Source organism: Vitis riparia, chromosome 5 (assembly GCF_004353265.1).
Source record: "Vitis riparia cultivar Riparia Gloire de Montpellier isolate 1030 chromosome 5, EGFV_Vit.rip_1.0, whole genome shotgun sequence".
Classification (NCBI taxonomy): domain Eukaryota; kingdom Viridiplantae; phylum Streptophyta; class Magnoliopsida; order Vitales; family Vitaceae; genus Vitis; species Vitis riparia.
The window spans coordinates 17473508-17545596 of record NC_048435.1 but is presented as its reverse complement, the minus strand read 5'-3'; the positions used below and the strand labels follow the sequence as shown (position 1 = coordinate 17545596).

Here is a 72089-nt window from a genome sequence, read left to right as displayed (position 1 = left end):
TTAAGGGGTTTTATAAGATTTCCCAACCTTTGACTAGACTAACATAGAATGGGGTTAAGTTTGAGTGGTTCGATGACTATGAACGTAGCTTCCAAGAGTTGAAGAGCAAATTAGTGACAACTCCTATTTTGAATATTCCTTTAGGTTTGGGAGGATTTATAGTGAATAATGATGTCTCTCATCAGGGTTGGGGTTATGTTCATATGTAACATGAGAAATACGTAGCTTAGACTTCTAGACAGTTGAAACCTTACGAGTGAAAATACCCCACTCATGATTTATAGTTAGTTGTGGTGATTTTTACCTTTAAGATTTGGAGACATTTTTTTTTAGAGAAACTTGTGAGATATTCACATATCATAAGAGTTTGAAGTATTTGTTTCCCAAAAGAAATTAAACATGAGACAAGAGATGGATAGAATTACTTAAGGATTTTGATTGCATTATTTAATATCATCCAAGGAAGGCAAATATTGTGGTTGATGCCTTAAGTAGTAAATTAGTTGGTTCCTTAGCAATTATTAGTATTAGTTAGAGGGGGTTATTAAAGGATTTGAGAGATTTATAGGTCTATATTGGAGTTTTGGACTCGATAGCTTATTTGTCAAATTTTAGAGTACAACTAAACTTAGTTGAGAGAATTAAGACCCTACAAAAGAATGATTCGCAATTAGTGTAACTTATAGAAGAGATTAAGAAAGGTGGAAAGCTTGACTTTGTTTTATTAGATGACAAGATATTGAGATCTAAGACTAAACTTTGTGTCCCAAATGATGAAGATTTAAGGAGGGAGCTTCTAAAGAAAGCTTATTGTTCTAGGCTTGCGATCCACCCTAGAGGGATAAAGATATACAAAGATTTGAGGCAAAATTATTGGTGGTAAGGCATGAAATAAAATATTGCATAATTTGTGGCTTAGTGTTTGGTGTGTCAATAGGTGAAAGTTGAGCATCAACAACCAGTAGGTTTTTGCTGTTAGTATAGAGCCTTAGAAAGCATGATATGATGTAAAAGATTTTAGATTCATTAATAAACTTACTTATTTATGATTTTGGTTCCTTTTACTATCCTATTTACATTCATTGGGTATTTTGAGCATTCACACCTCTTTCATTTGCATTGTACATGACTTTGGTATATTAGGAGTTGTATAGAAGATCTAAGTCATAAGTTCTTTACAAGATGGTAAATTGTTCATAGTTGGTTCATGAATTTGAGCAGTCGAATAGAGATTATAGTGCACTGCTTCTTAATTAGAAGAATGACTTATCTTGGTTATTGGAATAGTTTTCTCATAGTCAGTGCACTAGTGTGTATGATATGATTATATATTAGATAGGACCTACTGTGAATCAAGTCATTAGTTATTTGGTAGTCATGATTCACTAAGCTACTACATTAGAATCACAAGAATTCTAACTATCCTTTCATAGCTCCTTGTTGAGTTATGAGCACCAACATACTCATTGCTTCATTATAATTTGTAGGGTATAAACCTCCTACTATAATGAAGTACTTATGTGCTAGAAGTAATAAAAATGGTGTATCTCTATGCCTTTGGATCTATAGTATTTTATGTATAATAGAACTATCTTTTAATATTCTCCAAACCATATCATTGTTTGCCTTATTATATATCATATAGTTTTCATCAAAAATATGATATTTATAGCAATAAACACCTTTTGATAATCCTGACTATAAAGTAATAATCCTGAAACCCTCTTGAATATCCTATAAACTGATATACTTCTAACCTTGCTTACAACTAGTCTACCTTTATGTTCAGCACGAGTGTTGGATACTCCTATATACGAATTTATCATAAACTAAATTTACAACATATTGACATCTCTTTGAAGGTAAAGGTATCAACCTAATAATGTAGGTAAAACCTTCAAGGAATCTCCTAAACATATATGAGAAGTGTTGAAAAACCAATCATCAATCTCACTAAGTCTATCAAAGTTCAATATTTTCTTTCTATTACTCTATGCAATGGAGTCCCTGGTGCATGCAACGAGGATATTATCTCATGCTCCTTATGGAAATAATCAAACTTAATAGGCAAAACTTTTATATTTCATGATGACATTTTTCCTTGGGAAAATACTTTAGTGATGAAAATTCTATTTCATCAAGAAAAATTTTGGGTGTTGAAATAGAACTTTCATTGGTATACTTTTAGCGATGAGGATAGGGTGATGAACCTAACATGAAACGCTTTTCATTGAGAAATATTGTTGGAGGCAAAATTTGGACTTATAGTGAGATAGGGTGATGAACCTAACATGAAACACTTTTCATTGGAAAATATTGTTGGAGGCAAAATTTGGACTTTTAGTGACAAAAAAATTGTCATTAAAAGTCCATTTTCTTGTAGTGACATTTTGCTACTTATGGGTTGTACTATTCTTTCTTACTCCTTCTATACTTTTATTTTGCTTCATCAACATCTCTCTCTTTGCCTTTGTCTTTATGTTAGTTTGCTCTTATTCCTATGGCGAGATCACTATCTCCTTAAGGGGCGTTAGGGTAGGATTACTATAGGCATAACACAGTTTTTAGTAGTCCACGTAGGCGACTATGTTAGGCCAACATAACCGAGTTAAGATTCATGCCATGCCGTGCCAGCTCATCCAAGTGAAATGGGTGGCCCGTCATGACCTATTAGCCATAGGCTTAGCAAGGCATTCCGGGTCGTTCTAGTAGGCAAGTTTTTCGACTAACCCACTCTCCACTCTTTTTATTTTTATTTTTATTTTTTATTTTTTAAGTCATTCTATTCTCTAGAAAAAAAATGTATATATTTATTTAGTTATTGCAAGTCAATTAAACTTGGTGGTTTCTTACTTTTTAGAGGGAGGTTATGTTATTGAAAAGAATAAGAAATAATAAAATTAGAAGCATGGTAACACAACAATGTAAAAATAATAATTTAGGGATTAATTACATGATTATTAATAATATTTGAGAATTTAGTCCATATTTGGTTTTTGAAAAATTCGAGGAAAAATATAAAAAAAAATAGAAGAAAAATAAAAAATAGGCTTAAAATTAATATATTATTTTTATATATTTTTAAATTTTACTTTACTTATTTCAAAAATATATAAATTTTTAAATTTTAATTATATTTTATTTTCTTTTATAGTTTTTTTTATAATATAATCAAACTTGAGAATATATATATATATACATCAAAATTCAAATTATTTAACCCTGTGCACCTATAATACACAACAATTTGACAGAACAACCACTGGCACCAATTTCATGAGCCATGCTTAAAAATCAACATTATAAAAATATTTTTGACCCACATGAAAACTTTCACTTAGCATCGTGACCAATTTTTCACATTAAATACATTTTTTATACCAACCACCACCTTTAGATGACAACTCACTATTTATACTGTAATATTGCTTTTCATTTTCAGGATGAGCTGGGGTGATACTCATCACTAGAAAAAACAAGAAGAAAAAAAAGTGATATATATTTTATTAAATAACTTGATATATAGGAGGAAATTAAAAGTAGAAAATGAAGGAATACTTTAAGAAAAATTAGGTGCAAAGAAAGCAAATGAGTGCAATTAATAGCTTAGTTGATTAGTGCGATGCATAAAAAACAACATTACAAAAATATTTTTGATCTACACAAAAAACTTTCACTTATTATGCGGGACAATTTTTCACATTAAATGCATTTTTTTTATTCCGGCCACCACCTCTGTAGTATTATTTTTTATTTTCAGGATGAGATACTGATACTTATCAATAGAAAAAGAAGTGATGTATATTTTATTTAGTAACTTGATATATGGGAAAAAATTAAAATTAAGTAGAAAATGAAAGAATAGTTTAGGAAAAATGAGATACAAAGAAAATAAATGGGTGCAATTATCACCTTTAATTGTTAATATAGAGGTAGGAAATTAATTATTATATAAGAATTTAGGGAAGATTTAGATGGCTCAACTCCATTTCTACCAGTTTTATGAGGTGTTTTTATCCATGAAACTTTTGGGCATTAAAAATTTGGGCAATGTTTGTAAAATTCAATTATAAAAGCTCCTTAATTTCTGAAATACATTATAAAAATAATTTTATTAAAGACAAAATTAATTATGAATAAATTTTATTTAAACAAAAATCTATTTCTCATAGTACCTCTTACTTAAAAAAGGAGGGTGAAGATTATGGTTGAGAATTTATTAAAATACACTTAAAAGTTGTGTTATTCACTGTGGACCCCGTATTTCGGCTCATGCTCTTTCCACTCAATGGCGAGCTCGATTTTTATTTTAAAATGATTTTATTTATTAAAAAAATGACTTGGAGTCGCCACTTATTTTTTGTTTTATTTTTAAAAGGGTAAATAAAATAAGAAAGAAAACCCTAAGTGTGACTCCTTCTTTTGGAAAAGGTGGTCTGTGAAAAAAACCGGATCGGGTTCGGAGGTCAGGTTACTTATCGGGAAGATATGGTAAAAACCGTAGCACCCCTCTAAGTCCTAAAGTCGGGTCTCTACTAATGAAATTGAAGCAATCATGGCAATGAATGAGTAAATTAATGAATACCCAGAATAAATCGTGCACATGTGGGAATCGGGACACGCATAGACAACGACTAGAGGGAAAGTGGGTACATACCTAGACAACGAGCCACCACACGCTATTAATAGAGAGGGTTAGTGCACAATTTAGAAATAATCTCATGCATGTCAGAGAGTATGATAAATCAATCATGTATGATAATCAAATCTAACAATCAATCAATCATAAAGTCACCCAATGTTGGGCCCCCACCAAAGCCCGTTTATTTTGCATGAATTAATGTCACAGATTCCATTATTCTGGAATTATGAAAAATTCATTCATGCTTATTAAAATCAAGAGGAACAGAAGATCGTTTGAAAACCAGAGTGGAATGAAAACTATTTGAGGGAAAATTAGATTTTTGAAATTTATTTGAAAAATTGGAATCTCGAAGATTATTGGAAAATTGGAGTTTTAGAGTTTATTTGAAGATCAGACTTTTTAGAGATTAAACGTGAGAATGAGAATTTTAGAAATTAAATTTGAATGAGATTGGAATTTTGAAAATGATTTGAGAGTTCGGGATTTTAAATGAGTGGATAAGTAAATGAATGGAATAATAACGATGGTGAAATAATAAAGATTAGGTAAATAATTGCGAAAGATGGAATTTTTAGGATTGAAAATTAAATTAGGACATTGGATTTTTAAAGGATTAGACTTTAAATAAATAAATAAATATGGGACAATAATTCTAATTAACGAAAATAACATTTAGACGAATAGTGGAATTTTTAGGATTGAAAATTAAATTAAGACATTGGATTTTTGAAGGATTAGACTTTAATGAATGAGATTTTTAAAAGAGGATAAATAAATACATACGAAATAATAATAATAATTAACAAACATGATATTTAAACGAATAAAATTGGACAGTGGAAATTTCAAGATTGAAGATTAAATTAGGACATTGGATTTTTGAAGGGTTGGACTTTAAATAAATAACTAAATATGGGATAATAATTCTAATTAACGAAAATAACATTTAGACGAATAGTGGAATTTTTAGGATTGAAAATTAAATTATGACATTGGATTTTTTGAAGGATTAGACTTTAAATAAATAGATAAATATGGGATAATAATTCTAATTGACAAAAATAACATTTAGACGAATAGTGGAATTTTTAGGATTGAAAATTAAATTATGACATTGAATTTTTGAAGGATTAGACTTTAATGAATGAGATTTTTAGAAGAGGATAAATAAATACATACGAAATAATAATAACAATTAACGAACATAATATTTTACTGAGTGAAATTGAATAGTGGAAATTTTGAGATTAAAAATTAAACTTGGACGTTGGATTTTTAAGGGATTGGACTTTAAATAAATAAATAAATAAATAAATATAAGATAATAATACTAATTAACAAAAATGACATTTAAACGAATAAAAAAAGAATAGTAGAGTCTTTAGGGTTGAAAATTAAATTAGGACATTGGATTTTTTTGAAGGATTAGACTTTAAATAAATAGATAAATATAGGATAATGATACTAATTAACGAAAATAACATTTAAATGAATAAAAAAGAATAGTGGAATTTTTAGGGTTGAAAATTAAGTTCAATGATTAAGATTTTTAAAAGAGATAAACAAATATGGAGTAATGTTACTAATTAATCAAAATGATATTCGAATGGATGAAAGTGAATAATGAGATTTTTGAGGTTGAAAATTAAATTTGAAAATCGGGTTTTTGAAGAATTGCTTAAGGGCATAAGTTTTTAAAAATAGGATTTAAAATTCGGAATTTAGAAAATTCATTGAGAAACTAGAAAATGGATAAATAAATCAATTATGAAAATTCAAAATCTGAAGGTTATTCAAAATTGAAACAAACCATTAGGCTAACTAAAGGTGGACATGGGCTAGGAAGATGGCTGGCATGAGGCCCTTCATCCACACAAATGGGCCTGGGCTCCAACTCAGGCCCATATCCATCATCATTAGGCAAACCCAAGGCTCCTTTCTTCCACCACCGGTGACACGATGGAGAGAGAAGCAGTGGCGGCAGTCCGGCGGCGTCTAGAAGACGTTGCCGTCATCGTTGGTGACAGCACGACTGTCCACATGGTCGAAACGGGTCAAGGCGAACCATATGCCTGCATCGAGGAAGAATCCGTTCGCAATCTCGGGGTGCGACTGTTGCCGGCTTGGTCAGTGGAGGGAAAGTTGCAGGCAATGAGCAATGGAGGACGGGGGATGGTGGTAAGACAACCTTCAGACGCTTCAATGGCGCGGTGAATGAGCTCACAGTCCGGCGTAGAGGCACCAAAGCACGAGCTGGTTGTGCATGCCTAAAGCACCTCGGTGAAGCACGCTGCAACTCGCTCCGGTGACGTCCCGAACAACAACGATAATGCTGGGATCTATGGCAAGTGATCACTTGCATCATCCAGATAGTACATAAAGGCGCGCTCGGTGCATTGCAGCGACAACTTTGATAGCTTCAAGTAGCCTGATGATGGAAGATGGTTTGGTGGTGGTGATGAAGGTGGTAGCCAGTCTTGGGAATGGGTCGAAGGTAGAGGGCATGGAGGTGGGTTAGGATGACGGTTTGGCGATGGTTTGATGATGAAGGGAGGTACTATAATGGGTGAGATAAATGGAGAATATGGGCCAGTGCAGATTTAAAGAGGGATACGGGTTTATGAAGATGAGAAAGGTGTGAGTGAAGTGGGTATTGGGTGTTAAATGCAACTATGGGCAATGAGGGGGATGGTTATGAGTGATAGAGAATGGAGAGTTGAAGAGTGATGGGTGCGTTAGGATGAGAAGAACGAGGGATGAAGGTGGCCGTGTGCATAGAGGGGTATGACATAGCTAAAAATAAAAATAAAAACAGAGCAAGAATGAGAGATTCAAGGAACTATCTGGCAAAACCACGTTCCATGAGTGATGAATGGGCTGTCAACTGGTGGGACAACTTAGGAAACCATGATTTAATCATCAAACATCCAATCCAACCTAAGAAAATACAGTTATTTATAGAGGAGAGCCCAGAGTATCAGGAAGAACAAAAAACAAGGCATATTGCGCAAAATAATCATGCTCCACCAAAGCAAACCAGTGGCCCTTGATGTCCACAGCAAACAACAAAACAATATGCATAAATTAGCAGGTGGTGAAGCAGGGCGTTAAAAGATGAAAACTTACCAAGCTTCAGGTAGCGCCGCTCTCTCTGGTTTTTCTTCAAGCTGCTGCTCGCCTCTTTCCCCCAAAGCACCTGTTTTTTTTTTTTTTTTTTCTTCCTTCACAAGCCACTACTTGCTCTCCTATTCATCCCTCACCAAGCATGGCGTTTTCAACCACCAGCATGGTTGGCCATCACCCCCCCTGCTGCTACACGTCCAATGCAGCTGTTACACGTCCAATGCAGCTGTGTTCATGGAGAAAAGGGGGCCCCTTCATCTCGAAAATGAATGAAAAAAAACCTCCCCGGGTGGTCCCAGACAAATGGAAGAAACCATTAGTCTCTTAAGGGGTTTACACTCACCTAAATAAATTGAACTAAATGAAATTAAAAAAAAGATATATAACTCATTAGGTAGAAAACAAATAAAGGAAAAAAAAAAACTATCATCTAGTAAATTTCATTTTATGGCATACCATTATTAAAAAATAAATAACAACGTAGTGGTTTGAATCTGTGTGGCAAATGAAAAGGGTTAAATATGTCTAATGCTTCTAAATATGTTTAATGAGTATCTTTTCATTAAGCCTCATTGTGGACCCCCGCATTTCGGCTCATGCGTTTTCCACTCAATGACGAGCTCAATTTTTATTTGAAAATGATTTTTATTTATTAAAAAGAAATAACTTGGAGTCGCCACTTACTTTTGTTTTATTTTTAAAAAGGTAAACAAAATAAGAAAGAAAACCCTAAGCGTAACTCCTTATTTTGGAAAAAGTGGTCTGTGAAAAACCGGATCGGGCTTGGGAGTCAGGTTACTTATCGGGAAGGTACGGTAAAGACCGTAGCACCCCTCTAAGTCCCTAAAGTCGGGTCTCTACTAATAAAATGAAGCTAACGCGGCAATCAATAGGAAAATCAATGGATACTCAAATCGATCATGCACATATGAGAATCAAAGTATGCATAGAGAATGACCAGAATGGGAGTAGATGCATACCTGGACCACGAATGAGCAATGCGCTATCATAAAAAAATGGGATCAATGCACAATAAAGAGCACAAAAACATATCACATGCATCACCAAACAGAAATTAAAACTGTTCGAGGGAAAACTGGATTTTTGAAATTTTTTTGAAAATTGGAGTCTTGTAGATTATTTGAAAATTGGATTTTTAGAAATTAATTGTAAGAATAAGAATTTTAGAAATTGAATTTGAAAGAAATTAGAATTTCGAGATTTATTCGAGAATTGGAGATTTGCAAATTAAATTTAAGAATTGGAGTTTTGGAAACTAAATTTGAAAGAAATTGGAGCTTTGAAAATTATTTGAGGGTTTGGGATTTTTTAAAAAAAATTAAATTACAAAAATTGGGACTTTGGAAATTAAAATTTGAAAGGAATCAGAATTGATAATTGTTTGAGAAGTAGAAACTATAAAAATCGAATTATAAATATTGGAAATCTTGAAAATTATTCGAAGGCGAAATTTTTAGAAATAAATGAATAAAATGATGACAATAATGATAATAATAAATAAGTAACTGAATATATGCGAGAATTGGAATATTGGAAACTGAAAATTAAGTTCGGAAATTGGAAAATTGGAATTTCAAGGAACTAAACTTGGAAATTGAAATTTTAAAGAATTATTTAAAGACAGAATTTTTTAAAAATAAATTAATTAATTAAATAATAATAATAAGGAGAATAATAATGATTAAACAAATAAATGTGAAAATTGGAATTTTGGAAATTGGAAATTGGAAATTAAATTTAGAAATTTAAAGAATTATTTAGAGATGGAATTTTAAATAAACGAATAAATGAATAAATAGATGAATAGAATAACGAAAATAATAACGATTGGATAAATAATTGCTAAAGTTAGAATTTTAGAAATTGGAAATTGAATTTAGAGATTGGAAATTCGAAGGATTATTTTGAGATGTGATTTTAAATATATGAATAAGTGAATAAGTAAATGAATGGAATAATAATAATAACGAAAATAACCATTAAACAAATGAATGTGAATAGTAGAATATTTTATATTGAAAATTAGATTTAGAAGTCAGATTTTTGAAGAGTTGAACTTTAATGATTGGAATTTTTTTTAAAAGAAATAAATGAATAAATATGGAATAATAATAATAATAACAGAAATCATATTTAAACGAATGAAAGTGAATAGTGAAATTTTTAAGATGGAAAATTAATTTTGGAAGTCAGATTTTTGAAGAATTGAACTTTAATGATCGGAATTTTTTAAAAAGAAATGAACAAATAAATAAATGGAATTATAATAATAATGACCAAAATAATATTTAAACAAATGAAAGTGAATAGTGAAATTTTTTAGATTGTAAATTAATTTTGGAAGTCAGATTTTTTAAGAATTGAACTTTAATAATTGAAATTTTTAAAAGAAATGAATAAACAAATAAATGGAATTATAATAATAATGACCAAAATAATATTTTAAACAGACGAAAGTGAATAGTGAAATTTATGAGATTGAAGATTAAATTCGGAAGTCAGATTTTTTTAATAATTGAACCTTAATGATTGAAATTTTTTAAAAGAAATAAATAAATAAATGTGGAATAATAATAATAACAAAAAATAATGTTTAAACGAATGAACGTGAATAGTGGAATTTTTGAGATTGAAAATTAACTTTGGAAGTTAAATTTGAAAATGTAAATTTTTAAAAAATTATTTAAAGACGGAATTTTATTTTTATTTTAATAAAAGAAAATTAAATTTGAAAATAATTAAATTCTAGGAAGTCAAAGTTTTGAAAACTAAATTTAAAAAAAAAAATTGGGAGTTTTTGAAAAATTAAATTAAAATTGGAGCTTTGAGAAATTAAATTAATATTGGAGTCTTGAAAAATTATCTTGAAATTAAAATTTTGGAAATGAAATATTTGACATAAGAAATTAGAGAAAACTAAGGAAGTAATAACAATAATAATAAAAAGGAAATGGCCACCAAACGTGTACAGCAAGTCCATAAGGAATAAACAAATGAAAAGAAAAAAACAAGCCCATTCTCCAATGCACCTCTCTACCATACCCACAATAACCATTCGCTTAATGCCTTGAGGATACTCCATTTCTTTCCTCTGTTTTCTCTCAGTTTCTCTCCGAATCACAGTCATTCAAGTATAAAATAACACGCCGATCAATAAGATCATTCTTAAAGTTGACTTGACAGAGCAAGATTTCCTTATCAGCTCCCATGAGGAATTACTGCTTGGAGAAGAATCAAGAACAGCTTTGTATGCAGGATTTGACATGGTTGTAGCAGCTAAAACATCGACAAGCTCACCAGCAGGGAAGAAACGTTGGGGGTTAATTCTGGTCTTCACTCCATACTCAAATTGGATAATTGAATTGCTACAAACATTCCTCACTGTACCATCATAACAGATAACAACATCTCGAAGAATAGCCATTAAGTTTTTAGACAAGGTTCTTGGTTCAGACAAACCCCTTGATGATCGTACAATTATTTCTCTTGTGGAAATTGAATGGACCATTTCCTCATAAGGATAAAAATATGCAATGTTTTAAAAACCGGACCGGACCGGCCGGTCCAACCGGTTCAACCGTCGACCGATCGCATTTCCGGTCCGGTCCACCCTATTAAACCGTTTAGCCATTGGACCGGTTACGAACCGCCTGAACCAGCGGTCGAACCGGTGAACCGGTAGAACCGGACGGTTCTAAACGAACCGAACAGTCCATTTGGCCCATCATTTTACAAGCCCAATGTATAAAAAATTAAAAGCTACAGGCCAAAAACCATACTGGGCCATGTCTTAGCATGACAAAGCCCACACCCAAACCCTTTAAGCATGCTCAGTCTTGAGCCCACAAGGTTGGCATGCTGCAGCTTTCAATGAGGATGCCTTTTATAGGCATCCTTTGCACCCTTATTTCTCTCACAAACCGATGTGGGATTCCATATGATAATATCAATGAAAAAGCCAAAAAGGTTTAACAAATGCAACAAGAGGATTTGAAGCTGGGACCTCAGGTTTGGTAAGTAAGCTAAGACACCACTCGGCTACCCACGTTTTGTTATGTGATATGCCAAACAAAACAATATATATTGGATTTTAATTTTTTTATAATATTACATAAAAATAATATAATATTTTTAAAAATTATAAAATTAGTTAAATTTTTCATTTTTAATATATTCACATTTAAATATTGTATACATTTCATTTAATTTGATAATATCAAATATATAAAATAATATTATTGATTTTTAATTTATTCATATATATTTTAAAATTTTTATAATTATTTTTAATTTTAATAATATATAAATTATATATTTATGACGTCACCGGTTCGACCGCGGTTCGACCACCGGTTCGACCGGTGAACCGTGAACCGGTAACTTTTCCGGTTCAATGACCGGTCCGGTTCTGAAAACATTGAAAATATGAGAAGAAAACAGAGCATGTACATACATATAAAAAAAAAGCCGTTAAGTCTTGCCTCCACAGATGTCAACGGGAGGGGTTTCGGTGGAACCAAAAAAAAACATGGGCATGATCTCCAAAAAAAAAAACAAATGCAGTGATGAATCTATACTCAGAACATTCCAAAACGAAAAATAAAAATGCATGAGTAGTCTTCAAGTGTCAAAGGAATCCACAAATGACAAAAAACAGAGAAGAACGGTTCAAAACGGGAAAAGTAAAAAAGGCAGAAATCATACCTAGACTAAGGTAGTGTTTGTTTTTTTTGGCTTTTTGCTTAAAACAATTTAGTTTTAGAATTTAAATTGTTTGTTTTTCTACTTTTTCATAACTTATTGTAAACTTTTTACTAAATAGAAAAAGCCAAAATATGTAATTTTTTCTAAATAGAAAAAATAACACATTATTTTTTTTTACTTTTTAATACTTAATAGAAATAAAATACTACAAAAACAAACAACATAATATTTAACACTATTAAGCATTAAGGTTCTATTTAGAATTAAGTAAAAAAACAAACACCACCTAAAAGAATAAGGTCGAATGGATCTTCTGATTCTCCACAGCTTGCTCTCCTCTCTGTCTCGTTCCCTCCCCGCTGACTATGCTCCAGATCCCCCTATATCCAACCCCCCTGTTTCTATCTTCTACAGCAAGCCATTACCAGCTCCACTGTGCACCATTCCGCCAATCTATCATCTTCACCCACCACCATGACCAACCATCCTCTCTTGCTATGCGTCCCATGCAGCTGCTTTCACGCATGAGGAGGTCCCCCTTCCCTACTTCAAAAAATGAATAAATTCCACTCCCGGTGATTCATGAAATGCCCTTTTGTTTCAACTTATAAAAATAAAAGAGTAATAATAAAATAATAACACCAAACCATTACACTTGGCTTAAAAAATAGGGGTTCTACACTCGTTTAAAAAGTTGGTGTGACTATTAATTAAGAATGAAAATATAGATAATTACGGATATATCGGTATTTCAATTTTACGAATATATAAAAAATATATCAACATGTATTTTAACAAAAAAATATTGGTGATATAAAAATTAATAAAAATTCTGAAAATATTAAGAAAACTCTAAAAAATTATATAAAAATATATTTTAAAGGTATTTTTATTTAAAAATTGATATATATAATTTATTATATTTGATAATAATATCTTTTAAATCGATAAAAAATATAAATTTTATAAATGTACATTTTAAATTGCATTATATATTATTTTATAATAATATTATGATAAGTAGTCTTAAAATATATTTAATATTAAAATTATCATCTATTTTAATTTAAATGTATTCACGATATGAAATAAATAATAAGCCCATCCGTGAGGCGGTGGTGCAATAGTGTGAGAAACAAAAGTCCAGGTCAAATGCTCTTACAGTCTTACCTCAATAAATGCGCTGCTACAACCCTAGGCATGGCTATTCCATTGGTGAAACGACTACCAGAGGGCCTCTCCTCCATTCAAGCCCGCCTCTGTATCCAAGGTAAGTCCAAATCAAATTCTTTTTCTTCCTGGTTTTTTTCTTTCGTCTTCCAGCTTTGATTTATCGAATATTTTTTTGCAAGCTTCTTACTTCGATTGGTTCTTTTACTTTTCTTGTTTTTTCCGGATTTCAGCCTTTTATCTTTCCAAAATTGTTTTGCAAATTTTATTTTTCAAAAATATTTCGCAATTTTATTTTATTTTCAAATAGTATTGCTTCTGAAATATTGTTTTTATCGTAATTGTCGAGTTCTTTTCATAATGTTCTTTTCATAATTTTCTTTTCTTGGGATATTTTTTCAACTTTTCGTTTCCAATCTTGCCTAAATTATTTCCTTTTGAAATTATTCTGCAACTTCTGCCATCTATTTTGTTTTAAATTTGTTCTCTTACAGGTTGCTGTTTGTCGTGATTGTCCGCTTTTATGATGCTCTGTTTTATTTTCTTTTTTATTTTTTTGAATTTCTGTTTCCTTTTTCAACTTTTAGCGAAACATTCCGTTTCAGCTTATTTTGGGAATCTCTCTTTTCCAGAAAGTTTTTTTTAAACTTCCTTTCAAATCTTTTCATTGCGGTTTCTTTGAGCGTGTCGAGTGTCCTTGATGTTCTGTTTCTGTTTTATTGAATTTAAATTTATTTTTTTATTTTTCTTAGCTTTTTCTTTTTTTGCTTTTCCTTTCTATTTTCTTTCTAACCAAACATAGCCTAAGTTTCAATTTATTAGGAAATTAACCAAATTATAATCTTATCTCAGGCTTTAAGAACCTTATAACAAGTAGGAATTTTTGGAAAATAGCAGGTAGATAAATGACCAAAATGAGGTTAAACCCAGTTGACCCTTTGCCCACTCTTTGAAAATTATGAGCTAGTCTACTGAACTAGGTCTCATAGATACCTAGGAACTCTATAGGAATGAATTTTTCATTCCTCTTATTGTAAGTAATTCAAGCACAGTGATGAATGGAAAATAGAAAAGATTTTCATTTTGATTCTCTTTTCTACAGCTTTAGACATGTCTTAAAATCAGTTAGTCACCTTCTCTACTAATCATGAGCTGCATGAGCATGCCTTTTTATAAATCTTAGCAATAAAGGTGTTCAGTAAAACTTAATACTTAATGACTTAAAGGGACTCTAAGTTAAATTATGCTAATTTTAAATTATTTTACTAAATGTACTTAATTCACTTAATGATTTAAATTAAGTTACTAAGTCATTAAATTGATTTGCCAAACAACCCCTTAGTGTGAGTAGACTTGATATATAAACTTTCGGGTCAATGGATGGTATAGAGGTGACTTTTTATTTATCATTTGTACAGATGGAAGAACAAAAATCGGTGGAATTGAACATGGACTGTTTGGTGAATGTGCTTGGAAGAGTGGAAATGGATTCATTACTATTTGCAGTTCCATATGTATGCAAGTCGTGGTACAAAGTGAGCCTCGATCCTGTGTGCTGGAAGCGTCTTGTTTTTCCTCACTTTGAACAGATGGTTATGAAAAGGTTCATGGAGGTATATCAAAGTATTGGACCCTTCTCTGTCACTTCATTCATAAATTCTATAGTTCGTCGTAGCAATAGATTGGCTACTGCCTTGGTGCTCCCCGATTACTGCACAAAAGAGGCATTGGAGTATGCTGCTGATGAGTAAGTCATCTAAATTACTAAAAAAGTCTAATATGAAGTCAGTTACATATGTGATATTTTTAATTATGCATCATGCTTTGCTAAGTGCCTAGTTTTTCATCCATCTTCATGTTCCATTTAAGTAAAAAGAGTCTGAATGATGTGTGTGCATAATTTTATTTTATTCGATGATGATTTCCTGTTGCATCCTACTATTTACCCATGTTGAACCACTTTGGGAATTGAATGAGTTCTATATGAAAGACTAATAGAAAGCTATTGTTGATCCTATGTCCTAGAAGCATCCTTGTTATACTAATTCAGGAAGAGTTTTTTTCTTTTTTCTTTTTTATATTTATTTATTTATTTTATGATGATACTGCCACTTCACTAAAAAGATATATAAGAATTTCAAATTAATGGATCCTTTTCTGTTACTGCATGAGGTCCCTAACCAATTGTAGCAAGAGTTCTGCTAGTGTACTTCTAACTGCAAGGTTTATAAGGGAATATCATGTATCCTTCTCTTTCACTGCATAAAGTCCATAGAATGGCAAGAAGAGATCTGCTACATATTCCAACTGCTGTAAAGTGGGGCATGACAAGTATGTTGTGGCAACTAGCCTTCTCTCTGTTTGGTGTGACATGGGTGATTCACTACTCAGTTAAAGAGAACGTTCTAAATTGGCATGGTTCTTTTGTGGGGAAGAGAGCTTGGAAGTCACCCCCTTATGTATGTTTGGACTCCCTGGAAGGAGAGAAATAGGAGGTCATTTGAGGATGCTGAACGGTTAGGTCAAGCTATTAAATACTCTTTTATGGCCAGTTTCTTGGAATGGATTAAGCCATACATAGACCATCAATCAATATCCAAGATAAGATTTGTAGATTGGTTGTGCTTGATGTAAGGGAAGTGAGGTTGTTTTTTGTTTTTTCTTTCCTTGTTTTGTCCTTTAACACATGTTGTATATATCATGTGTACTTTGTTGTGCTCTTTTTAAGGTACTATTAATATATTCTCTTTTATTGCCTATCAAAAGAAGGAAAAAAAAGAAACTAAAAGAACTGATTTCTCATTTTCTTAATGTGTTCGGTCATGCATACTTTGCTTAAAATTTTTGTAAAAATATTCCTGTGTTGAAGTTTCAATGATATTTCATTTTATATAAAATCCCTATTTTTCCATCATTTTATATACTTGAAATGCAATCCGATACATGTATTTTCTTTACTTGATGATATATCTTATTATAACTTTCCACCTTGTGCTTTGTGTATAGAATATGTCTTAGACCTAAATATCACACAAACATAGTGGACTAATAATAAAAGCAAAGAAAGAGAAAATAAAAGACAGTCATACAACATATTTGAGATCCTGATACAGATTACATCAATTCCATTTTACTTTGAGGTAGAAAGAAACTGTATTACATTAACTTTTAACCTTCTACATTAGTTTTTCTGCTGTCATTGAATATTACATCCTTCTTCAACACCCACCACCCACACCCCCTCGACCCCTTCCCTTTTATTTCCAATATTTTGAAGTCAATACTAAATTACAAATTCCACATCCAATGAAATACACTGTTGGTATTTAGGATTTTATTGCTATTCTTAGAACCAATATAAATATGAGACACAACGAAAATATTCCCAATATGATAAGTTTTTACCATTTTTATTTAAGAATTGTTCCAAAACCTCACAGATTCTCTATTTTCCAGAAGTACAATCTTCCTAGAAATTCATTTACGGATGTTATTACTGGCAACTTCTTTTTCAACATCACAACCTTCATTCTCTTATAGTTCATGTTTCTAAGTCAACCATCCTCTTCACCGTATATGCTATTAGGGATTGTTTCTGTGCCTCAAGTGACTTGACTAATTAAAGTTAGGTCCCTTTCTTTTTTTTTTTAATCTCTTCTCCCAGATAACCAACCAGCATATGGTTAAGTTGGTTTAGCTGTTTGATATTTTCCAGTATCAACCAACCTATGAAAAACAATTAATACTGAGTTGCATGTTTTTTAAACCATGTTCCTCGAGGGGGAAAAAAACACCATGACCTTTATTTTGTATTTGGCAAAATCTTACATATCAAGAAGCTTATTTTGCTGTGGAACTTTTGCAAATAGGCAAACTCTTTAAGTGTTTCAAATTAAATCAATTTGATTAAAGTTTAGCCATCCAATTGAGTATCAGAAATTTCTAAAAAAATTTCACTGTTGTAAATTTGGTTGAATTTTCTAATTGCAGTGAGGTAATTTTTACTTCATTTTGTTCAGTGGACCATACTCACCATATAGTGGTTTTTGATTATTTTATAGATTTACATTTGAATGGTGTTGTTTCTGAAAACCTAATTAACTAAAAAGGAATGAAGAGTAGAATCATCTTATTTCATATATTTTCTACCGATTACCTTCCATGGATGCCTTAGCTAGCTAGTTTAATGAGATATGATCACTTTGCCAAAAAAGAGGAAAATGAACAGAAGTTTCACAATGTGTAGGCACTCAAATCACATAATTTAAGCATTTAGAGAAGGATATATTATTATGGTTCCCCATACTTCTTTAGTCAAACCTTCAAATTTTATCAACAGTATTTGAAGTTTTGAAAATGTGACAAAAAGAAGTATGAAAATTGTGTGGCAGGGTCATGTACTCAAATAAAGTAGGTAAGACTTGTCTATTGAAAGCATTCATCACTTTAAAGCTTGTCTTCCTTGCACTGAAGAAATTCTAGAAATAACTCTGTAATGAATTGTTGTTTTCAGGTGTCCTGCACTGAAAGTTTTGGAGCTGCCCAGTGATCTACTTAAGAGAGAATCATCCATTATTCCAGAATTAATAAGCAAGTGGAGAAATCTAGAACAGTTGAGACTTGAAAGACCCCCTAACTTGGAAGAAATCCTACACCAAATCAGCTGCCATTGCAAGAACTTTTTTGGGCTAAGTGTTATTGACTCTGAAGTTTGGGAAAATGAAGTGTCAGCCATTGTGTCACTGCCTAACATTAAGTACTTGATTTTAAGGGGAACATTCATTGAGCGGAAGAGTCTGGTGATGATATTGCAAGGTTGCAATAAACTTGAGCTTTTAGACATTAGGGACTGTATAGGTTTTGAGGGTGATGACGAATTATTGAATCTTGCCTCGCATATTAATGCATTCAAGCTTGGGGGTTCTACTCTTTCTATTTGGCATGACGAGTACTACTGTTCTTATGATTCTGATTGTGGTTATGATTACTATTAGAATTTGGTTGGTTGAATTTAGTTGGAGTTGTTAACCTTGAGTTGATATTTTAAGTTTATTTTATGTATTCACATATATGTTGAGATGAAAATACATTTTTTTAATATTACTTATAAAATATATTTATATTCAATTGGATGTCATATTCATCTATTTGAGAGTTATTTGTGTCACTTTCATTATTTATTAGATCTGAAAAATCTCATTAGAGGTTAGCATTTCATTTCAAAAGTCAGGGATGTTTTCTTAATTTCACCAAATGTTAAGGGAGGTTAATGGTTTTTTCCATGATAAAGCCTTGTTCTCAAAATCTATGAATATATATAGATTTAATGGCAGTTTGAGTGCCCATTTCTGAATCATAAAAAGTTTGTTATGTTTTCAGTGGAATTTGTTTATGATCAGTCATGGAATCCTCTGTTCTTCTATTAGTATGTGTAGTATGTGGATCCTTCAAATTACCAAATGAAGGTTCCCAATTCTCTTCACAAATTAATAGTTTGTAGTGAACTCATATCTTCTGGAAACATGTTTCTCTTGATTGCTAACTGTATATGTCAAACTTAAGAAGATAAAAGGCACAATAAATCATAGAAATTTGTGTTATGGGTTGTTTGGATATAAATCTTTATTTAGGAGTTCACAACCTTGACTGAAAATACCTGAAAGATGGAATATTGAAGGTGAGATTGGACTTGGTAAGCCAAATAAGATCTTATATTTCCTTGGATTATTATGTTTCAGTATAATAAATAAACCCAAGCATTGTCATCTGCCCTCTTTGCTTGCTTTTTTTGTACAATGTTATGTTTTAGCTTTTCTCCTTTTTTATCCAAGGAGGTTAAACATTTCATAATTCTTGATTCTTTAGGTTTTTTGTCGCTTACTAAGCCTTATTTTACATCTAAAATGATGTCAACCACTACACCTGCTTATATTTCTTCTGTCACTATTTTAAGCATGGAGGAGGAGATCAGCTAAGCTTGTGAAGATGCTGGGAATGGCTTACCATCACAAGGACATGTTATTGAGATAACAATTCCTTCTTTCTCAAAGACTATTTCTCCCTTGGTTCTATGAACCATATCATCCTTATGCATTTATATATTTGCTGTAATCTTCGAGTATTTCATTAGGTTATCCATGTTGATTATTACTATACATTTGGATGAGTGCAAAAGGTAGGTCTCTTTTCAGTCATGCTGTGTATTGCTCCATCCATGGAAAATGTATTCAATGATAATTGCATATCTTTCCATGTGCCGTTGCTTACGTATTTCAGTCTTATCCTTCCCAAACAGGGCCTTCCAGTCTCTGATATTGGTGGAGAGCTCAGCACTTCTGGCAAAGCATTCGTAAGGATCAATATAATTCTAAATCTCATTAACATTAATAATGGTTGTAATTGACTTGCATTTTAGAAGCACTCTCTCAAAATTTTCAGTGGCATGGTTTCACTGTTGCATATACGACGTTGGCTTCTATTATTGCATAGAGGAAGAATAACAGAATTGTACCATATCAACTGCTTCATTCTTTATGCAACTGCTATCGATTTTTATGCGACCCATGCATTCCAATGTCATTAACATTCATGATTGTGTTTAGGTTTGAACTTTGTGGTATCAAACACTTGCACTCTGTATGCATCCAAATGAGTTATTCTTGCTTTCATTCTTGGACCTGGTAATCTGCCAAGAAAGGGCAAAGATACAGTTCTGATAGATTATCATCTCATTCATCAGGAGTCATTAAGAGCCCTTTTAGAAAACAGGCATCTTGGACACAATCATTATTGTTTTCGAGAAGATGATTGATTCTAAAAATGATCATTGCTGCCTCTGATTAAATAATGCTCTTTGGTTCTTCTGTTAACTCTTGGTTGCTGTGAGATCAACCTTTGGCCTTCTCTGCTTGGTAAATTATTAAACCTTTTATCTCGCCCTTTTTTCTCCTCCCCAATCTTTGTGAAGGTATTTCTTTGCTTCTCTTTGGGGATTGGATTACGAAGGTGTGAGTAAACTATTTGTTGTTCAAACTATTGCTGAACTCGTGATAGCATTGTGGGTCCCGTTATAGTAAGCAAAATATACTTTGCGGATCAATCAGGTGTATCATGTGTACACCTTTGGATCCTATTTGTTTGTGCTATGAGTCAGTTGTTATTCTTATACCTTGGTTTTATTTTAAATTGTTGATTTAAAATTTATTATTTATTTTTTACTTTGAGTATTAAGATTGTTTGATAAAATTAATTTAAAATTTATTCTACACGAATTGACATATTTACTCATTACTTTTAACTAATATTTGTGTTTTCGTTAATAATAAGTAAAAAATTTATTTGTTAAATATTTAATTAGAAGTATTGTAGATGCTGAGTTACTTACAAAAATATTTATTATAAAAAATGAGTTGTGAATGTAAAATGAGTTGTAAATGTAAACTCATAGTTGTAGAATATATTCTTATTAGACATTAATAAATAATGAAAAAAATATTTGAAATTAAAAATAAATTAATTATTTAATTTAATACTTAAAGTTATTTTTTATTTTAAGTTATGCTATCAAGTTATTTTACCAAGCATACTTAATTTAATCAATGAATTAGAAAGTTATTAAGTCATATTAAATCATTAAGTTGATGTATCAATCACTTTATAAGAAAGAGATAAAAATAGTTAAGTTTGATTGAATAAATTATTCTTAATTGTAGTCATATTTTACCCATTTTCTCATTCTATTTTTCTCTTAATTAAACAATAAAACAAAATTGGTATTTTTTTTTCCTCTTTGAAAAATCTTGTTATCTTCAAATTATATATTTTTTATGGCTTCTAATCCAATGCCTATTATGTTTGGTATGCGTGATTGAAAAGTGAGAATGAACATCTCATTTATTTTCTTATTCATTCTAATGTTTGTATAATCTAAGTGATGATGGAAATGTAGTAAAAATTATTTAAACGGAGATAGAATACCACTTATAAGTAGGATTTCAATTAATAGATTATGAGGGGGAAAAAGTTGTGAGAGAGAGATGGGATAGAGATGTGAGAGTAAGAGACACTTGATAAAGCAAAAGAGCTCACTAAGGTGTAGATGTGAGGAAGAAAAAGATACCTAGTGAAGTAAAATGGTACGTGATTTAGGATAGAGATACAAAGGGACCTAACACTTGTATCTATTTTTCTATTCTCCATAATATTTTCTATAATGAAATGTTCTCTCCCATCGATGGAGGTAGGCATGATTGGTTAAATCCCATTAAAACCTTGTGTACTTTTGTGTGGCTTGCTTTATTTTTGTATTCTTCCTTTAATATGTTTACATTGACACAACAAGTGGTGTTAGAGCTTTAGTTAAAGATGTCTAGGAGAGCCTTGGTGAAAAACTTTGATTGAAGATGTCCTGAAGATTCTTATTTAAAGATTTCAGGAAAAGTAAAGAGATTAGAGCACAAAAGAAAATTACAAAAAGAATTTTAATTGAAGGTGGGCTAAATTTTTCTATCATTAATAATACAAGAAATGAGAAGATTGTGGCGTGTGACAGAAATGTAGTGCATGAAGGGAACAGTGGCACATGAGGAAAGCAACGCGCACAAGGAAATGGTAAATCATAGAAAGATGGAAGATTGCATGAATTGAATTTAATATAGTGGAGATTGTTGGGAAGGTGTCTCAAATTCCAATTTTTTATTTTTTATTTTTGTAAAAAGAATATTATACATAGTATTTTCTAACTTTATATGTGATTGTTATTAGATTCCTTATAGAATAAAAAAAAAGCTAGTGAGAATATCTCTATAAATATTTTAGGTAAAGGGGAAAAAGTTATGAGAGAGAGATGAGATAGAGATGTGAAAAAGAGCTAGAGACATCCAGTAAGGTAAGAGGACTCACTAAGATGTAGATATGAGGAAGAAAAAAAAACACATAGTGAAACAAAAGAGCTCATAGTTCAGGGTGAAGATACAAAGGGATCAATAGTAGTATTTATTTTTTTGTCCTCTATAATATTCTTTATCATATAATGGAATGTCCTTTCTCATAAGTGAAAGCAGGCATGATTAGGCAAACTATGTTAAAACCTAATGTACCTTTTATATGGTTTGTTTTATTTTTATGTTATTCCTTTAATAAGTTTACATTGACGCTTCCATTGGCACATTTATTCTAAGTTTTGCCTAATTTAAAATTTATTTATCCAATAAAAAAATTAATGAAATTATAATTGTATGTAAAGAAAAAACTAGCAAAATCATTCAAAATGAATTTGTTTTTGACTTTTTAGCCTTAATTTGATTGTTTTTAAGTTCTATCACTTTCTAATACTAATTGAATTAGTTTTCGAGTTTCAAATCGTTTTTAAAAATTAATAAATTTGTTGTTTAAGTGTTGCTTGGTTTGAAATATATTTATTTAAAAAGTAAAAAAACAATTCACAGGAACACATAATTTAAAGAAAGATCACATTTGAAGATTTTTTATATTGGTATTAGGTGGTAGAGAAAATGAAAGAAGAAAGATATTGTGTCCTTGTTAGAATAATCTCCATAATTGTAAGTAATAAAATAAAAGTCCAAGATTGTACCTATATTCATGACAATCCAATTCATACAAAATAAGGATTCGTTGGCTAATCCTTTAAAGACCTTATGCCCATACACTAATGAAAACTTATAGGCCTATTCTTATAATCTAGGGACCCTTATTCCTTTAGAATTTCAGCATATCCTTATCCTTTTTCTCTTATTCCCATCAAAGAAAACTAAGGGTAGTTATCACACCAAAAATATGCCTTACGTCTATAGATATGGATGGTTACACCAAAAATCATTTATTTTATTTTTATTTAATTAAAATAGAAATTGTTTCCAATAGTCCTAACTTATTTATATTAGTTTTAATTAGGGCTACACCTTGAGAGGGTTAGGTCATGTTTGCTTTTCAAGAAAAGCCAAAAAAAAAAGAAGTTATTTGATTAAAATGGTTGAAACAATAGTCATATTTGTGAAACTAACCTTCCTTCAAAGACAATAAAATAATCCACTGCCCTTTTTTTGTTTCCTCCAACTATTACTTTCCCTCATTGTCACCTCACATTTTTTTACATTATTTTCTTATCTTAACAAGAAAGAGAGAGAAGAAAAAAAAAAAAACAAAAGAAGAAATGGGCTTTGACTTGTGCTAATGGACATGAAAAACATTAATAAAAAAAAACCACTAAAAATTTGAAAAGTTTTATCTATATAACCAGTTCAAAAGATGGTAAGGAATATCATGTATAAAAGATTTTGATGACAAGGAATCTCATGAACTGTTGGTAAGTTAATTCTCAACCAAAATATTCATCTAAACTTAACTATAGTTGTATTTCTTTAATAAAAAAACTCGTTGAGTTCTTAATCAAAATATTTGCCTAAGCTACTTAACTATAATTAAGTTTCATTTATGAAAAGCTTAATTAAGGTTAAGTTCTCAATCATAGTATTCACTTAATTATCATGAAGTTTCATTCACAAATAACTTAATTAGGGTTAAGTTTTTAATTAAAATATTTACTTGAATTTAACTATGGTTAAGTTATAATTTATGGAGAAGTTAACTAGAGTTGTCAATCAAAATATTCACTTCAACTTAAATTATGGTTGATTTAAGTTTCATTTGCAAAAAAGAAAAAAAGAAAAAAAAATACATTAAGTTAAGTTCTCTAAAATTAGAATGCTTACCTATATGGTTAAATTTTCAATTAAAAATTGTATTTGAATTTAATTATGATTTTCATTTACAAAGAGGTATAGATTTAAGTTCTCAAAATCAAAATAGTTACTTGGACTTAATTGTAGTTAAATTTTGAATCTAAAAGTTCACTTGAATTTAATTATAGTTATAATTCATTTACAAAGAGTTATTAACTTAAGTTCCATAAATCAAACTATTCACCTCAATTAACAAAAACTATTAAGTATCTATCGACAATATATAAAGTGTTAAACTAAAAAAATATAATATTCTAATCATAATATTTACTTAGGTTGAAATATGTTTTTAACATATTAAACTACATGCAAAAACTAAAACTTCGAACATCTAGTAAAATTCCTCCAAATTAAGAGCCAACCCTCAGCAATTTATGAACTCATCATATGGGTAAATTCTCGAAGTCAAACAATTATGTTGTCATTTTCTTTCAAAACCAATCCATAGGGGCTTTGGTTAGAATCTTGAATTGATGGTCATGCATCAAGTATTCTGCATGTTTGACACCCATAATTAACATTCATAAAATAAAAACAAATATCAAAGTAGAAGACTAATATGTCTACACTATATTATAACTTAATTTATATATATATATATATTTAATCAATAAAATATTTCACCGAAGTAAGAAAACTTATTTTGAACATTATCGTACAAATCATAAGTGATATATATTATTAATTCATTAATTTGGAACATATATAATACATAATCCCTAAAAATTTAAAAATTTTAGAAAATAAAGACTTACGGACTTAGTAGATTCATTTTCCTCTTTTGCCTACTACTAAGATAGTTGCTTTCTTCTACCTATCCATTTTTATCCTCTTTGGTTTATGACTATTCAAGGAACCATTTTTTGTTCCCTACTAGAAAAAAAAAAGGTGTGAGATAATTAAAAACAGGAAATACAAAATTGAATCAAAAGCGAAAGAGAAGTAAAGAGGAAAAAAACAAAGAAAAAGTTGTGGTATGAATCAAGAGAGAGAATTAGAAGCAAAAAAAAGGTTTTCTAAGGTTTGAGTGCTAATTTGATTTCAATAGTAGAAATTGAAAGCATGTTGTTATGAATTTTAGGGCTATTCCAAACTGGGGTAAATAGGGTGATGGTCTTTTTTTCACAAATTTAAACTATGCAAAAATAAGAGACAATTATATGCAAATATATAATAAACAAAATAAACACAATTGCATATAATTTAAAAGAGTTAGGGAAGAGAGAGTACAAACACGAGAGTTTATAGTGGTTCGGCACTTCCTTGCCTACGTCCACTCTCCTCAACCTCCTAACCGAGTGAGGGTTCCACTATCTTGAAGCTTCAACCAAGCTTCCAATCTCTTTACAATTGGATTATAGTTCTAATTCACCCTCTTGGACTTTTAGCTCCAAGCACCCTTTACACTTCTTCAAGAGATATCCCTCTCTTGAACAACCTCTCAAGTGATACCCCTCACTTGAGAAAATTCCTCACAAAGATATACAAATAATGATCTCTCAAAATCTTAGTAATAAAACTTTAGGTTCAAAGATACAAGAAAAACTAGGATTGAACGGTACACTAAAGATATGCAAGTTTTGGAATAATGGTGCACTAAAAAATACTCTTCAAAGGCTCAAATATAATCAAGAAATATTTGGGAAGGTTTTGCTTATGAAACAATGAAGATTGAAGCCTTTTTATAGAAGAAAAAAGTCAAACTAGCCGTTGGGGGTTCGACCGGTTGAGGTTCAACCTTGACTAAGAAGAGAAGGTCATTGGGAGAGAGAGAAACTTTTTGGCCTCCCTCAACCGGTCCTCGACCGGACGAGCATAACCGGTCGACCGGTTGAACTGGTTGAACCATTTTTTTTAGCTCAACACTCAACCCTCTTCAACTTAAAACCTTTTAACACAAGTTTGAAAATCATTTAACACAAGGTTTTAGTTGAAAACATGAAATTATCCAATTCTTAAAATATTTAAAACAATATTACTTTTGGATGATTTTGGTGCATAAATAAAGAATGAAATGCATGAAAGTCCTAGTGTACCAACAACCTTACAAAGAGATCTTAAGAAGCTTTGGTCTTGAAAAACTCTTCTCTTTGAGGTGGTCTTTTTCTTCATGATTTCTCCTTAGCTTGATTTGTCTTTGGATTGCCACTTTGGAAGTCATCTTGCCTAATCACACTTGAAATATAATCATTAGTTCTAAACCTTGTTTTGTTATCATCAAAATCAAGATTAATCAAACCTTGATTTCACACATGTGAATGAGAGAACCAAATGCTAATTTAAAGTTTAGGGGAGAAGAATAGTCTTGTGTTGAAGAGAGATAAAAGAGGGGCAATTTTGTTGTTAAAAGGGGAGGTTAGTTTTGCAATATGGATGTTTTTTCCACCCATTTCAAAGAAAAGAGGAAAATGCAGAGGAAAGAGACTAGATAGAGAGGTTGTATTTAATTTTCAGAAAAAAAATCCGAGGGGAAGAAAATAGTGATAAAAGGTAGAAAAAAAAATTATAAATTATTTTAATATATTATTTTAAACCCATTTCAATTATTTATTAAAATATACTATTTTCTTAGGGTTTTTTTTTTTTTTTAAAACCAAGTATAGCATAAAGAATTTTTTATTTTTATTTTTTTAAAAAAAGAACAATCAATAACACCAGTGGTAGTGGAAGAGTGGGAAAAGGGCCTCATCTTGTCTATAAAGTAGATGAGTCAAATGATTCCCAGATTTCAGTGGGAGTTACCACTCCGCAAGATTATCTTTTAAAGAGGGAATTTCACAAACACCCTGAAATTTCTAGTTTTCTAAGGTTAACAACACAGAATAAAAGACAAATTCCAGAGAATCAAGATTCAAGGGGAATTTCTTAACCAATAACTCCCCTCCCTCCCAAATATTTTGCAATCTTAACAACATAACCTATACATATATATGGTCTATACCAATGCATACACTGCTCAAGACATATATTTACTACTTTACAACATTAACCCCACTATTTATGACAGAATTTTCCAGCAAAAAGCTCCCAATTTCCACTTCTTTTTCTTTCTTTTTTTTTTTTTTTTTTTTTTCTTCTGTTCTCTAGAACCAATTTTAACAAATTGATGTCAAAGGACAATCTCCTTGAAGACCCAGCTGCAACGCCTTCATGGCTGTGACTCTACTGTCAGGACTCAACCGAGCATTCCCATTGCATCCGCATCATCTTGATCACGATGCCTCAATTTCTGCATGCAAGAAAATAGAAAATGGCTCAGAAGACATACTATGTTCTCGGAGTCCCTGTCACTTGGTGTTTACTAAGATTTATCACACACACAGAAGAGAAGAGAAGAGGAGAAGAAAAAGAACCCCTGAATGAGAAACAATGAGAGAATATGCATATTTTGGTCAATTTGCCTTCATAAATGCCTGAATATGCAACAATCAAATAGCACAAGGCATTATATAAGCAGCACAATCCCATGGATCACAGGGGCATCATATTTTAGTTATCGAAACAATCTCCAGAAACCAATTTATTAAAAACATTCTCACAATTAAAAAAGCATACCAGTTAAGTCATCTATTCAACACAAGTGATAGGACTGTGTGCTCAATGCAAGTTCATGTCTGCCTAAAACTTGCCTGAGTATAGTGAAGAAGTGAAGTTTTCAACTTTAAGATCAGACAAATAAAAATCTTTGAAGCAGAAATCACTGCATTTTTAATTGTGGATGGCTTCCATTGCAGACTAATTAAATGAACATGAAACAATAATGCAGTACACACGAAAATGACATCACAACATAACTTAAAATGCCTCTTTCAGTTTTTAATTTATGTCAGGGCTATGGAAATATCATGCCAAATGAAAAAACAAAAAGAAACCGTGTCAATATTTAAGGACCAAATTGCAAAACCATGGGCAATTACACTCATTTCTTGGGCCTTGGCTCAGATTAAGTTGTGGTTAGGGGGTAGACCAGCAATTAATCTCCCAATTCCTTGCATACACACAGATTATACTTAGAATTTTGTTTGCAGAAGCAGGTTTGTTGAGGAATGCTGTTCCACAATTGAGTCAGTAATTGATTCCCATGCAAATGACCATCTAATCCATTCACTCAAGCCTAGAACACTTGCAGCTTGTATGCATACCCAAATATCTACACAAACTCTTCATTAGGCATCAATTAGGGCTGGAAAGTGACTTAGAAGCCTCTTTTGAATTCAACAAAATTTAAATGAATTCTTTGAAAAAATTTAAAAGTTGTGTTACAAACTGATTTTGCAAAATGGACCTGAAGAATGAGAAAACTGTCCTTTGATCTGTCCAATAAGCTCATGAAAGAGCAATTTGGACAAGATTTGATAAATCAAAAGAGAAATTTTCTCTGCATGGTTCAACCCACCTCAGATTGATTGAAGAGCCAATCTGGCAGTCTTTAGTACTGTTCAATTAAAATATTGCCTTATTTATTCTTGTCTAATTAGGCCTTTAATCCTATAAATATGAAACCTTAGAGAATTCATCAACATTTTTCTCATGCAAAAACTTAGAAAAATCTTTGGAGACTACTTTTCAAAAAGAAGTGTGTTACTAAAAATCTTCAGTGATATTTTTTAAAATGATACATGTCCTCGGAACCTTGCTCTTTTTCTTATCAGGTGTGACTCATGAAGAGTTGGCTTCTAGTGAACCTCCAGCAAATTTTTGATTGTTCACGTCAAAGGTCAAAGCATGGATTCTCACTCTCATTTAGTATGGAACCAAAAGATACACCGTCTCACTAAGATGGATTTTATCTGAAGGGCTAATACTTAGCCTTGTCTACCTAAAGAGGTGGAAAGAAGCATACTGAGAACTCAAATAAATGCTAAGTATTAGATCTCCACATCTCTTACACAACTTTAGAAAAGATACAAGCACTAAGGTTTTTAGGTGAAGCATACAATCATTTTAAATCAGGGATTTCAAAATAATACAAAATTGATACTCTTGAGTCATGATACATGAAAAGCTTTTGTTTTAACATTACCAGTAACATTAAAAGTAACAAATAAAATGAAAGCAGGAATAATGTATCATTATTGGGGCACCCTTAATGTTCTATTTAAAAGCTAAAGACCTGAGGCACCATCAGTAAAATACATGCATCCTTGTTTAATTGGAGCACTAATGTCTGGAGAATCAGAAAACACCCATACAAATCCTAATTAAAGGGAAACTGAGAAAGTAAACACCAGTTTGAGTGATGAGCACGCACCTTCTCCAAATAGCTGTTCAAATCGAGAAACAATGTGTTTTCCGTAAGTGTATTTCTTCAAAGCATGAGCATGAACTCTTATACGAACAAACAATGATTCCCGCTGATTATCAGTACAGATGTCAAGAATCTTCTGAATGACATAATTAGCAAATTGGTCTTTCATCATTATCTACAAAGGTAAAAAACAGAGAGAATGTTAGAACCCCCAAAACTGCATGATACCCAAAGTTCCATGAAAAGTAAATTGCACCATTATCTGCAACCATTGAATAAGTAGGTCACCCAAATATCAGTATGTCAACCTTAAGGAAAAGCTGGCTATGTAGATTTAAGATAACATCACATAAAGGCAGCACTGTCATTGGAGGTAAAAGAACTGTTTCTTATCCAACATACAGAAAACCAAAGATAAAAATGTCCGTCAATTAGAAACAAGCTGGATTTTATTCCCATAGCATGATAAATAAGGAGGCATCAGAACAAAACCCCTTAACAAGAGTGCCATTTCCATGGTCCACATCATGATAAATAAGGAGGCATCAGAACAAAACCCCTTAGCAAGAGTGCCATTTCCATGTTCCACATCACAATAAATAAGGAGGCATCAGAACAAAACCCCTTACAAGAGTGCCATTTCCATGGTCCACCCAATCAAATTAACTAGACTTGTAACTGAAGTTTTTTAAAAAGAAAAAGGATTAAAAAATGTACTATATCAGAGGATTAGCAACATGATCAATTATGATAATGACAATCTTCATAAAGATACATCATGCAAGGCTAAATAGAGTGTCAATATCAACACTAGGCAAAAAAGATATTAGAAAAGGTTCTAAAGTTTCCTGCAATAAGTTTGTGTAAGAGACAGGACCATCCCCAAATGATCCATATTGTAACCATTGTGGAACAATCTCAAAAACCCTTCCCCGGACCACCAAAATACCAGGGAATCTTTGATGAGGAAAATTTATTCTCCCCTGACGTTTTGTATGTTTGCTAAAAAGGTGGAACCAAAAAGAGGAAAATATCTACAAGAATATTTTCAGGTGAAAAATACAATTTCTAGGTTTTCCTACTGCTTGGGGCTTGGGGCTAGTCTGGTTAAAAAAAAAAAGGATCCTTTCTCATCTCGTATAAAAGTAGAGAAATAAATATCCAGATGGGACAAATCAAAAATGGATCAGGAATGGAAAGGGAAGGACAAATAGAATTAGGGATCTGAAGCCAATAAAAATATGATATAATGAATCCAAAGCCAGCATATTAAGATGACAACAGGCAGAGATTGGACCAGGTGCCAACAACCCAAACATGATCATGCGTCCCAAGAATATTGCAAAGAGTCAGGCAGGTCATCCTAATAGCTATAATGGTAGGTGCATAACCATATTAAAGAAAACAAAATACTAAAATGCTAAACAAGCCTTAACCATAAATATGCAATTTCAAACCAGAAAATACATTATTTCAATGCCCTGAACTTCATGTCAGATATAAAACACTGAACTTGAGATGAGTTTAGATCTGATTATTTCTGGCTTTCTTTGAATCAGGGGCTGAACCTAGTTAATCTAAAATGACTTTGATATTTTTCTAATGGATATTTTATTCTATTAAAATAATCATATTACTTCAATTTTGCAATATTTGGTTGGGTGGATGGCTTATAGATCACTTTCCAATAAGGGGCTAATTTTCATTGCTTACAAGTTACAAATAAGACCCTGGGTGCTATCCTATAATCAAGATTTTGTACATAGAATCAAAGAGAATGTTCTCTCTTTTTCTTTTTTTTTCCTCTCCCTATATTAAGTAAAAAACTATTAATTAACTTAAAAGTTTTCCTCAAACATATATAAACAAAACCTCAAATTCCTGGAAAAGATAATCTTCCCCAATTTTTCTAAGAAACAAAACGATGTCTGGGGGCCAACCCAGCTGATTCCAGCACTACTGAAAACATAGGTAAAAAGAAAATGTAAAAGAATGCTATTGAGAGAAGGTAAAGCAAGTGAAATAATATAAAAGAACTACTTGGATTGAGAAAGCTTGCAACAAATACTTCGTGAAATTTAAGTCATCCTTGATTAGATCAACTAAGTTTTTTGTTGTTAGGACATTCTCAACAATTATGAACCCAATATTTAAATTTATGCTTTGGATTTGACTTACCAATAAATTATCATTCCCTTCATTATGGCCAATGATCTCCTCAATCAAGAGTCCCCGTTCATTAACGTCACCATACTCCAAACATTTCTCAACAACATTTGATGCAAATTTATGCTGACTCAGTTGTACAATATGACCTTTCAGCTTGTTAATAATTTGGCTTCTTTCATGAGGCTTCCCTCTCTCCAATACATGCTGTGAGAAGCATAAGCAAGTATTCTGTCAGTAATAAACAGTTGAAACATAGAGTTTGCATTAAAAAGAAACTTCATGCATACAAAATAAATAAATAAATAAAAGTCCAACCCCAGAACGTAATTAGCAACAAACTTCACTCCTTATGCATAAAGTATATCAGGGATATGTGCGTACAGATATCTCCACAATCAGGTATGGTGTAAAATGTCATTTAAAATAAAAATAACAGCACATTTTTCTTTTCTTTTGTGTAAATATAATTTTTTGTTTTGATAGTATTATGTTAACAATGCTTAACAAAAAGTGCACTTGAGTATCCACAGTATATACAAAGGCACCAAAAGGTCTACTCCCACCCACTACATGGAGCTCAGTCAATCGATACAAGCCAACATGGGCAAAGAGCGGTTTCTTGAACCCACTTCAAAAAATTATACATGAATGATTGCTTGATAAGCTTTTTCTGTATTCTCAAATACACACCTATTTCTTTCCTTCCATATTGTCCAAAACAAGCATAAGGGAGAGCAACTCTCCAAGTTTTCTTCCTCTTTCTCCCAATGAAGGAGTCATGCCAACTTAGAAGGACCTTCTTTACCAAGGAGTGCATTACCCATTGAATACCAAATAAAGCGAAAATCAGTTACCACAAGATTACTGATTTTCAGCATAGGAGGATGTGATAAACTGTTTCTTCTTCCTCTTTACACTAATAGCATCTATTCGGCATCATCCATTCCCTCTCCTTTTAAGCTGGTCCATCATCAAAATCCTTCCCCATGTGGGCTCCCAAGCAAAAAGGCAGACCCTCAATGGATCCCAAGGGAAAGGAGGAGACCCAAATAAGAATAAAGACCAGAAAAGAACAGACACCATTAAGGAAATGAAAAGATGAAACAAGACAAAGATAAGAATTGGTCTTGATATATATATATCTGTATATTTGACAGGCCTTCATTTCTTTACTATATTATAAGGCTGAGATTCTATCCCTCCTTAATGGCTGCGCAGGCCAAAGCTTTTGGGCTTTCCAATTTTCTAGTGAAGAAAGATTCAGCCATTGTAATCTCCTAGTAACTAAGAAGGAAAGAGGCTCCTAAAGGTTTCATCAATGGCTTCCAAAAGAGGATAAAAAATTTTCGTATTTTCTGTAGAGGATTGTTTGCCTCATCAAATCATAAATAGTAAATCTTTGGTTTGTTCATGGATTGTTTTCGTTTCTTTCACATGCGTGCAGCTTGTATTACTTCTCTTTGTAGAGCTTTTCTTCTTATTTTATGACTAGATTTTGCCTGCTATGCAAGGATGTCTGGTCCCTCTTGACCATTTTGTTTAATAAAAATAGATTGGTTTTATTTTTGAATAAGAAAAAGGAGAAAAAGGGAAATCGAAAAGGCCAAAGATAACCCAATTTTATCCAGTAAAAGACCATAACCAAATTTGTAAATCTTCCTGGCAGAAAAATTTGTACTGATAATTGTACTCTGTTGATTCAGCCCTGTGAATCCAAGGTGCATAAGGGCAAAGAACATGAGGATGTGATTCCAAATGGAAAAACTCAAGTTGGAATATGACTAAGACCTTGTTTGATAACTGTTCTCAAACAATTCTGAAAAACAATTTTTGACAACAACTTTTGAAAATTGTTCTTTAAAGTTTCGTAAAATAAAAGTCTTTTCGGGAACCTAAAACATTTTTAATCTGTTTTTAATATTTTTAAATATATTTTAAAAATAATTTTTATATCTAGTGTTTTACTTTTGATCATTCTACATGTTTATATAATTATTTTTTAAAGCAGTTCTTAGAAAACAATTAAAAGATGTTTTCTAAAAATGCCTTATTTTTTATTTTTTAAGAACAAATAACAGAAAATGGTTTTCTGATTATCAAACGTGTTTTTGTGTTTTTTCTTTTTTCTACAAAACAAAAAAAATTGTTCTAAAAAACAGTTGCCAAACAAGGCCTAGAGCACTTAAATTGATATGATCAATAAGACAAACAAGTCAACAAGGCAGCAGCTTCTAAGATCAGCTGCACCAATATGATAACCTCTTCTTTGATCAGGAAACAGAAAAAATCATAGAGAAGAACAAATACATGAAAGAATGAGATAACCTTCAATCAAACATAAAAGGTGTTAATTATCTATTACCGTCAACCAACCATTGTTGTCCCAGAGTGATGATGTTGCTCCATTATTTATAGGTGAGGATGAAAATATCAGTTTTCATGGATATATCAACAATTCGATTTTACAGATATATTAAGAAAAATCAATGAAAATTTCGACAAAAAATGTTGGTGGAACAAAAATTAATCAAAACTCATAGATGTTTGGAATACTCCAAAAAATGATAGAAAAAACAATAAAGATCAATTACAAATGCAAGGACCTTGGTTCAAGCCTTGCTCTTTGAATCTAGTTTAAGTGATTTTTTAAACAGTGTAAGTAAACAATCCCACATTGACAAATTGAAGAAAAACAAAGTTTTGTTTAATAGATGGTGGCCCCCCTCAACTGCTGTAATGAAGAGCGTGGACTTGTTGGGCTCGGTGGGCTGACTGGGCTTCCCCTGGCCCAACGTGTGCAACTAAAAAATTTCCACATTTAAACCCCCATTGAAAAAGGTGTTGATGAGTCACCGATAAAGTTGCCAACAATACAAAAAATCAGTGTAATATCAGTAAATCAGCGAAAAATGAGAGAGAATTTGAAAAATTGGAAGAGCGAGATATCTGTCCTAGTTGTCCTGTAGGTGCCATCCGATACCCCAAATATTGGTGACATATCTTAGAAAAATCATGACATTTCAATCCTTGTTTATACGGAACAATGGCAAAACTTTGAATCTTTCTCATCTCTAGGACATAAGCAGTGAAGCTCTGAACAGGGTGGTTGTTATCATAGATCAAACATTAATTCATGTTTGTAAGACATCGTTTTCCAAAGGCAAAAGCAAGACCAGACACAGAAAAATTTCCTTAAGGAACTTCTTTACACAATTTTTTTTCCCAATATGATTCTTTACACAAAAACTCATGCAGGGAACAATTTAGATCCATGTTTATAGGGCTGACTCAAAGAAAGGTATTTCATCATGCTGCCCTAGGCTTCATTTTATTTTCTCTTAATTTTTCCTTAAAATTTTGCCGGTTCTTTTCAACATTACCTAAAAGCACAGATCCTAGATATTTCATGTATGTCACTCAATTCAGAAACCCATTAATTATCATTATGTGTGTTCACTTCATAACTTGGCAATCTGAAATTTTGTGGTAAGGCAGCCAAGCTACAAACACCAATTCCTGTCCCCATCAAAATCAAAACAAGATTTCAAAATATCGAAATTTCACAAAGAAGATTCAATTGGTACAATTCCTAGTAATCAAAACAAGATCTCAAACTATTCAAATTTCATGAAAAAAAATAATAATTGGCAAACTGCCTAATAGATCCAAGATGATATTCTAAAAATTCAAGTATTAAACAATGGCAATAAATAAATTCAACCCAAAAAAAAAATCCTCCAGTTTATATTTCCTATTCAACCAAAAAGTTTGAGATAATGTTACAACCTCTAAGGTGGATTTGCTCGTCTGTTTGAGAGTTTGACCAGGACCAAAGTCTATCCTGCTGTTAAACATTTCTAAAATTTATGTAATATGCTAAGAACCTTGAACTCAACAGACCAAAAATTTGACACAACTATTTTTAGTAAGTTTATGAACCCTTTTTACAATTCTGCTTGATCCAGGGTCATACAATCTTGTAATTCATAAACCATTCTCTGCACAAGTTCTTCCCTTTCGCCTTCAATTTGGACAACAGCATTTTCTCTCCTGAAAAATATTTCTATAATTGAAGATAAAATACTTTATGCAAACATGGAAATATGGGTAATCTTCTTTTCTTCAGCGAGGATGAGTATCTTCTCTTTCTCTCCTCTTTATTGGGTCTTTTGGAATGATCTAATTTCCCCCTCATAGAAGTAAATTGATTGATAGTGAGACTTCAAGACAGATATGGATTTGTAATCATTCCTAGCTGGAGCTTTAGCTAGTTTCTATTTTTTGATAGGAAACAACAATTAATATATTGATAGAAAAAGAATTACAAAAGAAGGATGAGGAATCCTCCCTCCAAAGATAAAACTAAACAACACAATAAAAGAACAAGAAACTACACTATGAAAACTACGAGCAAGCTCTCTTGGCTAGACCATCCCGTTGAAACTACACATTGCAAGCCAATCTAGTTGTAACACGTTAAGGGGAATGCCCTTAAAAACCACGGAACAAAAAGCCCAAAGAGAAGCAAGAAAATGAATGGAATCCCAAAGATTTTCTTAATTCCTATCTATGTCCTTAAATATCCTAGCATTTCTTTCCCGCCACACAACCCAAATTAAAGCAATACACGCATTTTGCCACAGAACTATCCCTCCCTTGGAAGTGCCAAAACCTTTATAATTGATGAACATCATGTCTGAAATGCTTTTCGAAGGAACCCAATCCATCTTGGCTAGCTGAAATAGTCTGTGTCACAACCCCATCGTCAAAGAACAATGTAGGAAAAGATGATCTGTTGTTTCTCCGTACTTCATGCACAACTTACAAATGTCAGGACTAAGAGCTTTGTAGGGTCTTCTCAATTGTAGCAAGTCATTAGTATTTACCTTCTTATGTGCCACTAACCAGACAAAAGACTTGACTTTGAAAGGGACTTGAGAATTCCATACAAACTTAGTAGGGAAAAGAGGAGATAAATCAGGTATTTGGGACAAGGCTATAAAGAAAGACTTAACTGTAAACAATCCTGAAGAAGATAAAGACCAGGATCTCGCATCTGAGCCGAAGTGGATAAATGCATACAGTCAAGAGATTGCATGAGACATTCTAGATCTTCTATCTCTGAATCGGAAAGGTTACAACAAAAATTAAAGTTCCAAGAGAAAGGGCGAGCAGAACCGAGAATTGAAGAAATAGGGATATTTTTATCCGTGACTACTCTAAATAGTCTTGGATATTGTGATCTCAAAGGCTAGTCCCCCCACCACAAATCTTCCCAAAAGCGAATTCTTTCCCCTACCACAAATCGAGTATACTTTGAAAAATCTTGAAAGACTTGTGCAATAGCCCTTCAAGGACAACGATGTGACCATCTGACTAAAGTGTTGGCATCCTAACCATTTGAATGTGTCCCATAAATGCTTAGAATGACCTGATGTCACAGAGTTGTACCCTCCCTAGGATACCTCCACAACCACTTCCCTAAAAGAGCGAGATTCCTTAAAGAAATATTCCCAAACTCCAATCCCCCTTTTGCCCTCGGCTTACACACTACGTCCCAAGTAACAAGATGATATCTTTTACCTTCCCCAACCCCTGACCAAAGAAAATCCCTTTGCAATCTCTCAATTTTTGCAGCCACTGAAGCGGAAATCTTAAACAGGGATAGAAAGTAGTTAGGAATGTGGGAAAGGCATGAGTGGATAAGAGTTATCCTACCACCGAAAGATAAATAAGTCTTTTGCCACCCGTCTAATCTCCTAGAGGTTCTCTCAATCACTGGATCGCAGAATCCGCAAGCAATTGGATTCCCTCCCAAAGGTAGACCCAAGTAGAATATAGGCCAATTAGAAGCCTTGCAGTCAAGCAACAAGGCTAACCTAGAAAGATGATTCTGATCAAGGTAGTTTAGCTAGTATTCTATTGTTTCCCACTTTCATCTCTTTCATGTGTAAATCTTCCCTCCTTTATGCTAAAGTATAAAGAAATATGGAATTATTTTGAGGATTCAAGACAAAGGAACCCAAAGCACAAATTTGAATCAGATGCATGAATAGCCATTAAGCATAGGATGCAACATTTTTTTTTTTAACAAGAAACAGGGAAATACAGGAATAAAAGCATAGGATAAAATCTTGAGAGACAAAAACATAGGGAAAAAGGAAGAGCAACAGATGCATCCAAAAATGAAGAAAGAAAAAGCACCAACCTGAGTAACATAATTGCCATACTGATCCTGAGCAAGGGAACAGATAGATTCCAGGATCTCATCCACAATAAATTGGCTTTGTAATTCATCCGTACAATGTTCTAGAACTCTCTATTACAAACCAAAAACATGAAGCAACTTCAGATTATATAAGCATTTAAGCAAAACAAAAGATCAATGCACACGACAAAAGAAAAAGGAGCACACACCACTCTGCTAAAGTTTATATTACCTGAATGACACGGCAACCATAAGGATGTGTAGAAAGTGTTGCAACATGACTACGAAAAGCAGAGATAATGAATCCAATTTTCTCTGTTGGAACACTCTCAATGCACTTCTGTATTACATGATTTCCATTTTGGTCACGGACACATCTCATAACATGTCCATCCAGCTCACGGACAAGAAGTGTTTTCTGTTCAAGCTCAATAACATCAAGTGCCTGCATCATGAATCCAGCACATAACAGACTTATTTCAATGAGAAAAGAGTCAGTTTAAAAAATAATTAATCCCTTTTTTATTAACAAAATGGCCTTTTCAAATTCTATAAGAAGCCAAAAATATCATGCATGTAATTTTCCATTTCAATGAGAGAATCTGAAATTAATTAAAAAAATTAGGCATTTTAAAAAAATACATTCCTCTGTATAAAAAAATAAAAAATAAAATGCTTTGATCAGCTGGCAGAGTTTGTGCGGGGAAAAAATGAGGAAGGTCTGAAACACTGCCCCTCAGTTTATTTTGGCACATTTGGAAGGAACAAAACTGGAGAATTAGATGGTATTTAACTAGAGCATAATTGGAGAGTCAGGTACTTTAAGATTTGGCAGGAATTTTTTTTTTTTTGATAAGTAAACACACAGAAAAATATTATATATAAAGAGAGAAAAAGGCGCCTAAAGGCCGACCCAAAGCATACAAAAAATAAAGAACAAAAAAGAAGAAGAGATACAAAAAATCTCATCAGCCCTCATCTAGGACCCAACCAATCAAAAAAAAAATTGATTAAAGGTAAAAGTCTTTCATCTATAACCGACTTAGACCAACACCAAAAATTACATGCAAAAGAGTTTTTCCTCCTTTGAATTGAAAACTCCTCATTTTCAAAAGCAATTATGTCTTTCCTTCTAAATCGACCAAAAAAGACATAATGAGGTTGCCATCCACACCTTTCTATGCTTCTTGCCCATGAAGGAACCATGCCAACCAAGAAGGATATCTCTAACCAAGAACGGAAGGACCCATGTCACACCAAAAAGAGCAAAAAAAAACTCCCATAAAACCCTTGCCTTGGTGCAATGAATTAGAATATGATCAATAGACTCCTCTTCCACACAACAAAGGAAACATGTATTAGCTAAGGATCACCCCCTCCTTTTTAGTTGATCCAAGGTTAACACCTTTCCCCAAGAAGCTTCCCAAGAAAAAAAAAACCCACTTTAGTAGGAACACAAGGGCTCTAAATGATGCTCTTTGGAAACGGTACTGCACTTCTACAATCAAAAGCACTATAGAGAGATTTAACAAAAAAGTTCCTGTCCTTAGTCTCTTTCCAAATCACCCTATCCTCCAAATTAGTGTCTAGCCTCTTTCCTTGAATTGTCAATAATAACCTCTCTACCTCCTCCACCTCCCAAACATTGAAGGGCCTAGAGAACCTAGGATTCCAACCCCCTTCCTCACCCGTTGAGTCCCACAACTCCACTAACCATGCCTTTTTAGAAGCCGCTAAGACATACATGGAGGGGAAAGAATCACAAAGAGCATCGTTCCCGCACCATATATCCTTCGAAAATCTTACTCTTCTACCATTCCCCATAGAGAAAACAATTTTGTTTTTGTATTAAAGACCTTTCCTTCCTAATTTCCTTCCAAAACCCCACACCAAACCCCTCCCTCACATATCAGGTACGCCACCCCCCCTTCTTCCTCCTCAAACTTCCTACGAATAACTTGCTTCCAAAGAGTCTCCCTTTCAAAGTGTCAGTTCCACTTACACAAAAGGGTCCCTATTGAGAGTAGAAAGACATCTACTGTTATTGATCTTGTCCAAAAACATTTTATTTTTCTCAATCTATTTGTCAAATTTTGGAATATAGTTATAAACCTTTTTGGAAAAGATATTAAGATATACATACCCAAAAAAACAAAAAACAAAAAAAAAAAACCCTTCATTTTCATGAGAACAATTCACCCAAGAACAATGTATGTTGAGAAAAATAAAATGACAAGGATTGTACAAGATCAAAAGTTCTGCCAAAACTGAAAAGTCCTAACTCCAAATTATCAGTTAGGAGTCAAATTCCAAAAATGAATTAGGAAGGATTTTGAAAACTTTAAGAACATGAAAAGAGCGCCTTGAACAACACATTTAATCAGCAGGCCCAGGCTGTGATGTATTAAAATAAGTATGTGCGCACAACCAACATGTAATCGCAAGACCAAAACAAAGGTTAAAGCACCAAATTTCAAATGAATTTCATAATGTTTAACTAGTTGAATCATTACATGTCTCAATATCCATAGCATCCCATTCCAATACTTAAAACCATGATTGTCCCCCCTCAGTATCTTATTGCAGCAGAATAACAACTTTGCCACATCATTACACATCTGCTCACCCGGTAGCCATTATATTCTATTAATGAGAAAACTAGGCATGCCAAAGGGCATATCATGCAAATAAAGATAAAACAATTTCCCATAAGCATATGACAACATCTCAAAACTCCCAGAGTTGATTGAAAAGAAACAATAATTTTTACCAGAAAATGTAGTCATACCCACACAATCATGCAGCTAATGCACATGCAAGCACCCAACACAGCCAACATATTGTTGCTAGATGCTACAAATAAGCATAGTGAGAACCATACATACCTTTTGAATTACACGACAACCATACATCTGCAAACTTAAAGGCAAAATCTGGCCTGCAAGTTGACTTGCCAGCTCCTTCCTCTGCTCAGGGTTTCCATGTTCAAAAAACTGGACACACCGAAGACAAGCAAAAAAAATGTAATGAAGTAATTAAGAGAGCCTAAACAGGCAAAAACATATATATATATAAAATAACTTTACATATTCTGAAAATGTACCTTTTGAATAACATAGTTACCAAAAACATCAGTCATTAATTTGGAAGCATGTGGGAGTACTTCTTTAAATACAGATGCCTTCTCTTCAACACTACAATTTTCCAATTTCTGTTGAATGAAGCGGCTTCCATGTTGATCAGCACTGAAGTTGAAATACAAGATGATCTAATTTTCAGATACAATGAAATATAACAATTATAGTAGGGAAAAAAAATTAAACTATGCATAGATCTTGCCTGAATTCAACAATATGCCCTGCAATATCAGATAGCTCAAATCTTCGACCTTTTCCGGATTTCAACTCTTCAAGAAAAGAATGTGTTTTTGGGTCATCATATCCTCTTTGACCTTGCCATCCAGAAAATATGCCTACATTTTTGCCAGAACCAGGAGGATACCTTATTTCATTTCTCCCTCCAGGAAGACAGGTCACACCTGCTGGGCTTCTTGGTAAAACTGGACTAGCAAGAGGTGAGGTTGGGAATTGCATCAACATACCCATGTTTGTTGGGCTTCCATGATAATTAGGACTTGCAATGCCCCCTCTTCTATGGTTCAGATTAGTTAGGCCCCCACTTCTCTGATGTTGGAGTTTCTTGTCAACAGAGCAAGAAGCAACATCAGACTCTCTGTGTGTCTCAAAAGCACTGACCTGGCTCCCAATAACACCACCTCTAGATACCAGTGGATCAAATTGACCTGAAACACTATATACATCCCCAAAAGGCTGTTGAAAGTATTGCATATAAAGAGGATCAGCAAAAGAAGGCTGTGGCGCATATCCAAGCTGTCCATAGAACTTGTTTAAATGTTGCATATCAACTGCTTGGGTGATGCTTTCCCCGGTTGAAACAGCAGAAGTTTGAGCATTAAAGCTGGGGCCCACAGTGTTATCGAAAGCCAAGGGAATAGCACCATGAGGAGGGTATCCAGCTACAAATGGAGGAAGAACTGCAGTATTCAAAGCAAATCCACCAAAACTGTACTGTGGAGAAAATAAACCTGGAGGTTGCAGATTGGGGTAAAATGGATTTGCTGAAGTCATATAAGCTGCTGCAGTTGCATAGAGTGGAGGTGTGAATCCAGATGACTGAAGCACAGGCTGTGCCTCAGTTGAAAACTTGGAGGAACCATGGAGATATTGATCCATGTTAATGTTTGAATGGTTTGTTCCTTGAAAAACCGTTTGAGACTTGGCACCTTGAACTTGAAATGAATTGCCCTGTTGTTGATGTACCTGGTGTTGCAGCCAGTTTTTCTGACGGTTGTGGTGCCAATCTTCTTGGTTTTTTTTGTTCCCTGAATTTGGCAGACTAGATGTATTACTATCCTTCATTTTAGATTCAGTACTGACAAAATCTGAAACAGTAATACCACCAATTAAGACATCATCCTCTAAATGGACATCTAAATTGTGGGCATCTCGTTCAATAAGAGCTGGTGAGGGAGGTGTGCTGCCAGTACCGTCAAGAGACAATGAGTTTGATACAGGGGCAATTGCAGGATTAGCATTTGATGATGGTCCCAAATTATCTGTGACCAGAGTAGATGCAACTAAATTTGATGTGCCGACAGAGGAATCATGCAAGGAGCTGCTATCTGCATCATGTTCAACTGTTTTCCCTGGTGATCCATGTATTAAGGAGCGAGACTGATTATATACAGGCGATGGAGTTCTGGGGAAATCATCCTGCAAATTTGAGACAACCATAATAAGGTGAATAGTTACAACAAGCAAGTAAAAGGGAACAAAGCTAGAAGCAACTACTGCTTACCATAAATTGATTCTAGAATTTTCCTTATTAATAACTCTGAATGAATTGTGGAACAAATTATGCATTTGCAACAAGGGATTAACTTGAATTAACTCTGCCACATACAGATGATTTGTAATGCATCTCCCAGTGGATGCCATTCTTGAAAAGGGGCTTACTTTTTTTGAGGGTGAATAAGCACAGGGTGGTGGTGACTTGTTTGACATTCCCAATGAAACTTATAGTGTACTGGAGCATTATGGTTCATCAGTTCATGAATGGAGAAATAAGCATCCCACTAAATAAAATGGAAAAGTAACAATTCAATTACCTGTATCAAATCGACTGAACTTCTATGCTGGCCTGCCAGGAAAGCTGCATCCTGTCCAGACCAGAATGCACTGCTTTGGTCTTCCCAATCATCAGAAGGTTTTTGAGGTGATCTGTCATCCTCAGACTCTTCCTTGTGGGTAGAAAGGGTACCTTGAGACAAACGGAGCGATCTGCCACCACTGTCATCTAAAGAAGTTAATCCCCGACTATTTCCAAAACTACCAATATGCCGTACCAGACGCCTGTTCTCCCATGAGATTAGAGGTGGAGGAAGTCTAGGATTCAAGTTGATTTTGGAACAGTAATATGCTAAATAAGCAGGGTCAGCACGTAACTGCTCCTCAGGCTCACAGTTTTCAATTAAACTGTTTAGATTTGCATACCTTGCATTCAAGCTGGAGTTCTGTGGGGACATAAGGTTTTCTATGGCAGCAAAAGAACCTTCCATGCTTGGCGGAGCACTCCCACTTCGATTAGGGGCAACATCCCTCCCATTGCCAAAAAACCTATGGTCCGTCAGAAGCAAGCTCAACTCTTCTGCAGCCATGCTAGAGGATGATGGTGCAAAGGTTGCAGTCTCCTTAGGAGACGGCCATTTTCCACTTGTTTCCAACATTCTAATGGGACTCTCAGTAGCCATCTTTCTAGAAGATTGATGTTGACCTTTTTTCTGTTTTGCAAAGAATTTTACATAGCCTTCTAAGAATCAGCTGCATGACAGGCCAAATGGCAAGCTCATAAAAATCTATTGGAAAGAGATTCATGATAAACTAATGATATCACACTTATGATTAGATAATCATCCAAAATGCAGAGATATGCTTGAAAGTGAAAACCTAATCAAAACAAGAATTATACCAGCCTGAAATAGGTAAACCCAACATTTTTTAAAATTGAATGTCTATAGAATCTATAGAATCCTTACAAGAATTGACTAAAAGAGAATGTATAATTTCCTTGAAGGATCTCTAAATTCTTCCCTTTCATGTGTAATACCCTTCTCATATCTTATCAAAACATAAAAAAGGAACAACAAATAATAAAATAAAAATGAAATAAAATAAACACTTAAAGAAATCATTTCAAAATGCAACAACCACATACTATACATCATCCACAACAGAGTCTCAAACCATATCCTTAATACAATCCAAATTGAGTCATGAACAGAGAGATACATAATCACTTCAGCATCAAAAGAAACATAAAAACAAAGATGCTAACATCGGCATGCTAAAAACCTCAGCAAATGAAACATTCTCAAATCCATCAAAAACTCAAAATAATATCCACAAAACAAGATCTTACTGTTTTAATCAACCTCCACAGCTTAAAACATATTTCATGCCACTTATTTCAGCAATAAAGCCCTCCAAGATTGGACATTTCAACATTCTGAGATCATGCTAAAACTCATTCTAAAATACTTATATTGGATTAAAGTATACAGCTGTTTGATTCTATTCTTTTAGAAAAATTTCCTGTTCTTCGCTCTTTTTTTTTTTTTCTTTTTGGATAGGTACCTGTTCTTCGCTCTTAGAGATCAGATAAACAGGAAACAAATTTTTAAAAAAGAAATGTTTTATATTTTTGGAAAGCTTTGAAAACTCAGTCAAATAATTTTTAAAGCATGATAAAATGATGTGCTCTCAAGACTGTTCCTTGTTCTCTTAGAAGTGTTCTGTCTTCTCATAAACCTATTCTTTCAAACTGTAGCCAGAAATGGAAACCACACAGGCGCTAGATTTCAGCAGCCTCCTTCACTCAACAACAATTGGAAACACTGCTCTTCTGAAGCACTTTGGCTATAAGCCTGATAAAAAATAAAATAAAGAAAAAGATAGTTGTTTTATGTTCCATGCATATCAGAACCCTTTCAAAATATTAAAATAAAACCTTAATGCTCCATTTGGCAGCTGAGAAACAATAGGAAAAGAAAAGAAAAGAAAGAAATCAAATTTTTCTTTGGATGGACTGATAAAGATGATTATTTAGCACAAAATAATCCAACGTTTGAAGGCTTTATAAATGTCGAATTTATAAAAGTGAAAAGGCTCTTACATCATTTGAAATTTTAATTCAATGTTGAATTAAATTAAATTGTTTCATTAGTAGTTCTTACACTCTTATAATGGCATTCTTTCTAGATGCGTGCACACATACAAACATATAATATTGGATTGTATGTTATATCTCTGTATATACTCTTAATTAGCCAAAAAGAAAACATGATTGTCATAAACGGTTTCAGAAACCCACATTAAAAAGGCATATGTTGGACAAGTAAATCCAATAAAGATCCTAATTTCAATTTGCACAAAGGGTTGACAGCTGGCCATACTTGAAATTATGTTTAGAGGATTTGATTATCATCATAATTTAGTATTTTACAAAGATCTTATCCAATTTAGCACCTCTATCTTGGAGGTTAATACTTTTTACAAACTCTTTGAAGGATTCTATTTAATAAATTTCATACATAATGAAATTATATTAGATTGGAATTCATGTAAGGAGGAGGTAGATTGCTTGTCTTATTGGGGGCTTTAAAGATATTGAACAAGGGCATGGCAAATTGCATTTTATCTTACATAACTAAATCAAATGGTAATGAGATAGTATTTCTGTGCACTACAAACTTTTGAAATAAATAAATAAATAAACTAACAAATAAGATAGAAAAAAAAAAGAATTAAAAAAAAAAAAAAGCTAAATCTAAATGTCAGACTGAGGAAAAGTGGTATGCCTGATTTCCCCTTGGATCCAGATCTTCTCAATTTGGTGAATTTATTATCCAAATTTTGGAAAGTTGTGATTTTGAAGTGAGCCAATAGTGGAAGCTAAACAATCATTGTCTATATATATATATATTCTCCAAAAAATCCAACCCATTCCCATGCACGAAACTAATATAATCAACTTCTCATTACCCATTACAGACTGAAAAAACAGATCACCTTTCCACAAACAAACAATCAAGAACCATTAGATTAACCCATGACCAAAAAAAAAAAAACCAATATCCACCTCCATCTAACAAAAAAGAAGAGGGAAAACACATCAATCAAAATTGTGAATCAGAGAAATAAGTACCATCAGAGTTGAAGAAGCAGACTTTGTTTGTAGTGGAAGAGAATTTCATCAATCATTTTAAGGAGAGATAATGTTAAAAAAATAAAAAATAAAAAAAATCTTAAGAAGAAACACTGAGTTGGAGTCTTCAAAGGAAAAATGCACTATTAAGTGTCACATGTTTTGCATTCCATGTTCGGTTACTAAAATCCATTTGCATAGATCAAACACACTAAATGGATTGTAGGGATTTTTTTTCATGTTTTAATTTTCAGCAATTATGATTAACTTTTTATCAAAAAAAAACATATTCATTAAAACTAAGAGATTACAAGAGACGGATGAGAAATCCCTCCTTAAGTAACAACACTTGATCAAAAAGAAAAAAAGAAAAGAATTTCAGCACTCATGATTATTAAAACAACACCTTAGTCAAAGAAGGTGAGCTTCTTATCTTCTGAAGACCAAGACAACATAAAATATAAAACTCAGGGAAAAAAAATATTTGCTCTGTTTTCTTGTATAAAGCATAATATAACTAACCCATTTCCAACACTAATGACACAGAGAAACCACAAAATTCCCGGAGAGCTTAAAGTGTGTGCAGAATTGTACACAAAACCCTTCCTTTTTAACCCTGGTTGAACTTTTTACAACTAAATAAACATTAAAAAAATGGTATTGCCCAGATAAAAATAACCCTTTTGGTTGCTCAGAAAATGTGAGAACAAGAATAAAACATGCAAATAAGCTCCAAAATTTATGCTATCTTTTTCTTCCCCTCAGTTATCTCAGCAACCAAACAAAGAACTTATATCAACCAGATAAACTGTTTGGTTTCCCAGAAAATGTAAGATTACTCAAAAAGAAAGCTCCAAAATCCTTCTTTTTTGGGTGTCTCCCTCACTTTCCCAGAAACCAAACAAACAACTGATCAAAGCTCAGCCTAAATCCATTTTTTCTAATAAAACACCAATTTCAAACATGGAGACTCAACACAGAAAAAAATAAATAAAATAAAATAAGACCAGGCTTCATGCAAATGTAAGAACAAGAGTAATTTTATTTTCTTCTCCCCTCACTTCTCTCACAGATCAAACAACAACCAATCAAACCACTGCATATCCTTATATATATTTCCAATAATAATACCAATTAAAACTCCATGCAAAATGTAAGAACATACGCTCCAAAACTTATTTTGTTTTCTTCTCTCCTCACTTATCCCAAAAACCTAACAACTGTTCAAACACCACATAAATCTCAATATATTTTCCAATGATGATACTAATTCCAAACACAAAGAAATGAGAAGGAAAAAAAAAAATCAAACTTTATTCAAAATCTAAGAACAAGAATAAGCTCCACATTCTCATTCTATTTTCTTCTCTCCCTCAGTTTCCTCAGCAACTGAACAAACAACTGATCAAATTTCACCATATATAGTGTTTTCCTATTACAATTCCAGTTCCAAACACAGAAATGAAGAAATGAAATTTCAAAGTCTGTGCAAATAAGAATAAGCTCTAAAATTCGTTTCTAATTTCTAATCTCCTTGGGTTTTCCCGGAAACCAAACAAAACTTGGAGAAATGAAAAGAAAAAACCTTCAACCTTCATGCAAAAATTCAATAGCAAGAGTAAGCTCCAAAATTTTATTCTGTTTTCTTCTCTCCCTCACTTTTCTTAGCAACCAAACACTCTGATCGGGCCGCACCAGAAATCCGCCTTTTCTAATAATAAATTCAAATCCCGAAGACACAGATGAAAAAATAAAAACCCAATTCAAACTTAATGCAATATGTAACAACCAGAACAATCCCCAAAATTTCATACTGTTTTCTTCCCCCGCTTTTGCCATAAACAGCTGATCATACCGCACAAAAAACCCTTACATGTTTTATAATAACAGTTCCAGTTGCAAACATAGTGAAACAAAAAAGAAAAACTCAATTCACACTCCACACGAAATGTCGGAACAAGAATAAGCTCCAAATTTTCATTCTCATGAACCAAACGAACAACTGTACGAACCCCACCACAACCCCTTCTTTTCTAATAACAACCCCAATTCCGAACACAAACAAACCCAAAAAAGGCAAAATAAATAAAACAAAAAGAAAACAAACAAAACACGCAGAAGAAAAGAAAAAAGAGAGAGAGGGAGAGAAAGAGAGACCCAATTTGGACTTCATGCATGCAACACGAATAAAAGCATGAGCAAATTGAAACCCTAGCTAAGGTTGATGATGGAGCAAGGAAGGAAAGACCCTTACAAGATATTTTCAGAAACTGAGGAAGATTCACTGTTGCAAACCCTAGATGTTTCTATATAGAGAGGGAAAGGAGAGAAGAGAGAGGAGGGAGTATTTGGACTAAATAAATAAATGGTTTGAGAGAGAGGAAAGAGAGAGTGTGGTTGTGGGTTTTGAAGGTTTCTATAAAAACTAAAAAGGCATAAAGGCACTCATACCTGACAAGGCCCTTTTCCTTCTTATTTTGCCATGTTTTGTCTTTGGGATTGTGGAGGAAAATAGCATTTGCCATTTATTTATGCCCTACTGTTTCAACTGGGCTTGTTGCCATTTTGGTTGGAACTTGGAACATACTCCACTTCTCCTCGTTGTCATTTTGGGAGGGGTGACATGCAAAATTTGGTAAAAGGCTATGTTTGTTTTCCCGGAAAATCCCAAATAAAATCATTCAGTCATGTGATGAAGATTGAAGATGGAGACGCATGAGTAGTAATAATTTTCCAAAGCTAGTTGTACGAGTAATAATTAAATATAAAACTATTGTGATTGGGAAACTTGTCTAACCCCAACTGCATTGCCCATCAATACCTATTTTTGGTTGCTAGGACACTTGATTATTTGATTCTATACCATATCTGTCAATTTTTCTAGAATCCTCACATGGCCCTTATACACCCTAATATTGCTGGATCTCTCAATTTCATCTCACTCAGTCATTATGACTCATTATCACAATTTGATCTTACTCCTCTTTTTTTGTTTTGTTTTTTGTGTTTTTTTTTTCTTCTGTCATTAATAGAGATCTCCTCCAAAAAACCCATTCCCTATACACTTCTTGTTTGTCACCATCGTTTCCAAAAATTCATACAACTTTCAAATAGCTTTTAACATATGAAATTTATGTTTAAAAAAATCGTGGAAAGTATGTTTAGAGTCGGAAAAATAATTTTTTTATTTTAAAAAACATAAAACAATTTTTTAAATAAATTTTAAAATTTATTTAATAATAATTTTAGAAAACACTTATAATTTTTTTAACACTTCCGAGAATTTTAGGAATCTCGGGGATTATGTGTGCATTGTCATGACAAGAATTTTCAACTACAGTTGATGGGGTGTAGAGAATCCTTGAATTCCATAAAATATGCCAATAAAAGTAGGCTGTGAGGTTCAAACCCTATAATCCAGAGGTAGACTTTGACTGTAAGTTTTAATGGAGTAGGGTCAAAAAGAGAATCATTCACATCATTAGAACAATCCATATCCAATAGCATCCCCTTACATTTGCTTATGTTTGCTTTCATGGAATGTTTGACTGCTTTAGTGCCTAATCTTCCTTCCTTTTTCCCCCTAAAAACATTTAAAAAGTAAACTCCATATCTCCCAAAAAAAAACAATTCCTTAGATTAGGGGCTTGGTGCAGCATTGATTCCAGGGTTATTCTAGAAATGGCGTTTTAAAAATATAGCTTTAGAAGCCACTTGTGCAATTATTTAAAGCCCATTTAGAAGTAATTTTGATTAGAACGTTAATGCACTCCAATTAAATATCTTTAAAAAAAATCATTTAATAATTAAATAAATAAAAAAACTTTTGACACTTTTTTTTAATGATGTTGTATATAATATAACAGTAATTTTGAAAGAATTGTTTGAAGTAATTCTTTATAATTTTAAAAATAGTTTTCAAAAATTGATGATGTGTTATATAATATAAAAGCGCTTTTTAAAATTAAAAAAGCACTTTTTAAAATTTTGACACACCTAATCTTTGTAAGAAAAACGTTCCCAAACATCAAGACCCCACTATAATCTTTCCAAGAGTTGCTTTGAAACAGAACAGACTCTTACTTCCAATCAAGCTCCAAGTAGATTATCAAGATCACCCCTAATGCACCCACATTATTTTGCAAAGCCAAAATTTCAAATTCCATATTAATTCAAAGCACATTGACCCAATGTGTAAGTCAAGACCAGGCAGCAAGAATGCTATTTTTTTAGAGCTTGTAACCAATGCACCTTGATCCTAAAATCTTATTTGTTGACAATATGCACAAAAAGTAGCAAGTTCCCCACAAAGTCATCACATCAGAGGCCAGTTTTGGGCGCAATGGCTGACGATTATGATTCATGAGCAAGCAAATTGCCTCAAACCATTTGCATGCTCAATACTCTTCCTTCAAACCCAGAAGCACCAGCATCCTGCCCTTGCTCAACTGTAGAGAACAGAGGATAAAGCGAAGTTAGTGTCATTTTTCTTACTTTTTCAAGCCTGATACATTGCAAAAACTGTGCCCGTCTTATTTAGAGTCAGTATTTTTGCATGTTTTTAACACTATACAATTATCAAGTCCAAAACATGAGATTCGATAAGAGAACAGTTCAAGGATTCAAAGGTGAACGAACTGGCATGTTATTTTTTAAAAAGCCTTTTAGGCATCGGACAATCCAAGAAATGAAAAGAGGACAATTTTTGCCATCCATGTCAATTTCAGAGTTGATGGAGTCAACCAGCCAAAGTATCCCATGATAAGGGTGAATATATTGGTGCATGCTTATTGATATTTATAAAATTTCAAAATGATATATTGTGTTTGAGACAGGTCAGCAACTAGGTGGACCATTATGGTGTTCGTCATTTTATGACATCAAAATAGCCGAAAAATTGAATTACAAAATAGGGGAAGGATCATAGCGCATGCCAAATCAGCAAGAGGAAAAAATCACACTAGCTACTAACCAACTTTATACTTTATGAGAATGAGCTCTAACACAACAAAGAAGAGGATGAAAGTTATTACACCAGAAATTCAATGCAAACAATATGGCACATATACAGATTTTTTTAAAGCTTGCATCTGATTGTCATGAAAATTTTGAGAACTTTCCCACATTTGAATTGATCCTAAATCCATTAAACTCATAAAATTCAATCTACCAGAGACACCCAAACCAAACCCCCTCCCTCAGAGAGGTTTCTGATTAACCACAGCTCCTTTTGTTTCTTAAGGAGAGCCTGGGAGATAAAATTAAATTAAATTAATAAAAGCAGTAAATTTCTCCAAGATTGTGGAAGAGTATTAGGAGGGGATAGAAAGTTATCCAACAATTTTAAGTGGACAGGAAGTTTCCAACTTAAGAAATTTGGTTGGCAATTGTTCCATCCAAAGTGATGTTCCTTCTGCGGGAAGCAGAATGGGTAAATCTTTACCATTGAACAGTTGATGAAGTGGGGCTTCTACTATGCAAATAAATGTAGTTTGTGCAGAAGGAATAAGAAGTCACACAACCACATTCTTTCCCATTATCCAATGAGTATACAGCTCCAATCTTAATTATTATTTTTTTTATTACTCTTCAGTGCAGTGCAAGTGCCTCCTGACTGGTATAGGAAGTCATTACCAATTGGCATGGGAAGTGTGTAATAAATAAAATGTAAGAGTGGAGACCTACCTTTATGTTCATTTTGGCCCTTTAGAATGAGCACAAGAGAAGGATTTTTGAGGGGCAAGCATACAATTACAAGGCTGAAGGCAACCTGGCTACATCCTTATCCCTTTGGACTTCAACCTTAAGATAAGCCCAGAACTGTTCCTTTAGGGACTTCATTGATGGACTTCATTGATGGCCTTTTTCATGGAGGGGAATCTCGCCTTCATCTGTTCTGTTTTTTGTTTCATAGATCGTGTTTTTCTTGTCTGTTGCTTTCTTTTATTATGAATCACATATCCTTTCTTTTAGGTATTCTGTGAATGTCTCCCATATATTAAGGCTCACTGCCTTTGACATGTGCTTATGTGTAGATAATTGAAGAATTCAACAATAAAGAATGCATATGGTAGAACTTGGAAGGGCACGCCAAAAATATGATAGGAAGAAGACAATTAACAGGTATTACACCAAGGAGGAGCAATATGGTTAAAGCTTTCAAGGTACAAGAAGCAAGAATGAGGGCTCAGCAGTACTAGGAAAGAATGAAAGCTCACCAGTCAATTTTATATTATCAGGATATTGAAATGATATGCACACAACCACAAAATAGTTGGTTTCTGAAACAAGAGATGGCAGCTTATGACTCAAACTGTGATACATCACTTTGCATATATTGTACCATATGCCCACTTAACTATAAATCTAATCCATTTAATACAGTCCACCTTAAGTCTGGTATAAAATCACAAGAATGCGTCTTTGAGTCTTTCATGTATCCTTAGTCTATAAAGTCTCAATGTGCAGATTAATTTATCAGAAGAACAAACTTATCCTGAATTTCTACGCATATTTTAGAATACTTTCAAGTCATAAAGTCTATCCTCAACATAGAATCTTCTTTCAAAATAACAGTGCCCACTGACCTCTAAATTCCACCTTTGTCTAAATCCTACCACCATTGGCTGGTTAACCATTATCTTGTATCAACTCTGTAAAAACAATCCATGTTTCCATTTCAGACATGTCAACTATCTCTTCCAGGGGTTTAGAAGCAGTCACAGGAAGATGGTTTTACGGAGAAAGGTTATTCTAGCAACATTATGGGTCATTTGGTAAGAGAAAAAATGCCAGACTTTTAGGACAGAACAAGAATGCTAATGGATCTGCAAAAGAAGCTCTTTTTTTTTTTTTTTAATAACTTCCTGGATGTCTGTCACTGAAGATTTTTTTTTTTCCTTTTTTCTAGGCAAAGATCAATTCTATTAAAAACATCTACTAAAAAAGTGCACAAAAAGTATATATAGTGTACAAAAGATGCCAAAAGGCCAAAATAAAGCGAGGAGAGATACAAAAAACAATACTCTCTCCCTACTTAGTGCCGAGCCAATCAATGAAGTCCAACATGGACATTGAGTAATCATCTATATACACTCTGACCTGCACCAAGAAATTATACATAAAGGAATGTTTGATTGCTTAATCCCATTTTCAATGTTTTCAAAATCTCTCCTATTTCCCTCCCTCTTGGTTTGCCCAAAATAAGCACAATAGAGCAGCTTTCCAAGCTTTCTTCCTCTTTTTCACAACAAAGTATCCCTGCCAACCCAAAAGGATGTTTCTGGGTTTCTCGAGTTTCCTAAGTTTTTTTGTCCATCAGGTGGGGTGTTGAGAATAGAGATTAGTATACCTCTCACATAGGAGAGTGGTGGAGATCAAGGTGCAATGACTCCTCTGTCTGAAGGTACCTTGAAGCTCAACTTCAAGAATTGCTCCTTGGGGAACTCATGTCAAATGGAAATTGGCACACTCATACAGGATCACACAGTTGGGATTATCCAAGCTCTTGAAGATAACTGAGTTTGGCCTAGATATCAAAGCAAAAATTCCAGCATAACTAGAAGGCCGGAATAGTGTTCCGGAGAGTTGGGAATCCCCAGTCTCAAGACACGGAGATAATTCTTTCTTGTGTTGCCAATGAAGGGAGGGGATCATAACTATATGTCAATTGGGCCCAAAGATTTGGGGATTTCCACAGAGTTTTGGGCTGATTCTATTCCTCAAAACCCACATCCGGTAATCATAGTAGCAACATGTTCGCTAAGAAAGCAGCCATCTGTCTTGTTGACTGCGTCGGGCATCACATGCCCCCCTAAGCTTTAACCTACTTCCCATGTTTCGGTTTTATCCATGTAAATTCTCTTGCTTAATACAATAACACTTCTCATCCCTAATGGTATATATTGAATCAATCTTTTACTCAATATTTAGAAGAAGAAAAAACCACAATCACAATCAAAAAGCGCGAGAAATGACAAAGTTGAAAGGAAGAAGTACCAGGGATTAGGGCTAATTTAATGAGGCAGCTTCGTGTCCCTTCTCTGTATAGTCACATCCCCCCGTTACATATGTGCTTCGGCTGCAGAAATTTGGAAGAAAAAAAAAAACAGAAAATGAAAAGAAAAGGGGGTTCTGGATCTGTGAAGAAAAATAAAATAAAATAAGAGAAAAACGTACTGAGCATTACCCATGATGCAGATCATTCCAGCAATGATTCCAGAGGAAGAGTCGCTTCAAACCAGACCAACGCCATTCTCCCTCTCCTAATTCCTCTCCTCGGATTTTGCCCTAGTGCTGTCTCTCGTTCTCTCCGTCTCACCTATCTCCGATCTTGGATTAGTCTGGGTAGGGGTGGGAGTTCCTCTTGATGGGTGTTGTTCATGTGTGGTGTGAAAGCCCAGCTGACACAATAATCCCGTCGAAGACATAAGCTTAAATGGTACCTAATTATTAATCAGGTAACATAAACTAATGGTACTACTTGATTAATCAAGTAACAAGTAATATAATCCATTTAAAAATCTGATCATTCTATTTAATAATCAAATTGAGTTATGACTTCCATAAGCTCATATGATTAATGTTTCAACCAAATATATTTATAATTCAATTTACGAATTTATTTAAAAACAAATTCAAGTAAGTAAAATATGACTTAAATAGTTTAAAGTTATAATTAGGTTAATTAACGGGATTATTAAATAAGTAGATTCAAGTCAAATTCGTGTTATGCAGTTTAACCCAATAACTACCTATTTATTAAACAAGTTATTGAAGTCAACATGAATTTAACTCAAACTCAATTATATTCAACTTAAGCTCATGAAAAGTATATTGGATTTAAGTTATGTTGGCAAATTGTATCAAAATTTGTCATCCCTAAGTTTAGCTTCTTCAAGGACGATTCCTAGATGACGTCGTTTCTATGGATATGATGGTAGGACGCGTAAGAAACCTTGTGGGTGCCAGGTGTGTGATTCAAGTTAATTTTACACCAAATTAAAAGGGGTTTACTTAAATTACACTTCTTAATAGTTGTCTTCAATAGCAAAACAACATGTGGCCAAATAGAAAAGCAAAAATTGTCAAATAAGGTGAGCAAGAGGTGATAAGGATCCATAAGTGATTCATCCCCAGCAACAACGCCATTTGATTCTTGCGCCAGACGGGTGTTATCAACAAAATTTATAAAACCTAAATCACTTTACACTAGGGTAGCATGACTACTATAGTATAGTGGCTCTAGGATCGTCCATAGAGATGGGTTTTCTTCGTACAAGTGACTTTAGTGAAGGTAATGAAATGGTGTTTTTTCCTAATGAAAATTAGCTTTTAAAGAAAATGGAATTATGGTTGAAAAAATTGATTTTAAGTTAAGCAAAAATAGCAATTGAAGTTAACTACAAAGAGAATGTCTCTTAGAGCTTTAGGTCACTAGGATCGGGTTCCTTAGGCAAAGGGGGAGATTCCAAATCTTCTCCTCGCATTGGGGACAATAACATAAGGGATGGTTATCTCCCAAACCGGTTTTGTATTTTGCAATTAAGATTTGATCCAAAGGGTTCATGAAAAATGGTAGTTGCTTCCTATTAATGGCTTCAAACACTTAAGACCCTCACCTTGAACCACCTTCCAATAACTCGTACTTGATAACTAATGAACATCCATGGATCTAACAATAAGCATCCATAGAATTCGGAAAGCTTACCAAGTATTAGCCATTCAAGGTGATTCTCACCTTGAACCACCTTCCAATGGCTCGTACTTGATAACTAATGGACATCCATGGATCTAGCAATAAGCATCCATAGAATCCGAAAAGCTTACCAAGTATTGGTCATTCAAGGTGATTCTAAGGGATTTAAAGCTAAACCTTGAAATAAAAACCATTAATGGTTAACAACTACCTTCATTTAAAACATTGCATCCGGGTCCTTCACCTAGTTTTGATCACTCTAAGAAACGTAAAACTTAGCCACTCATCCCCTGAGAAATCATCCTCAGAGGTTGTTTGGCTAGAAAGAAAAATGAAAACAAAATGAGAAGGAAAGACATAGTAAGGGCTTTGTATATTTTTTTCTACCGGAATTACAAGTGTCGTCATCTCAAAAGATTATACAAAAAGATCTATTATATAGAGAGGTCTTTCCAACCCCTCTTTATAGTTCCTAACCAAGAAATCCTATCATTGGTTGATTACAAGGAGAAAATAGTAATTTACACAAAAAATCTAGAGATAAAAATCTAACGAAGTCGGTGCACAGGAAGATTTCGTAGACCATGCGAAATTTTGCATGGTGTGTGAAATTCATTTTTGCTGCATCTTGTGGTTTCGCAGGGTGTGCGAAATTGTCCTTCACTCAGTCCTACAACTGCTCCTCCTCTTGATTTCGCATGCTATGTGAAATTGCTACATGTTGGATTTCTTTCTTTGGTTTTCTTCCTTGCATCTCTGATTGGCTTGACAACCTATTGCCAAGCTTGGCAAAGGGCTATGAAGTGCTCCAAAACTCGGATTCTTCATGTATTTGAGCTTCAACTTGCATTGCCATGGATTGCACAAAATTCTCTCTCATTTTTTGCTTGTTTCAATGATAAAAAAGCTACCAAAAACACCAAAACTAGCTAAAAACTGATTAGTAACCCTTGCTAGGTTCCTTAATGTGCAAATTGAGTTAAAAAATATTAACTACTACTCAAAAGTGTTGAAACCAGTTAATTTCAAGCTATAAAAGAGCACTTTTTGAGTAGTAATCACTCATCCCAACCGACACATTGCTAGTCCCTTAGCAATGAAGGAAAGATAAAGAAAATATACAGTAAAATAATTTACAAAATCATGCTAATCACTCCAAAAAATTTTCAAGTGGCATGATGCAGATCATACTCTCTCGTGGAACATCAAAGAGGCAAAACCCAACCTTCAACAAGAGTCATCAAATATCTTGCTTAATCACAATTTATAAAGAGTAGGCATTATTCAAATTTAAGTATCAAAAGAATTTCCACTCCCAAAGGTCCAATCCTTACTCTTCCACAAAAAAATTAAGTGTTAAGCTTATTAGTTTATGATTATAGTATGTCGAACCATTCTCTTCCCCCAACCTAGTTCTTTCTCAAACCTTAGCAAACTAACCAACCTCCAATAGGCTAAGAACACACCTATTTTATTTTATAATTTTTTTTTCATTGTAGGAGTGCAATGCTAAAGGTATTTTTTTCTAAAGTGTCCATGTAACGGGGATCCATCGATGACTCCCAACCAATCAAGGTTTAGGGCATCAAGCTTTAAGGATCTTTCGACCACTAACTCCTCCGATTTCACCCCGGATTTTCAAATCCATGTTGAGCTTCTTGATTGCCTACCAAGCCTTGTATTCCAATTCCACAGGGAGATGACATGCTTTGCCATAGACTAGGCGATAAGGAGACATCCTAAGAATGGTCTTGTAAGCTGTTCTATATGCCCATAGTGAATTAAGGAGCTTGGCAAACCAATCTTTTTTGTTCGTGTTCACCACCTTTATCAATATGTTTTTAATCTCCCGGTTTGCTAACTCAACTTGCCCACTAGTTTGAGGGTGGTAAGGTGTAGCTATCTTATGCTTCACCCCATACTTGGCTAGGAGAATTTCAAAAGGCTTGTTTCAAAAATGAGTACCCCCATTACTAATTATGGCTTTGGGAACCCCAAATCTTGAGAAGATGTTCCCCTTGAGAACCATTCTTTGGTCATTGTGCTTGCATGAGACTGCCTCAACCCACTTAGAAACATAATCTACCCCCACCAAGATGTAAGAGTAGCCAAAAGACATAGGGAATGGTCCCATGAAGTCAATGCCCCAAACATAAAAAAGATCAACTATCAAAATGGGGTTTAAAGGCATCATGTTCCTACGTGTCAACTTCCCGACCCTCTAGCATCGATCACAACTCTTGCACATGGTGTGGGCATCTTTGAAAAGTGATGACCAACAGAAACCCGATTGCAACACCCTCATTGTTGTCTTCTGAGAAGCAAAGTGGCCTCTACATGCATTTTCATGGCAATGACTGAGGATCCCCTGTTGCTCTTCTTTAGGAACACACTTCCTTATTATCTGATCCGCACAATACTTGAATAGAAATGACTCTTCCCAATAGTAGGCATGGATTTTTGCAAAGAAGTACTTCTTATCTTGTGTTTTCCACTCATTTGGAACTTTTCCTATGACTAGGTAGTTAGCAATGTGAGCATACCAATGAGCAACTTCCACCAACATGAGAGACTCCTCTGGAAAATCATCATTGATGGGCAAACCATGGGAATTATGTGTGATAGCTAGCCTTGAAAGGTGGTCTACTACCTCATTCTCCACTCATTTCTTGTCTTTGATCTAGAGATTGAACTCTTGAAGCAAGAGGATCCATCTAATCAGCCTTGCTTTAGCATCTTACTTAGTCAATAGATACTTCAAATCAGAGTGATTAGTGAAAACCACAATGAAGGACCCCACCAAGTAAGCACGAAACTTTTCCAAGGCAAAAACTACAGCTAACAATTCTTTCTTGGTGGTTGTGTAGTTTCTTTGCGCTTCATTCAATGTCTTGCTCGCGTAGTAGATCACATAGGGTTTTCCATCTTCTCTTTGCCCAAGAACAACTCCTATGGCAAAGTCACTGATATCACACATTACCTCAAAGGGCAGTTGCCAGTTAGGAGCCCTAACTATGGGATGTTTGTTTATGGAGAAAAAAAAAGTCTTAATTTTTCTTACGAGGTGTTTGTTTCTGGATGGAAAAAAAATTGCAAATATAATAATAATAGTAATAAATATCTAAACTGAAGGGAAATATCTATGTAGAGTAGTCTAGTTGTTAATTGATGTTGATGACATGACAAGTTAAATGGACATTTTGGAGAATAATTGGATTACTCATTAAAAAATGCATGTATTTCGAATTATTTTTAAATAGATGAAGATAATATTGATTTAAAAAATTTGAGGTTTTTTTTCTATATATTTTCATATTAGTGAATCAAAACCCATTTTTTCCTTGGGAGAATTGTGTTTTGGGCCCAGCTGGGCCCAAAAATTAACAAATGGTCCATATATGTTACAGAATTAAGCCCAACACCCAGACAAAGTCTCAAAATTGATAAGAAGGCTATACAATTTATAATATGCCGAAAATGCCCTTTGACTGGCTAATGTAAAAAAAAAACAAAATCCACGTTGGATTTGCAATTCGTTTTCCCCAAAATTAAGAGGCGTTTTCACATTCCTGAGTGTTTCCCTCGTTCCCGCCCAAAGAATGCCCTAATCCTCTCTTCATCTGGAGTTTGCCGACCATCCGTTTAAAAACAAAATCGACGTTGGATTTCCATTTGGTTTTCCCCAAAATTGAGAGGCGTTTTCACATTCCTGAGTGTTCCCTTGTTTCCGCCCAAATAATGCCCTAATCCTATCTTCATCTGGAGTTTCCCGGCCATCCGATTTTAGGTGTAGACGGTGGAGTTTTTTATCTCTGTCAATCCATTGGTGTCGACGATCACCACTGGATTTGGGTTCCGTGGCGAAGTAGTTGATAGTAGGTTCAGCAATTTCAGTTTATGCTTCATTTCGGCTATCTCGACCATTTCATTTCAGCCCAAATACATTGCCCTAATTTATCTGGCGATTTCGGTGTGCCATTAATCCCCACCGTGGGTGTCGTCCCGTGCTGAGCATTGAGGAGGGAGCTTCTTTGACCATCAGGTAAAGTAGTATTTTTTTTTAAGCTTAAAGCTTAAACCCCGTAACTGGCTCTAAGACATGGCGTGGGTTATGGTGTTTTTAAGACATGGCTCACAGTTTGAAATAGTGAGGATCCTCATGGGCTAATTGCATCTGCATGTCGTGGTATCAAAAAAGTTTTTGTTTAGATAATTATGTTTGTGTTCGATTTACATGATTGATACATGGAAAAATCACTTCTTTTTATTAAACTGTGATGTCACCATGATTCACTTGTTTCTCCATCAATATGAGAACCCTCGATTGCCATTCATGATAATTGTGATGATGAAGACGACATAAAAATATATTTTGATTTTCCTTGCATTTTACTTGGTTCACTTATGTTTGTTTGGTTTAGCATTGCATATTGAATTGAAAAGTTAGTTTTATAGGTGCAATTTTATTCTAATATATGATAAGTAAATGCAAATAGATTTTCTTGTTGCAAACATATTTTTCGTCCTTTCGTTCAAATTATATCATTGAGCATTATATTTACTTCCTCGTGTGGCAGTCTAGTTTAGTATGCTAGTTCGCCTGTTACCTATTTTCGAAAAAAACCCAAGTTCTTTGAACCCTATAGTATGAGATATTGTGGGATACCTAGTATGTGTAGATAGATTATCATTTCAAACTTCATGAAATCTATAGCTAAGATGAATATAAATGCGAAATAAAGAAACAGATCAGTTCAAAGGCAGTTTAACGAGCCTTAATTCTATTTTTGAAATCCAAAATTAAGGCAGTCAATACATAAGAAACCAATTAAGGGATTTCTCCTTGAAATCCAGAATGGTTTCCAACAATCATTGTAGTGGCCAAATACCTCTTTCCATGTTTACTATTCACAATTGCTAAATATCAAACGCATGCAACTCAATATTATTTTCAGCATACAATTGAACCAAATTGAAATTAAGTTAAATTTGAAGTTGTCTATTGAGTATGAGCCAAAACACTAACGACATTGGCATGATCTGTCCATTTATAAGTCTGAAAAGTAATTGTGATGTTCCTATTGGGATCTAGAGGGTCATAGCAATCTGCAAAAAACAGAGAAAGAGTCGACCAACCAGTTAAAAATAGAATAAGTGAAGTAACATTTGGAAAAGTATATGCATAAATGATGCGTGATAATTTGGACATGGCGACTAGTAATAGTGTGAACTTCACAGCAAAAGGGCAGATGAGAGAAAATATGAAGGCCATTTTCTATAATATGAATAATTGTTTGGTCTATAATATGATATATGTGCTATGTTTGTATAGGTTAATGGACACAAGTAATAGGATATATTGTTACATTTTCGTGGGTGGCAAACTTGTCCAAAAAAATGATGGGCAATGGGAATACTTGGGTGGAAGAAGCAAAGGTATTCACATATATAAAGGAATGGCATTTGAAGAATTCACCAAAAAAATCATAGAGAAATTCGACATTTCCCTTGACGTGATGAAGATGCACTACACGCTGAAGTTCAATCCTAGAGTCATCCAAGATTTAGAAGATGAGGATGATTTGGATAACGTGGTTTCCCACAGTGATGACTTTGCAAATGTATACCTAGTAGACTTACCCTCTGTGGAAGCCATTGAAGCAAATATCCCGAATTCACATTTGGCATTTCGGTAATGGACTTTAACATCAATGTTTATTTAAAATGTTGTGAATATCAATTTTACGCATCACGTAGTCTAATTATGTTAATATATGTCAATGCAGAGATCCACCTATCACGTTCCCGTCCTCTAATGCATCATGCGATCCAATTCCTAAAACTATGATGCTATCAAGAGGTTTTGCGTCGCGTTCTGCAGATACTGAGTACATCCCTTTGGAATCGATTCGTTTTCCTGAGGCAATATTAGGGTCGGGACATACATTTAAAAATGCCGAGGAGTTTCGCAATGCAATTTACCAGATGTCATTAGGTGGGAGGTTTGAATACAAGTACAAGAAAAATTCCCCTACGCATATGTCTGTCAAGTGTTCGGTTGATGGTTGTCCTTGGAAGATAACAGCTCATGCTGTCGAGGGAAATGTCATCTTGCGAGTTCATACTTACCAAGTGAATCATAATCATATAGCTCAGGATGAGTGTTCATCTAAGGTGAAGGTTTCTTCAAAGAGAGGTGCGGTTGTTGTTGAAGATGTGTTTAGAACCACTCCAGACTATCTTCCCCGTCAAATCTGTAAGGATTTTGAACGTGATCATGGGGTTCAATTGACATATAACCAAGCATGGCACCTTAAAGAGAAGGCAAAAGAGCGCATAGATGGAGTACCACGCGACTCTTACACGTTTCTCCCTTGGTTATGCCATAGGCTAAGAGAAATAAACCCGGGCACAATTGCGGAGTACACTTCCCAAGGTCACTTCATGCAATTGTTCATTGCCCATGCATTTTCAATTCAAGGGTTCATCATGGGGTGTCGACCTGTATTGGCTATTGATTCTTGCCACCTAAGCGGTCCATATAAGGGAGCTCTTTTGTCTGCCATTGCATATGATGCAGATGATGGAATGTTCCCGCTAGCCCTTGCTGTGGTAAGTTCAGAAAATTATGAGGACTGGTATTGGTTTTTGGATAAATTAAAGGGGGTATTAGATGGTAAAGAAGTTGTTATTATATCAGATAGACATCAGGGAATCTTGCGTAGTGTTTCGGAGTTGTTTGGGACAGGAAATCATGCATATTGTTATTGCCATGTTAAGGAAAACTTTTCTAGCTTCTTCCATAAGCAAAACATTCGAGGAAAGAAAGGGAAAGAAGATGCTTTGCTACTTTTGGACAGCATTGCGTATGCTAGGTTGGAAATAGACTACAATGAGGCATTTGAAAAACTTGTGCGCTTCAATGAGAACCTAGCAAAATGGGTTGCGGAAAACAATCCCGAACATTGGGCAATGTCAAAGTTTCTTAAAAAGCGATGGGATATAATGACAACTAACATTGCAGAGGCATTCAATGCGTGGTTAAGAGAAGAGCGTCACCAAACAATTTATACTTTATTGTTAATGCACATGGATAAACTTGTAGCCATGTTGGACACCCATATGCGTGGTACACAAAAGTGGAAGAGCGTGGTCGGACCGAAAACTGAAGAGAAGTTAATGTCAAATATCATGAGGTCTGGTCCGATTAGTGTGCTATCCTATTTGGGAGGGACGTTTAAGGTGTTTACTGGAGAGGTTTATTTGGTTGTCGATATGAATCAACGTACGTGTACTTGCATGACATGGCAAATGTCCGGTTTGCCATGTGCACATGTATGTGTTGTCATTCGCACACTGAGACACGACGTGTATGACTATATTGACCCATGTTTTCATGTCTCCATGCAAGATTTGATTTACTCGGGTCAGTTTCAACCATTACCAACACACAACATGCCGAAACTTTGTGACGATGGGAGTTTGCAAGATTGTGCGGGCAACACCTTTCCTGCTTTCCAACCCCCTCATGTGAGACGTCCTCCAGGAAGACCCCGACAAAGGCGCATTGAATCACAGTTTTCTCATAAGAGAGCAATTCATTGCTCTCGATGCAATGGAATAGGTCACAACCGCTTTAAATGTAATAATCCGTTGCTGTGACATTTGCATTTTATTTGGTTGTACAATTTCCTCTTTTTGTATCATTCCATATATTCTGTTGTATGGTATATGGTATGGGGTTGTTGATTCTCGTTTTTATGTATTGCCCTATTTATAGGCACGATGCACTTTTTTGGAAATTTTCTTATTTAGAGTTGCTTTCAGTAACCAACTTAATTGAAAGTGCACTTTGAATGTGGTTTCTTTTTACTTGTTATTTAATTCCATCTCTGTGTCTACATTATCGAGCATTTCTTATTTGGAGCCTCATTAAGGATGACAATTTCTGTTACATTATTTTACGTATAGGGGTGACAAATTTTTTTTTTTTCAATAAAGCGAGACTTCCCCTATATTTATTTCCAAGTTGTGAATTAGTCCTTTTATTGCATTATGTTCTTGTTGCACCTATTTCAATGTCCCATCAATTTCTAAGACGTCATAAAAATTGTCTTTCAATTTGTCCTCAATTAGATATACTTGTTACACACGTTGTCCATATGGTTATTATCTAGTAATTTATCTGGTTGCTGGTTGGATAATCGATCATACACGTGTTTGCTTCCAAACTGTAAGCGTTTTCCTAAAATGTCATATTGTTATGTATTTCATTTATTTTTTCGTTACAACTATGATTTTGGAACACCATTACCAAATTAATCAAACAGATTAATTGTCGAAATAGTCAATTGACCTTTCCCTTTATTATTAGTTTCTCCAGGTCATCAATAACTGCTATAACACCCTTTTCTAGGTGCCCGTTCTTCCAAGGTTGAAGCTTACAACAATCATTTCATTCTTCTATGGCCACTACGGAGGTGATGCATTCTTTCTTGTTTTTAAATATTGATAACTTATTTCGGATACTTCATATTTTGATCAACTTACGACCTATAGTTGTTTTTGATGTTAAAGATTGAATTACATAAACATCCAATTGTAAATTATGAATCCACATGAATATGTTTGTTTGTTCATTCAATTTTATTGCTTTATTCACTACGTTTACATATTCCTATTGATGTTAATTTTTTCTTATATATAATTCATATGTAAACTACTAATGACCTCCAACCATTTCAATGCAGTCCACCAGATTGTATACACGTTGTTCATCTTCAAGGTTTCTAAAACTATGCAACAGGCTCCCTGCTGAGAAATTGGACGTGGTTCGAGACCTTCAGTTTGGAGGTCTTCTTCACTTAAATTGCAAGGAGATACGGCATAATATCTGTATATGGCTGATTGCCCATTTTAACGTTGGCTTCAGACGCATTGACATTACATCCCACCAAAGGTATGATCTGACAGCTGCTGATGTCGGCCTTGTCTTTGGCCTCCCGACGACTGGACGGATTCTACATATTGCTACTACCCCCTCTGGTCATCCGTTCGGTATCCTCAATACGTGTGAGGAGAGACTCCTTAACTTACCTATTGGGGAGGAGTTTCGTAGATGCTTCATTTACTACACTTGTGCGACGCTATTAGCCCCCACCTCAAGGATTGATGGATGCCGAAACTTGTGGCATACCATCCATGAAGATGGTTTCAGAAATGATGTTAATTGGGGCCAATTTGTTGTTGACCAGCTTGTGGAGGGTATAAGACGATTTAAGCAAGGGAACAGCGTCTGGGTTCATGGTTGCATTCTTTTCCTCCAGGTATTGGCCTTCTTTAACATTCATTAATTGGTAAATTTGAATTTGTTAACATCAGTACCAACAAGTAAGAATTATACATATGTTTATTTCCATTGTGCAGCTCCATTACGTAATTAAATTCAAAATTCCTTCCGTTCATGTTCCACTGACAGCGCCCCTACTCTCAGCATGGTCAGATGAGTTGATAAAGGAGCGCTTATCTGCTGAGATCAGTCAGTTTGGGAGTTTTGGACATGGCCAGGTAGTCATTTATTCGGCATGAAGTTTGTTATATATTGATTTACATGCATTTTGAATACCTCCAATGTTTCTATGTTCTTACCATGCGTGATGTTCTCATAATGTAGGCGTTTGATGAATCGTCACCGCCCCGTACACATGTCGAGGATGACAGTGGACCGACAAGTAGTCATGTACCGACAAGTAGTCATGTACACTAAAACTACTTGTTACTTTACGCATTCAATCCATCTGAATCACATTACAATTTGGTTATCATTGCTATATTGTTAATAACTTCTAATCAATTTTCTTTTAAATTAATTTTCTTTTAAATTTGCCTATGCCAATTCGTTAACATGTGACAGGAAATCTTGGAAAAGTACTATGCTGCCGAACGCGCAATAAATTCTTATCAAAAGGGCATTTAGCAGCAGCTTGGCATCATGCGTGGTCTGATCCATAGATTGGATGCTCGAAGAGAAAGAAGTGTACATTCCCCTACTGCTGGTCACTCAGGCTATGCAGCGGATGACTTTCCCGAGCCCGCGCATGATTCACCCTCTGCCCGATATGACATGCCATTCCATTGCACCGAAGAAGTACCAGACACTCCTATTCGGCATCCACCTATTATCGGTAACATTTTGGGCCACATTCATTACTGCATTAGTGCGTACAAAATATGTCAAATTGTATTGGGGTTCAGTTAACTAATCTGTTGACACTCTAAACAAACAGCCGATGACGAAGTAGTCGTCTGTGACCCCTTACCTTTGCATTCTATGACTGTGGCCCCTCGATCCCATAGCATTGGGAGGCAACGGAGAGTGCGTCGGATGGCTCCCAATCTATTGTCACCATTCATAGCGCAGACACAAACCCGACATTCTGCCATCTAGATGGACCTAAAAGAGGCAGCTGCAACTGTATTTAATGGGGACTTGGACCCAAGGCATGTTATATCATATACTACTCCAATTTCAAGTGTTTCCACATGCAACAAATCGTATTACCCTAACATATATGGTTTTGTTGGCAGCGAGGAGCTTGTTTCAATGCATGACACAAGTTTAACCAGAGGCAACCTCGCGTCTTTCCAGGGAGACTATTGGATTGGCAATGATGTTAATATTTAAATTTGTCCACTAGTTTGCATTATTTTAAATTTTAATGTGATGTAACATCTTCTCATTAGTCAATCTGAATATTGATGACATTTTAATCATTTCTTCTTTTAGGTCGTTGATGCATTTTGCCGAATGTTGCAATTCGACGATGAATCAAGGACAAAACTATTTCTCTCCCCCTACATAGCTGTAATGAATGCTTTTAATGGCCACTACATCTGAATTTCCCTTCTTCTGATAACATGTCCACACGTTTGCACATGTTTCCATGCATTAAGTACTTTCATCTCATATACAGGAAATGGTGACGCGTTCCAACGCAAAACATTTGACGCATGATGCAATTATTGCGCGTTTCGATCCATATATGTATGCCTTTGATGGTTCATATCAGAATGTTACTCAGGTCAGACTTGCATTCCAATGTTTTATGTTTCTTCACTTATGATCTCCTTGACCCATTATATGTTCTAATCCATTGTATGTGGCATCATGCAGGTCTACTTACCGGTCCTTTTCAAAAACCATTGGACACTTTATGTCTATGACTTACATAACAAACGAATCTAGCTCTTGGATTCTCGGCCTGGAAGAAAAAGGAGTTGTATGAGTGGAATACAACAAAATTTGGTAATGTACCTTCTACTCCCCCAATATTTGTTGCATTGTACATCATATTGTAAGTTTGAATGTCAATTACATTGCTTGTTTAAGGCTAAGGTTGTTCTATTGCTTGTTGCCAACAAGAAAGAAATGGTTGCTGTAGACTTGAACATGTACAGTTTTGTCATGCCAGACGTACCATGCCAACCAAATGAGTTAGTGTTTACCACAATTAAGTTTAATTTGATTTCATAGCATTTTCCAAATATTATACTTCCCATGTCACGCATATTAAGTTCTTACACATTACTCTTTGTGTTAGCAATGACTGCGGCGTTTTTATTATGAAATTCATGGACAACTGGTCCAATGGGGGACTCTCCAAATCCATCGATGTGGTATGTACATATAGGCTTTCGCTATGACATCATTTATATAAAAATTGCATAGCATCGGCAACTTATTTAACCTTTCCTTATATGTCTTTTAAACATGAATGAGTGCAGGCCAAGATTAAGAAGTATAGATTGAAGCTACTGGGCAGATTATTGCTTTCATCACAGAATGCACATCGGCATCGATTTATGGCAGTTTGAGTTACACTTTTCAATAGGATGTGACGAGGATTTGTAAAGATGATTGTACATTCTACAGGAAAAACTAACTCCTGCCATTGTATTGTGAATATTATGGTTTATATATTTAATGAAGGTTCTGATGAAGTCGCATTTTCCCTCACTCTCTCAAAACATCTAATAAAAGGCACCGCCATTACAAATTATAAAAAACCTATACATCAACACTTGTTTGGATTATACTTTACATTTGTTTGAAATTTGAATGTATTAGAAAATTAGAAATACTAGGATACCTTCTTATTTCGTTTTTTGTTTTTTTTTGTTTTTTTTTCTTTTCTCTTTGTGATTATTGACATAGCATTTCTATTATAGCTCTTGTCCAACTTGAGATTCAAGTTGGCATGGGTGATGGTGAAGTATCAACTTGGAAATATTTGGACTGACATGGATTAGAAATCTAGACAGTTCTTCACAATCCAAAACTACACATTAGTATTTATTTTTAATTATATGATACATTATTTTATCAAAATACGAAAATAATAAAAATAACTTTAAACCTTTTTTAGTTTGTAATTATATTAGATTAATTAGTTTATACTTAAAGATATTTAATTTTCAACTTTTTTATTTCATAATGACAATTACATTTTTACATATTCTAAAATGGGAGATCGACCGGTCGACCAGATCCACTCGACCGGTTCCATGAGGAATTGGACATGCTACTGGATGAGAGAGAATGCAAAATGGCACCCTCGTCCGGAGATCGACCGGTCGCCACTCGACCGGTTCCATGAGGAATTGGACATGCTATTGGATGAGAGAGAATGCAAAATGGCACCCTCGTCCGGCGATCGACTGGTCGACCATATCCGGTCAATCGGTTACATGAGGAATTGGACATGCTACTGGATGAGAGAGAATGCAAAATGGCACCCTCGTCCGGAGATCGACCGGTCGACCAGATCCACTCGACCGGTTCCATGAGGAATTGGACATGCTACTGGATGAGAGAGAATGCAAAATGGCACCCTCGTCCGGATATCGACCGGTCGACCATATCCGGTCGACCGGTTCCATGAGGCTTTTGATTTTGAAATCCTTTAAAATATTTCACTTTTTTTTTTTTTATCAAAATAACATCAAATAGTTTATTTTTACTTATTTTAATTATACAGCTTTTACGGATTTTCTAAATTAATTGTCCTTTGTTTTTTAAAACCATTTATATAGAATAAAACCAAATAGTGGTATGAATTTTTAAAAAATATTTTTTATTTTTAAAAAGAAAACATTGTTTTTAAATTACACATTAAGAAAAACTTTCTAAGATGTTTTTATAAATACAAGTAAAAAATTATTTTAAATTATGTGTAGGGATATTTTTATTAATTTATTTATTTTTCCATTCCAATTTCCAATATTACCTAAAATTGAAAATGAAACAAATAATGATTCTAGTCTTAATCATAAGTATATCCAAACATAAAAATTGGAAACATCAAATTTATTTTTATTCCTAAAAATGAAAATAAAATATTTATTTTCATTCGTTCTTCCCCAATACCAAACATGGCCTCAAGATTCAAGTAAGATAGTTGAAAAATGTAAGGATGACAATCATGTCACATTATTTTCTTTAACTTCACCAAATGATTTGGATTTTATCATACATTTTCAACTATAAAGATTGGAAGTTCCATGAATACCCCTTTGATATATTGAAAATTTTCATATTCTGTTATATTTACTATTGTTAAAATATTGGAAAATAATGTCAAAAAGTGAAAAGAATAGTGTTACTCTTATTCCTAAATCCAAAGTCTAATATTTATTGATCATTTTCATCATATTTTATTACTATTTTTTATATCAATAAATTACAAAAAAATGTGAAAAGAATAGTGTTACTCTCATTCCGAAGTTTATTTGTATAAAGTAATATTGTTACCTTCTTTAATCAAAATTTTCTTAAATTAATAGCGGTATTTGAAAATAGATTAATTTTTATTTTCTTTAATATTTTTCAGATGCAAGGAAATGGTAAAAGATTTATTGCATTTTTTTTATAAAGAATTTATCGTATTATTTTTTAAAAAGTATTAATTTCATCCACCTTCCTCATATTTAGGTTAAATATGCCTAATTATCATTAATTTAAAATTTCTATAAAAATATATTTAATCAAATTTCAAATTAACTTCTAATTAAATGTATTTAACCTGAATAGTGAGGAAAAATAAGTGAAATTAATTAATTTATTTTCCTTTTAATCCCATTGAGTACATTTTTTGGAATACTCTCTAATTCCATCCATTTTTAAAATTATTTTTAAAAATTCATATAAATCAAATTATTTATCCCAAAAAAATTATTTATATCTATATTTAACTACCAACTATAAAATATAGAAATATTTATATACAAGACAATCAACACATTTCAAAAAACAATATCATAAGTTTAAATTTATTTTTTATTTTTCTTTCACTTTTTTTTTTCTATTTATTTTCTTTTCATCAAAATTTACAGGAAGCAAATTTAAGATAAAAAGACTCTTTCCAAAAATACTTTTGTAAAAATCACATAACAAAGTTTTATTTTAAATTTATGATAAGAATTAGTTGAAATATGATAAGAATTATTTAAATTTAAAAAAAACATCCAAACACAAAGGAATTAAACAGGTTTCCTAAATGTATTTTTTTTTTTTTTCGAATGAATGAAATTTTAAAAAAATGAATGCATTATATTAAAAAGTGCAAAACACCCTGGAACATGTTACTGAGTCAACCGGTTCATATTCGGTCGGCCGGGGTGACGTTTAAAAAACCCTCCCGCAGTTAATTTCTTCAGTGTTATCCTCTGCCAATCGAAGGGATCCGCCGATTGAGCTTCCACACACCCACTTTCGACGCCCTTCCAGCTGTTGCAAGCCTTTGGAGTGAGTTTTGAGGGGTGCGGGTTCACATTTTGGACCTAGGGCATGAGGTTTGGCAGTGGTCCTCCTTCATCGCGCGTCAGAGGCGGTTTGTCTTCTCTTCCCGAGCGCCACGACTCTTTCATTGGCCTTGTTTTGACATAGGTGTGGCCCTTTGTTCGTGTAGTATAGTGCTCCCTTCTATTGTAGTGTTTCATGGCGCCTAGGAGAGACAAGGGTGCCTCGAGGGCACAGGGCAAGCGCCCTGCTCAGGCTTCTTAGGACGGTCAGGCGGATGCTCGCCGAAAGGCGAGGTTCGACACCGGCCTTTTCACTTCGCTCGACGAATACCAGAGGTACAAGCAGCATTTCGTCCAGAGGAAGGTGGTTGCAGGGAGAAATATTAATTTCGCCCATCTACAGCATTTCGGGTTTGAGAGCCTCTTTGCACGCATGGGGTGGCTGCCCTTAGTCACTATTTCAGAGCCCATTTTTTCGACATTAGTCAGGGCATTCTATTCACGAGTCACGTATGGACATGGAGGCCCGATCACTTCGACCGTTAGAGGGGTTCAGATTCATTTGGACCCGGAGAGCATTTGCCGCATTTTGGACATTCCTCGTGGTGGACTCCGAGTATATGATGCCAAGGCCTGGCCGACGGCGCCGGGTTTCGATCCGAGAGAGGCGATTCAGAGGATGTGTGGCCTGGCAGATGCCCCGGGGTTGGGCAAACCATCGGCACAGAGCCTCACAGTGACCTGCCGAGTCCTTCATCACATGATAGCGTACATCCTCCTACCCCGTGGCGGTCATTGAGATGAGGTTTCCTACCTGGAGGCATTCCTGATTGATTCGATTATGACGGGGAGACGTATTGATGTCGGGTGTGTCATGATGATGCACATGATGGCATGCTGCGAGACGCCCAAACGCATTCTCTCATACGGCCGCTTCATGACACGAGTGTTCAAGGATGCGGGGGTGGATTTGAGCAAGGAGCAGGAGGTCGAGGCGCCCAGCAGTTATGACACCTATGATGAGCAGTCGATGGCGCGGATGGGAGAAGGCCCCAGATGGGTCATGGATTAGGAGGGCGGACCGACCAGTACCACAGCCACAGGCAGAGAGGGATGTGCATCCTGCAGTAGACGAAGAGGAGGAGATTCGGGAGATGAAGGGTGAGGTACACCCTCAGACCGAGTTTGACCATAGAGAGCCTGCGTTTGATATCCCTACACGCCAGTCTGAGGGTCGCCACTTTGACCTGACTATTTCAGAG

General features: G+C 34.1%; 3 protein-coding genes and 1 long non-coding RNA gene across 9 annotated transcripts; 2 read left to right on the top strand and 2 right to left on the bottom strand.

The window, feature by feature from the left end:
* Window positions 1-13635: 13635 nt before the first annotated feature.
* Window positions 13636-20808, top strand: LOC117913787 (F-box/LRR-repeat protein At3g48880-like). 3 transcript variants are annotated; one of them, XM_034828828.1, is made up of 4 exons: window positions 13636-13763; window positions 15082-15410; window positions 19959-20012; window positions 20403-20808. In XM_034828828.1, exons 2-4 carry the CDS (start codon window positions 15082-15084, stop codon window positions 20410-20412), a joined length of 393 nt encoding a protein of 130 aa, XP_034684719.1. In that variant the 5' UTR covers window positions 13636-13763; the 3' UTR covers window positions 20413-20808. The 3 variants fall into 3 exon arrangements, with proteins under 3 accessions (XP_034684719.1, XP_034684718.1, XP_034684717.1); XM_034828827.1 differs by lacking the exon at window positions 20403-20808 and adding an exon at window positions 20266-20362; XM_034828826.1 differs by lacking the exon at window positions 20403-20808 and having other exon boundaries at window positions 18177-20176.
* A 6369-nt stretch (window positions 20809-27177) lies between these two features.
* Window positions 27178-48856, bottom strand: LOC117914291 (pumilio homolog 6, chloroplastic-like). 4 transcript variants are annotated; one of them, XM_034829558.1, is made up of 11 exons: window positions 48586-48746; window positions 43237-43948; window positions 42616-42841; window positions 41388-42450; window positions 41152-41293; window positions 40934-41041; window positions 38281-38493; window positions 38049-38159; window positions 31850-32044; window positions 29675-29846; window positions 27178-27652 (listed from the first exon to the last, which is right to left on the bottom strand). In XM_034829558.1, exons 2-11 carry the CDS (start codon window positions 43876-43878, stop codon window positions 27636-27638), a joined length of 2889 nt encoding a protein of 962 aa, XP_034685449.1. In that variant the 5' UTR covers window positions 43879-43948; window positions 48586-48746; the 3' UTR covers window positions 27178-27635. The 4 variants fall into 4 exon arrangements, with proteins under 4 accessions (XP_034685449.1, XP_034685450.1, XP_034685448.1 ...); XM_034829559.1 differs by having other exon boundaries at window positions 41388-42841; window positions 43237-43417; window positions 43622-43948; window positions 48586-48745; XM_034829557.1 differs by lacking the exon at window positions 48586-48746 and adding an exon at window positions 48783-48856 and having other exon boundaries at window positions 41388-42841.
* A 1492-nt stretch (window positions 48857-50348) lies between these two features.
* LOC117914171 lies at window positions 50349-54727 on the bottom strand. The gene is made up of 3 exons (XR_004651232.1): window positions 54520-54727; window positions 54330-54411; window positions 50349-50779 (listed from the first exon to the last, which is right to left on the bottom strand). It is a non-coding gene; the product is annotated as an uncharacterized LOC117914171 (long non-coding RNA).
* A 9701-nt stretch (window positions 54728-64428) lies between these two features.
* On the top strand, window positions 64429-65146 carry LOC117915222. Its single transcript, XM_034830785.1, has 3 exons — window positions 64429-64508; window positions 64779-65085; window positions 65139-65146. The coding sequence occupies exons 1-3, from the start codon at window positions 64494-64496 to the stop codon at window positions 65144-65146; spliced, it is 330 nt and encodes a 109-aa protein (XP_034686676.1). The 5' UTR covers window positions 64429-64493.
* The last annotated feature ends 6943 nt before the right edge of the window (window positions 65147-72089 follow it).

What these genes read in the sequence shown, in the direction of transcription:
- LOC117913787 (XM_034828826.1), top strand. Translation starts at nt 15,082, where the DNA reads ATGGAAGAACAAAAATCGGTGGAATTGAACATGGACTGTTTGGTGAAT. An exon ending in TTGGAGTATGCTGCTGATGA is followed by an intron (nt 15,411 to 18,176) that starts GTAAGTCATCTA and finishes TGTTGTTTTCAG; the next exon opens with GTGTCCTGCACTGAAAGTTT.
- LOC117914291 (XM_034829557.1), bottom strand. Translation starts at nt 43,878, where the DNA reads ATGGCTACTGAGAGTCCCATTAGAATGTTGGAAACAAGTGGAAAATGG. An exon ending in GTTCAGTCGATTTGATACAG is followed by an intron (nt 42,842 to 43,236) that starts GTAATTGAATTG and finishes TCAAATTTGCAG; the next exon opens with GATGATTTCCCCAGAACTCC. An exon ending in ATGGTTGCCGTGTCATTCAG is followed by an intron (nt 38,160 to 38,280) that starts GTAATATAAACT and finishes GGTTTGTAATAG; the next exon opens with AGAGTTCTAGAACATTGTAC.